General features: G+C 42.6%; 1 protein-coding gene across 1 annotated transcript; it reads right to left on the bottom strand.

Moving 5' to 3' along the window:
- Nucleotides 1-9,143: 9,143 nt before the first annotated feature.
- LOC134352656 (heterogeneous nuclear ribonucleoprotein L-like) lies at nucleotides 9,144-48,724 on the bottom strand. Its single transcript, XM_063059998.1, has 14 exons — nucleotides 48,598-48,724; nucleotides 47,047-47,168; nucleotides 43,255-43,486; nucleotides 41,766-41,851; nucleotides 37,326-37,422; nucleotides 33,485-33,557; nucleotides 24,065-24,124; nucleotides 21,743-22,062; nucleotides 20,535-20,659; nucleotides 20,002-20,203; nucleotides 18,416-18,473; nucleotides 17,871-17,891; nucleotides 11,289-11,384; nucleotides 9,144-9,521 (listed from the first exon to the last, which is right to left on the bottom strand). The coding sequence occupies exons 1-14, from the start codon at nucleotides 48,637-48,639 to the stop codon at nucleotides 9,475-9,477; spliced, it is 1,581 nt and encodes a 526-aa protein (XP_062916068.1). The 5' UTR covers nucleotides 48,640-48,724; the 3' UTR covers nucleotides 9,144-9,474.
- Nucleotides 48,725-65,159: the final 16,435 nt, after the last annotated feature.

Raw genomic sequence — 65,159 nt, 5'->3', positions numbered from 1 at the left:
GTAGCATTTGCTTTATATTCCGTCTGGGTAGCCTCCAACCTGTCAGCATAGACAATGATTTCTTGAATTTTAGGTAATCACTCCCCGCCTCACCATTCCCCATTCCTGTTTCCTTCTCTCACCTTATCTCCTTACCTCCTCATCATCTCCCTCTAGTAGTGCACCCCCTTACCATTCTTCCACTGTACTCTGCCCTCTCCTTTCAGATTCCCCCTTCTCCAGTCCTTTATCTCCTTCACCAATCAACTGCCCAGCTCTTTCTCTCCCATCCCCCCTCCCGGGTTTCACCTATCACCTGCCACCTAGTGCTTCTTCCTCCCCTCCCCCCACCTTCTCACTCTGGATACTTTTTCCAGTCCTGCCCAAACATCGACTGCTAACTCTTCCCCATCATGGATTGTGCCTTTCCTGCTGAGTTCCTCCAGTATTTTGTGTGTGTGGCCCCCGTAGCGTCGCTAGAAAGCGAAACAAGGATTAATGACGTTTCAGGTCGAACACTCATTCTGCATCTATATCTCTTTCCACCCAAGCTACCTGAAGTGCTGAGTTTTTCAGCCTCTTTTATTTTTAATTTTCATCTAACCAACATATCGTACGGAGCATTTCAAGACAAAATAGAAATCGTAGTCATAGTCATAGTCATACTTTATTGATCCCGGGGGAAATTGGTTTTCATTACAGTTGCACCATAAATAATTAAATAGTAATAAAACCATAAACAGTTAAATAGTAATATGTAAATTATGCCAGGAAATAAGTCCAGGACCAGCCTATTGGCTCAGGGTGTCTGACCCTCCAAGGGAGGAGTTGTAAAGTTTGATGGCCACAGGCAGGAATGACTTCCTATGACGCTCTGTGTTGCATCTCGGTGGAATGAGTATTTGGCTGAATGTACTCCTGTGCCCAACCAGTACATTATGTAGTGGATGGGAGACATTGTCCAAGATGGCATGCAACTTAGACAGCATCCTCTTTTCAGACACCACCGTCAGAGAGTCCAGTTCCATCCCCACAACGTCACTGGCCTTACGAATGAGTTTGTTGATTCTGTTGGTGTCTGCTACCCTCAGCCTGCTGCCCCAGCACACAACAGCAAACACAACGGCCACCACAGATTCGTAGAACATCCTCAGCATCGTCCAGCAGATGTTAAAGAACCTCAGTCTCCTCAGGAAATAGAGACGGCTCTGACCCTTCTTGTAGACAGCCTCAGTGTTCTTTGACCAGTCCAGTTCTGCAATGTTCTGCAGTACTAAAGATATGGGGGGAATTGAAAATGCTCCTATTGGCTATGGAGATCATGTACATAAGAACATTCGAAACAGGAGCAGGAGTTGGCCATCTAGCCCGTCGAACCTGCTCCGCCATTCAATAAGATCATGGCTGATCAGACCATGGACTCATCTCCACCTACCTGCCTTTTCCCCATAACCCTTAATTCCCCTACTGTGCAAACATCTGTCCAATATATTTACTGAGGGAGCCTCCACTAGGCAGAGAATTACACAGAATTCTGGAAAAAGCAGTTCCACTTCATCTCCGTCCTAAATCTACTCCCCCGAATCTTGAGGCTATGCCCCCCTAGTTCTAGTCTGCTCCGCCATTTCATCATGGCTGATCGTCTTTCCTCTCAGCCCCAGTCTCCTGCCTTCCCACCGTATTTTGCATTACTTACTTAACTTTTAAGGCTCTGCCCAGAAGAAGGCAATGACATACCACTTCTGTAGAAGAATTTACCAACAACAATCATGGTCTTGGAAAGGCTATGATCGCCCACATCATTTGACACGGCACATAAAGAACGAATGATTTAATTTTTAATATATATTGCTTATTGTAGTGCATGGTATTTTATGTATTACACCATACCACTGCCACAAAATAGCGAATTTCATGATTTATGTCAGTGATGATAAACATGATTGGATTCTGATTCTGAAATGCACTTGGTGGATGGAGGGAAGCATTAAATGTACAGGAGTTGCATCATGCATAAGTAGTCTGTAATAGATTCGTACAGATTGCTGAATTCTGTAGCATTTATGCGTGAACTTGAGCATTTCATGAATCTGGAATTGACAAAATACGTGTCAGTCATGAAGGGTGTTGGCCCGAAACGTCGACTTGTTTATTCCCCTCCATAGATGCTGCCTGACTTGCTGAGATCCTCCAGCATTTTATGTGTGTTGACACAGTATCAGATTTCTTGGAGTCAAGCCGAATGAAGCCTTAATTTATGCTTTCGGTTCCAGTGTAAACACAGGCACTGAGTGACTGCAATTCAGTCATCATAGCAGGCGGATGGATCACCAAATATCTGACCCACATAAAGTGGGCCACTGTATCAGGAACACCTGCTCATTAATGTAAATATCTAATCGGCCAGTCATATGGCTGCAATGCATAAAAGCATGCAGACGTGGTCAAGAGTTTCGGTTGTCGTTCAGACCAAACATCAGAATGGAGAAGAAATGTGACCTAAGTGACTTTGACCATGGAATGGTTGATGGTGCCAGATGGGGTGGTTTAAGGATCTCAGAATCTGCTGATCTCCCGGGACTTACGCACAGCACTGTCTCCAGAGTTTACAGAGAATGGTGTGAAAAACAACAAAAAAAAAATTCCAGTGAGTGGCAGTTCTGTGGGCGAAAATGCCTCGTTGATGAGAGAGGTCAGAGGAGAATAGATCTCTGAATGCACAACATGGAAGTGGATGGGCTACCGATGCAGAAGGCTACTTCCAGTTCCACTCTTATGCATAATAAAGTGGCCACGAAGTGTAATCGGCACTTTTGCATGTGCTGAGATGACAGATACATGGAAAATATATTCCTGAAATCAATGAATGTTTTTCCATCTACACTCAAGACATATCACTAAAATTCTAAGATTAAAAGTTAAAATTTCATTTGAACGTGTCTGATACAAGCTGTTGGTTTAGCCCTGTTGTTTTTTTTTCTTGGGTTTTTTTTTTCTCTTTTTCTTTTGGGTTTTATTTTGTTTATATATTTTTTTTCTTTTTATTTCTTTTTAAATGTTTAATCTCATTATGAGTTTGGAAGTCTTTTATATCAATGTTACTTAATATTCATTTTATATATGCTGATGAACATTTTTCCAATCTCTTTGTACCAATTTTGTTATTGAGTTTATAATTTTGAAAAATTAATAACAAGATTTAAAAAGGAAAGTTAAAATTTCAAGGTGGCTCCGGCGATCAGTGGTGACGTTCTGTGAGCTGCAGGTAAGGCCCTCCCAACCACTGAGCACATCTTCATGAAATGCTGTCATAGGAAAGCAGCGTCCATCGTCAGGCTCAGCTGCTGGAGACAGAAAAGCTTGCCGCTGTGCCCAGAGAACGTTACTCAGGTTTTCTGTGTTTCAGATATGGACTTGGAATATCGCTTGTTTTTATACCCTGTGTTTTTCGTACAATCTTTCTAATTTTTTTTTATGTGCAGGGGGGTGTCAATGTGCCTGTTCTGCTTTTGTTCGTTTTTTTTGGGGCAAGAAGGAGGGATTTGGTGTCTGATGATCACGCTGCCGTCCTTTTCTTTCTTGGTTTCGTTGCTATCTGGAGAAGAAAAGTTTCAGAGTTGTATATTTTGTTAATAAATGAACCTTTGGATCCCCGCCACCTAGGTCATGCTCTCTTTTCACGGCTGCCTCCGGTACAAGAGCCTCAGGACTCACACCATCAGGTTCAAGAACAGTTACTAAACCTCTTGACCATCAGGCTCTTGAACAAAAAGGGCAAGGTGAACTTCTGGTTTAAGATGGAGGGCTACTGAAGGTGAGCAACAGCTTACTGGTAGTTCAAAAGGCAAGACATTCGACCGTAAAACATTCTGAAGTAGGTTGAGGTAAACATTAAAGAGGAGAGCAAAGGCGAAGCTAATTGGAGGGAAGAATTGTGCTGGAGCATGGCAAAGTCAAAGTGTAACGTGTTCAAGACAGATCGCAGATGGAGTAAAGGGAGCAATTCGGAGAGGAGTCATCGACGTGGAGGAGATTTAATGCCCTTCCAACTAACCTGGGTGCGAGGTCAATTGGGGAACATCCGACATCACCATGGCATGGTGGGGGAGCTGGGGCCCGAGATGTGCTGATTGCACAGGACAGATTACAATATCTGCGGTTTGATTTAAGGGTAACTTATTGCTACAGGTAGGTTAACTTACTTGAATCTGATTTCCAGGTAGCTTATTTGTACAGATGACAGAGTAGCGAAAAGAGTTTTGTATCAACGATTGAGAAACAGGAGTTGAAATTCTACCATGGTAATTGGAGAATTTCAATCTGTGAAAATAAATATGGAATTTATTTATTATTGACAGTGCGGATTATGTCATTTGAGCAACGCTGCCCAGCAATTCTTGACTTAACACCAGCCTAATTACGGGATAATTGACAAAGTCACTTAAATCACATTTCTTCCCCATTCTGATGTTTGGGCTAGACAACAACTGAACCTCTTGACCATGTCTGCATGCTTTTATGCATTGAGTTGCTGCCACATGACTGGCTGATTAGATATTTGCATTAACGAGCAGGTGTACCTGATAAGGTAGCCACTGAGTGGTAAATCAGGGAGCACCAAGTTGAAGTACAAGTGATGCACCATGGGTCTGGCCCATCAGAAAACGAGTCAGCAATAAAGGAATGAGTTAACCAAAGTTCAAACTTCTAAGTAAAACTTATTATCAGGGTATGTTCATGTCACCACATACAACCCTGAGATAATTTTTTTGTAAGCATACTTAGCAAATCTATAGAATAGTAACTGTAAACAGGATCAATGAACTATAATATCTGTAGAATAGCAACCGTAAACAGGATCAATGAACAACAGAATCTATAGAACAGTAACTGCAAACAGGATCAATGAACAACAAAATCTATAGAATAGTAACCGTAAACAGGATCAATGAACAACAAAATCTATAGAGCAGTAACTGTAAACAGGATCAATGAACAACAATATCTATAGAACAGGTACTGTAAACAGGATCAATGAACAACAGAATCTATAGAACAGGAACTGTAAGCAGGATCAATGAACAACAAAATCTATAGAACAGTAACTATAAACAGGATCAGAGGACAACAAACGGTACAAATACAAATATAAATAAATAGCAAGAAATAATGAGCATGAAATAACAAGATAAAGAGATCTTGAAGTGAGACCATTAGTTGTAGGAACTTGCGCGGCCACTCCAGTGATTAATATCTGTAATCTGTCAAGTAGGATGCCGTGCACAATCCTGATTTGGTGGAGACAGACGTGAGAGAACGGAAGAACATCTGGAGAAATGGAACTTCTGAAATGCCTTTTTCGATGCCACCGTTACTGTGTGATCCAGAATCTCCGGAGGGGAAGGCCCCGAGTCCTCGGCTTTGCTTGTTGCTCGGCGGCTGGGATGGGGTCGAAGCGCTCGACAGAGGATGGTGTTCGGTGCTCGGTGTCGGAGGGCTGGTCAGAGGCTCGAAGTTTTCGGACATACTCCATGTTGGCTGTGGTTGGGTGCTTCCAATGCATCGACAGTTGTCAGTGCCTGGAGGTTTATGTCAGAGAGAGTTTCTCCCTTCAGCCGCCTGCTATTGGGGACTATCGGGAGACGATCGGAACTTGATGGCAGCAGTGAGAAAAGAGCATGGCCTGGATGGTGAGGTTCTTTGATGGTGGATGCTGCTTTTCTACCGCAGCGTTTCATGTAGATGTGCTCAATGGTTGAGAAAGTTTTACCCCTGATGTACTGGGCCAAATCCACTAGCTTTTGTAGGATTTTCCCCTCAAAGGCATTGGTGTTCTCATACCAGGCTGTAATGCAACCATATACTGTATCTATAGAAGTTTGCCAAGTTTTTTGATGTCACGCAGAATTTCTGCAGACTCCTGATGAAGTATAGGAGCTGTCGTGCTTTCTTTGCAATTGTATTTATATTATGGGTCCAGGACAGGCCCGCTGAGATAGTGGCACCCAGGAATTTAAAGTTACTGACCCTCTCCACCTGATCCTCTGATGATTATGAGCTCAAGGATGTCTGGTTTCCCTCTCCTGAAGTCCACAATCAGTTCCTTGGTCTTATTGACACCGAGTGAGAGGTTGTAGTTATTACACCACTCAGAAAAAATTTTCCGTCTCCCTCCTGTATGCTAATTCATCACCACTTTTGATACAGCCACGACAGTGGTGTCATCAGCAAACTTGTATATGGTGTTGGAGCTGTACTTAGTCACAGTCATAGATTTAAAACAAGTAGAACAGGGGGCAAAGAACACACTCCTGTGCTGATGGAGATTGTGGGGGAGATGTTTTTGCCAGTCTGAACTGACTGGGATCTACAAGTGAGGATATCCAGGATCCAATTGCACAAAGGGATGTTCATACTCATGTTTTAGTGTTGACTGATCAGTTTTGAGGGCATGATGGTACTAAATGTTGGGTTGTAATCGATGAAAAGCATCCCGATGTAGGCATCTTTGCTGTCCAGATGTTCCAGGGTTGTGTGAAGAGCCAATGAGATGGCACCTGCTGCGGACCGTGTTGTTGCATTAGGAGAATTGGAGCAGGTCCAAGTTGCCACTCAGGCAGGAGCTGATATGCGTCACACCAGCCTCTCAAAACACTTCATTGTGAATGCAAGTGCCACAGGGAATTAGTTATACAGGTTACCACGCCAGTATATTTGAAGCAGGTGGACAAATCTCCTCAAACTACTAAAGAAATATGGCTGCTGACACACCTTCTTCTAATTGCCTCATTAGGTTTGGCACTGAATAGATCTTGATACATGTTAACACCCAGGAACCCAGATGCTGGGGTCCGGGATGTTTCAGATCGCATCCATGATTTCCTGCAGCAGGAGGGAGAACAGCCAGAGGTTGTGGTACATATTGGTACCAATGACATAGGTAGGAAAAGGGAAAGAGGTCCTGAAAACAGACTACAGGGAGTTAGGAAGAAAGTTGAGAAGCAGAACCGCAAAGGTAGTAATCTCGGGATTACTGCCTGTACCACGCGACAGTGAGTATAGGAATAGAATGAGGTGGAGCATAAATGCGTGGTTGATTGGATCAGGGGGCAGGGATTCAGATTTCTGGATCATTGGGACCTCTTTTGGGGCAGGTGTGACCTGTACAAAAGGGACGGGTTGCACTTGAATCCCAGGGGGACCAATATCCTGGCGTGGAGGTTTGCTAAGGCTACTGGGGAGGGTTTAAACTAGAATTGTTGGGGGAGTGGGAACTGAACTGAAGAGACTGGGGAAGTGGCGGTTGGCTCACAAATAGAGAAAGCTTGGAGACAGTGGGTGGGGGAGGATAGGTAGGTGATAAGAGAAGGACGCGCTCAGAACTACGGTTTGAGATGTCTATTTTAACGCAAGGAGTATTGTGAACAAAGCGGATGAGCTTGGAGCGTGGATCAGTACTTGGAGCTATGATGTGGTGGCCATTAGAGACTTGGATGGCTCAGGGACAGGAATGGTTACTTCAAGTGCCAGGTTTTAGAAGTTTCAGAAAGGACAGGGAGAGAGACAAAAGAGGTGGGGGTGTGGCACTGTTGATCAGAGATAGTGTCACGGCTGCAGAAAAGGTGGACGTTATAGAGGGATTGTCTCTGTGGGTGGAGGTTAGGAACAGCAAGGGATCAATGACTTTACTGGGTGTTTTTATAGGCTGCCTAATAGTAACAGGGATATTGAGGAGCAGATAGGAAAACAGATTCTGGAAAGGTGTAATAACAGTTATCATGCTGGGAGATTTTAATTTCGTAAGCTGAAATGGCATAAAGTGAAGAAGCAATTACGTACCATTAAGTTATATGGGTATATTAAGTAGTAGTGTAGTGTATATGGATTTCAGCAAGGAATTTGATAAGGTACCCCATATAAGGCTTATTAAACAAGTAAGGAGGCATGGGATCCAAGGGGACATTGCTTTGTGGATCCAGAATTGGCCTGCCCACAGAAGGCAAAGAGTGATTGTAGATGGGTCATATTCTGCATGGAGGTCTGTGACCAGTGGTGTGCCTCAGGGATCTGTTCTGGGACCCTTACTCTTCATGATTTTTATAAATGACCTGGATGAGGAAGTAGAGGGATGGGTTAGCAAGTTTGCTGATGACACAAAGGTTGGAGTTGTTGTGGATAGCGTGGAGGGCTGTCAGAGGTTACAGCCGGACATTGATAGGATGCAAAACTGGGCTGAGAAGTGGCAGATGGAATTCAACCCAGTAAGTGTGAAGTGGTTCATTTTGTTAGGTCAAATATGATGGCAGAATATAGTATTAATACTAAGACTCTTGGCAGTGTGGAGGATCAGAGGGATTTTGGGGTCTGAGTCCATAGGACACTCAAAGCAGCTGCGCAGGTTGACTCTGTGGTTAAGGCATATGGTGTATTGGCCTTCATCAATCGTGAAATTGAATTTAGGAGCTGAGAGGTAATGTTGCAGCTATATAGGACCCTAGTCAGACCCCACTTGGAGTACTGTGCTCAGTTCTGGTCACCTCACTACAGGGTGTGGAAACCTTAGAAAGGGTGCAGAGGAGATTTACAAGGATGTTGCCTGGTTTGGGGAGCATGCCTTATGAAAACAGGTTGAGTGAACTCGGCCTTTTCTCCTTAGAGCGACAGAGGATGAGGGGTGATCTGATAGAGGTGTATAAGATGATGAGAGGCATTGATTTTGTGGATAGTCAGAGGCCTTTTCTCAGGGCTGAAATGGTTGCCACAAGAGGACACAGGTTTAAGATGCTAGGAGTAGGTACAGAGGAGATGTCAGGGGCAAGTTTTTTTCCCCCCACTCAGAATGGTGAGTGCCGGCAACGGTGGTGGAGGTGAATACGATAGGGTCTTTTAAGAGACCTTTGGATAGGTATATGGAGCTTAGAAAAATAGAGGGCTATGGGTAAGCCTAGTAATTTCTAAGTCAGGGACACGTTCGGCACAACTTTGTGGGCCGAAGGGCCTGTATTGTACTGTAGGTTTTCTATGCTTCTAACTCGAATAATCTTGTTTATCTCAAAGATGATCTTTTATAGAAACAAAAGCCAGTCACACCCTCTTTTTTAACACCAAGAATGTTGGCATCCAGAAAATTCTAAAAGGTTCTCTAAAGAAAAGACTTCAAGTAGTCACGACAACTAAACAAATTGTTTTATTAATACTTTGTAGCTGTAACATAAATAGTGTACGGTATTATGCAGTCAAGGAATTTTCCAATAATTAAACAAGTTGAAACAGTTGCTCGTACATACTAACCACTAACATGGTCACATTCCACATTTCACTAACCATTCATTCACGGAAAAACTTAAAAAAAAACTGCCCTTAACTGGAGAACATACAATTCCTTTTCATGGGTCACATGTTACAGCATTTAAATGATTAAAAAAAGGTTGAAACGAAACCAGATACATCTAAAGCAATGATCAGCCTTGTGTCTGCTTCCTGATCAGGATCTTGTTAGGCAGTAGAGAAACACAGCTTCAGCGTATACAGATCAGGCCCATCTGGGGAGAAAAAGAGAGACTACTCAGTGGATAATCCAGTATCAAACCTGACTAATATACAGACGACTGCTGCACAGTGCACTAAAAGTGCCGATTGGCCGCTTTTTGGCCAAATGTTTATCAGCTAACTCAATTGCAGTCAGAGCACCACAGCGCAGAAACAGGCCCTTCAGCCCATCTAGCCTGTACCAAACTATTATTCTGCCTAGTTCCCATCAACCTGCTCCTGGACCATTGCCCCCCATATCCCTCACATCCATGCACGTATCTAAACTTCTCTTAAATGTTGAAATCGACCCTGCACCCACCACTTCTGTTGGCAGCTCGTTCCACACTCTCATCATTCTGAGTGAAGTTGCCCCCCCCTTTGGTTCCCCTTAAACATTTCACCTTTTACCCTTAACCCCCATGACCTCTAGCTCTAGTCTCACCCAGTCCTAGTGGAAAAGTCTGCTTGTATCTATACCTCTATCGATTCTCCTCTCACTCTCCTATGCTCCAGGTAATAAAAGTCCTAACCTATTCAACCTTTCCCTGCAAGTCAGGTCTTTAGCTGAGCACAGGCACCAAGCAACCAACATCTGGCACTCTCCCTCTTCATTCCCAGTGAAGATACCACAGCATCTGAACATTATCAAGCAATGTCCACCCATCTCTCTGCACAACTGCATGATCTTCATTGTTCCCCAGCACTGGATCTTCACTAACCAAAGAACCTCAGTTTAACACCCCCATGAAAATTTCATAAACCTGAAGGAATATTTCTAACGGTATGACAACCTCAAAATATCTCCACTGATATCACCGAAGGCAAACTTGAACCTGAGGGATCCAACTGGCATGCCAATGTCCCAGAAGCAAAATACAAGAGCAAAATCTTACTTATCTACAGGACTCAAAGTAAGGCTGGAGGCTTTGGTAATTTTGTTCTCTGGTCAAGTTTTACAAACCGATTACAAACTTAAGTTTTTTTTTGGCGCGTGCGAGGTTGGTGTGACGCCTCTTTCATGCCTTTACAAGGTGCGGAGCGAGAGAGAGGCCGTGTGGGTCGCCACTCCTCACACAGACATATCGCAGCATTTTCCCCTTTATTTTACGAGGTCGAGTTGCGATCTCAACACTCAACTCGGCACGGATGGAAAGCGTACTTGGGAGCAGACCCGGCTGGGTTCGAACTTGAGAACCTCCGTTCCAGAGTCCGGCGCTGATGTCATTGTGCCACCAGTCGGCCCAAATTTAAGTTCTTTAGTCCACTGGCCTGTCCCAGTGTTGCTGCTGCTTTTAAGAAACTTTCCTTCCACTTCATCTCACTTATATAATCTGTACTCCCCACTATCACTCCATGTAGTAACAGATCCCAAATTTCCCATTAATGACCATATTTTGAGTTTGTCTTGCCAGAAACTGAAAGCTCTCTATTACCATCAACTTTAAGCCCCATCCCCTGAACTTCCACTCTCAGCCACATTTCAGCTCATCTTCCAGAGAAAGAAATCACTGTTCAATACTCTGATACTCAGGTTCTGTCTGGTATTGCATCTGTAAATAGCCTCATTTTAAGCTAAAGTGCCCCTTCCCCTCACCTTCTACCACTTCCAGTCAGGCATCCTTCCGTATTGGAAGATATACTTCAAAAAGCAAAGAAAAAAAAGTACATTTCCAGATTCTATACCAAGCGTGTTAATATCAAAATAACTCAGAGTCAAGAATGCTTCACACAGTTTACCTCAAAGAATCAGTTTCAGAGTTCAGGATGGAAAAACGTACCTGGATTTTTTAGCCTGTAGTGATTAAGCATAACCAGTGCCTCAAAAGCATCGGTCTTGGATTCGTACTCCAGGAGCCCAGAAGAACTTTTCTCACCTACAAAAGTGAGAATTTTGGGGAAAGTGAATAACTCTTATAAATTCCTTTGATACGAACTCCCAATATCAACATTAGTGAGGATTGAGGGGAGAGCAGAGCTACATGAAACTGATACTCTTAAAAGGAAAGCTATTAATAAAATAAATTTATACACAAAACTGAGTTATAGTCCGCTACCCGGAACGCTGCATTTGGGGTCCAAATGTGTTGAAGTATTGCAACTGAATTATCCTTAGCTGACACAACTTCCAAGATTGAGTTAAACCACACAGGGAATGCAATCTACAAATCTTAACAGGAATAAATGAAAGTGGAAATTGTGTTAAATGTATGGAATCCAGTTTCCAGCAATGCTAGCCTTTGTGGCATTAACTCCCGTATGAACCAATCTAACACTTATCCCCAATTTCGTTATCTCATTTTCTAGCACAACGATGAAGGATGCTTTGCCAACTGTGCTTCTGATTTACACTTCTCCCTCATTCCAACATCCCTTCTTCAGCCCCATGACTTCTGCCAATGTCTGCTACAAGCCACAATTCCCATGGGTACAAATGTTTCCTGTAAGAATTCTATTCCTTTCTTCAAGAGCAACAAATTAAGATAACACCTTTCATACCACTGCTTCCAAAATACTTTTCTTAGCTAAGTCTTCCCCTCTAATGTGCTTGACACCTCTACTCTGTCAGACTGCCTGCATGCAGAGAATTATTTCCAACCATCTCCAGTGTAGTGCTTGCAAACACACTATCCAACAAATTCCAACCCTTTGTAAAAACATTTCACTCAACTTCATCCAATGCCCCTGAAGCACTTTCCAGGTCTTTGCACTGTGCTGCTGCTACAAAAGCAAAGAATTTCACATTGTAAGTCAGTGATGATCAGATCCTGGGCATCTCAGTTTGTCCCCGAGTATCTGAAGAGGAAAAATCTCAATATTACGAGCGAGGTGAAAATGCTCCAAGCTAACCCTATCTTAATAGGACTCAACTCCTTGCTACCAATCGATACAAAATGAGATTTTGATCTAACCGTTTAGCTGCAGGAACAATTAAATTGAAATTAGAAACATACAGCCCAGCTTGTCTAAGCTGACTAGGGTAGCAAAAGTGTTAGCTTAATCTCAGGGATGAAGAATGGAATTCTTACAGAAAAGGCTTGTATCTGTGGAAATTGTGGCTTGCAGTAGACAACAATCCCAATTGCCTGCATTGGGCCTGTATCCCTCTATGGCTTTTCTGGAAAAACCTGCCCTGATGACTTTTAAATGTAATTGTATCTGTATCTACCTGGCAGTCCAGTAACCACCATACTCCGTGGGGGAAAAATCTATTCCTCAGATCGCGGGTTCCCAACCTTTTTTTGCCATAGATCCCTACCATTAACTTCAGGGTGCGTGGACCCCAGGGTGGTAACCCCTGCATCAGATCTCATTTAAGCCACACCCCCACCTCACCTTAAAACAGTGCCCTGAACTTCTAGACTCACTTTTCCTGAAGAGGAAAGACAACTTAGCCATCTATGCCTTTCAGCCTTCTACATTTCACTGAGAATAAAACCCGTTTCTACAATCTCATACAATTATAGCATCCTCATTCTCAGCAACATCCTGGTTAATCCCTTCTGAACTTTTTATTGCGATAACATCCTTCCTGTAACATAGAAAATAGGTGCAGGAGTAGGCCATTCGGCCCTTCGAGCCTGCACCGCCATTTATTATGATCATGGCTGATCATCCAACTCAGAACCCCACCTCAGCCTTCCCTCCATACCCGCTGACGCCCATAGCCACAAGGGCCATATCCAACTCCCTCTTAAATATAGCCAATGAACTGGCCTCAACTGTTTCCTGTGACAGAGAATTCCACAGATTCACCACTCTCTGTGTGAAGAAGTTTTTCCTAATCTCGGTCCTAAAAGGCTTCCCCTCTATCCTCAAACTGTGGCCCCTCGTTCTGGACTTCCCCAACATCCGGAACAATCTTCCTGCATCTAGCCTGTCCAATCCCTTTAGGATTTTATACGTTTCAATCAGATCCCCCCTCAATCTTCTAAATTCCAACGAGTACAAGCCCAGTTCATCCAGTCTTTCTTCATATGAAAGTCCTGCCATCCCAGGAATCAATCTGGTGAACCTTCTTTGTACTCCCTCTATGGCAAGGATGTCTTTCCTCAGATTAGGGGACCAAAACTGCACACAATACTCCAGGTGTGGTCTCACCAAGGCCTTGTACAACTGCAGTAGTACCTCCCTGCTCCTGTACTCGAATCCTCTCGCTATAAATGCCAGCATACCATTCGCCTTTTTCACCGCCTGCTGTACCTGCATGCCCACTTTCAATGACTGGTGTATAATGACACCCAGGTCTCATTGCACCTCCCCTTTTCCTAATCGGTCACCATTCAGATAATAATCTGTTTTCCTATTTTTGCCACCAAAGTGGATAACTTCACATTTATCCACATTAAATTGCATCTGCCATGAATTTGCCCACTCACCCAACCTATCCAAGTCACCCTGCATCCTCTTAGCATCCTCCTCACAGCTAACACTGCCACCCAGCTTCGTGTCATCCGCAAACTTGGAGATGCTGCATTCAATTCCCTCATCCAAGTCATTAATATATATTGTAAACAACTGGGGACCCAGCACTGAGCCTTGCGGTACCCCACTAGTCACCGCCTGCCATTCTGAAAAGGTCCCGTTTATTCCCACTCTTTGCTTCCTGTCTGCTAACCAATTCTCCACCCACACCAATACCTTACCCCCAATACCGTGTGCTTTAAGTTTGCACACTAATCTCCTGTGTGGGACCTTGTCAAAAGCCTTTTGAAAATCCAAATATACCACATCCACTGGTTCTCCCCTATCCACTCTACTAGTTACATCCTCAAAAAATTCTATGAGATTCGTCAGACATGATTTTCCTTTCACAAATCCATGCTGACTTTGTCCGATCATTTCACCGCTTTCCAAATGTGCTGTTATCACATCCTTGATAACTGACTCCAGCAGTTTCCCCATCACCGACGTTAGGCTAACTGACTCCAGCAGTTTCCCCACCACCGACGTTAGTGTCACAATTAGAGCTGGACACAATACAAGTGCAGTCCATTTAATGTTCTGTACAGCTGCAGTTATTTGGCAGAAACAACCCACTATTTATATTCAGTTGGATTAAATTCATGAAACTTCAGGATTTCTTTGGATAAGTTATCAACAGCTGTGTACTCCCAAGATTCCACAGATTGTAAATCTAAACACTTACTGGGTAGGTTAATTGGTCATTGTAAACTGTCCCTTGACTTAGGTTAGGGTTAACTCGGGGTTGCAGGGGCTTGATGGGACAGAAGGATACTGTCTATCAGCACTTTAACGGGTGCACAATTTCTACTCAGCTGACACAAAAAGGCAATACAAATATACGTATGCAAAACACCTGGTGAAAGTCACAAGTGAACAGCTTGAACAAAAAAAAAGCAAGGAGTGAAAACCAAGGGGGCAGTTTCGAATTAATTGATTTGAGTTAAAAAAAAAACGGTTATTACTATTAACATTGTACCAGGAAACTATGGAGTGTTTTCCTTCTACTGAAGAACACTTAGGGATTTGTTATTTCAGCCCTACGAGTGCTTCCCATGTCCCATCTACGGGAAAAATACAACGTAGACTTTAGAGTACACCCACACCCAATCCAATAATCAGGTTAAACCTAACAAATAGCTGTCTCACTGTAATAAAAGCTAGCGATCAGTCCAAATGATGTAATAAATTCAGAACATTTTTATAGAGTATTACTAAAAACTATTGGTAAAACAACTCTTCATCCAAAAACAAGATCATTATCGAAATTATTTCCAAAAAAAAGGAGCAACTTTACATTGATCACAAACACAAGACAGTTTGCAGATGTAAAGCAACATACACAAAATACTGTAGGAACTTGGGTCAAGCAGCATCTACAGAAAGCAGTAAACAGTTGACCTGAAGAGTAAACTAGAAGGGTCTCTGCCTGAAATGTCGACTGTTTTCTTTCCATTGATGCTGCCTGACCTGCTGAGTTCCTCCAGCATTTTGAGTTGCAACTTTATATTGATCCCAGTCCTGACTAAGGCCTTTGGTATGAAATGTCGATTCTTTATTCCTCTCCATCGATGCTGCCCGATCTGTTCCTCCAGCATTTGTGTGTTACTCTAGTTACAAACAGAAGCTTTAGTAGCCAAGATTTAAACTTTGTAGTCCCTTCCAGGTATCATTGTCATTAACCAGCATCTTTTAACTACACTTTCATTTATCTGAAGGCATTTCAACTGATGATACAAGCATACTCTGCTCTATCAGACTTATCAGTGACATATGACATGAAATTGGTTTATGGGTAACAACAGTGCAAAGATAAAAATCTACAAATTGTATAAATAGCCAAGGAACAATGAGGTAGCGTTCATGGACCATTCAAATATCTGATGGTGGAAGGGAAGAAGCTGTTCTTGAGTGAGAGTTTTCAGGCTTCTGTACCTCCACCCCAATCATGGTAACAAGAAGAGAGCATATTCAGGATGGTGAGGGTCTGTGAAGATTGATGCTGCCTTCTTGAGGCACTGCCTTTTGAAGATGTCCTTGATGTTATCCATTTTACCCACTTATTTAATTTGACTTATTTGTTATTGTTCAGATATTTAACCAGAAGTCATTGCTGCCCATCAGTTTGGTTCAGGTTCACCTTAAAACTGTTGTTATTGCTCCTCCTCGCACATTGTGCGGCAAACTTGCCATTTCTTTAGTCTTTGTCTGTTTTTTTTTAAAAAAAAAAGAGGTCGAGTTGTTAGCTCTATGCTCAACCCAACTCAGATGCAAAGGTTACAAGGTGCCAGCTGGATTTGAACTTGGCACCACCTCCCTCGAAGTCTGGTACAGCTGTCACCTCACCTCTGGCCGGCTACATCTTAAAATTATCCAGCCCCAACTCAGGAAAACAGTAATCAATATTTCTACCCGATGACCACAAAAGTCAGATTATTGCAACAAGGTCTACGTCTACAGTGGCTACAACATAACCATACTGGATTTTGTGTGAAATTCCACTGAGATAATAATGGAATTTATATTTAATAAAAGGCTATGGAATGTTGTATCAACACACATCAAAGTTGCTGGTGAACGCAGCAGGCCAGGCAGCATCTCTAGGAAGAGGTACAGTCGACATTTCGGGCCGAGACAGAAACACTGTCCTGGATATGAAATGACATGGAGCGCAGACTCCCTGTAGTAAGAGATTTGAAAGTGGGACGGGGAGGGGGAGGTAGAAGACAGGAGGGGGAGGGATGGAGCTAAGAGCTGAAAAGTTGATTGGCAAAAGGGATATTGTATCCTTTTGCCAATCAACTGTCCAGCTCTTGGCTCCATCCCTCCCCCTCCTGTCTTCTCCCATCATTTTGGATCTCCCCCTTCCCCATCTCTTACTATCTCTTCTTTCGGTTAGTCCTGACAAAGGGTCTCGGCCCGAAACGTCGACTGTACCTCTTCCTATAGATGCTGCCTGGCCTGCTGCGTTCCACCAGCATTTTGTGTGTGTGTTGCTTGAATTTCCAGCATCCGCAGCTTTCCTCGAGTTCGTGTTCACGCTAAGGTGTGTCAGTTTTCTTTTTTCTCTTATGAATTTAACCCTTTGCTCACCTCAAGGTTGGGTGTGGATGCATCACCCGTTGCTACAAGTAACAGATGAGAGGCCTTGTAATAAGTTGACAGGTGCAAAATGCTTATTATGCTTTAAATACAAAGACATACTTAAAATACTTTTACATAACTCAACTAAGATGGAAGGTATAATCAGCATGGTTTGTGGAGTTCATGTTATGATGTGTTTCTGGTTGCTCTGTTTTTAAAAACTGGTATTTTGTGCAATTTTGATTGGGGCGGACTGGTAACGAATGACAGCGTTAGATTGAATTGAACTAAACTGAATATTCCTAGGTTTCAATGACTTTGTGGGCTGGTGTTTTATTTTGTGTTTTTGCTTGTCTCTTTTTTTCCAACCATTTGCACAGTTTGCTCTTTATGTTGGATGTTTCATGTTTTTCTTTGAATGGGTTCCATGGTGTGTCTGTTTTGTGGCTGTGTGGGGGAAGACAATTCTCAGGGTTGTACATGGTATACATACTTTCATAACAATAAATGTATTTTGAATCTTTGAGATTAATAAAGGATTTTTGTAGGATTAAGGTGACGCCTACTTTAATCCCATATTACACTATAAGCTATGCACTAATAACAATACAAATGCTGGGGCAGACACCTTCATCTTGTTAGGAAATGAACCTTAAAAATAGTTTTCTATAAAACTCTGAGCCACCCAAATTAAATGGACATGATCGGTTGTTAGCTTAAGACTATCACAAGGTACTTTTAACAAGGATACACGTACTTCCCCATAGTTCAAATTTCACCTAAAGAAAAAAATAGAATAAAAATTTATGTCCTACCTTGATTTCCTTTAGATCCAGCTGGTCCGGTTTGGATAATGGAAGAAAGAAATACAAATTTATATTTAATAAAGCCTTCTTCCTCCTAGAGAATTCATATACAACCTGCAGCATAATCTGTTGCCCAAAAATGAATCACAGAAGGCTTTATTTAGTAGCACTCAAGAACAAGGAATGATCCCCATTATAATGGCAACTCTCTACACTCCAGGAATAACCCATTCACTGGAATTGCATGACAGCAATTCATATTGTCAGGTATATTCTTTTAAGATCTTAGCTCCAACATAAATAATTTGGAAACTTCCCAGATCTCAAATATAGATAAATGCCTCCATTTTTCTAGTCAATACATGGCAGTATGTTTACCTGCCTCATACATAGACGGAGCTCCAGGGAAACACAAACACCACCCTCAAAGGACTAGATTTGTAACAGCACTATTTTCACTGAGTGTTTGAAGACTAACACTGTATTCTGAGAACATTTCTCACACACACAGAGCAACATTACTTGAAGGTTAAGTAGAGCCACAAATCACTTACTTTTCCCACTGAAAAATATGACACTTTTAGGCCTCTTCACATCAACTTTGTCCGATATCTGGAAAACAATGCAAAATTACAAGCCTGCTCTCTGCAAATACAAGCATTAGTTGCAAAATAGCCAATCCAGGAAATCAAACATTTAAAGTTAAAAGCAAAAATAAAGCTACATTTTAGTCTTTCAACCCGTGCACTAGAGGCATATTCATTCCCTCCATCACTAACTCAGTATTTGTTGTGTATGCCATCATTATTCACCCAGGCTACTCAGAAAGCCCCTTCCAAACCAGTGACCTCTACCTCAGAAGGACAAAAGCTTCTGGCACTTAAGTACTAAGCCAACCACCTTCCTGAATGCAGAGTCCATATCCTGGAATTCCTAAATGAACACCACTGTAAGAGTACCTCCACTAGAACTCCACCAGTTTGTCACCGATTCTCAAGGGTGATTAAGGATGGACAATACAGTTTGGTTTTTCCTGGCAAGCCCAGAAAGTGACTAAATTATTTAAAAAAAACAAATATTTAATGTTATTATCATTATATAATTAACACACTTTCTTCCAGGTTGAAATACAGCAAAAGTGATGAAACCAAAAATTTCCAAACCTAGTTTGTTAGGGCACATTCGGGAGATGTGCAATATAGCAAATATTAATTTCAACAGGAACCAGTCTTCAGATCTGAATATGGATTGTAGATTGAATTTAAAAGCAGGTTGAAACAATAGTCTTCCTGAAGCTGCATTGTAGAGTAAATTGCAGACCAGGAAACAGCCAACTGACCTGAAATGTCTGCACATACATGAATGCAATCAACATGCCATTGCATATATACGACTTAGACCACAATAGTTAACACTAATTTTAATGTGTGTTGGTGGAAAGGCCCAGGTATTTGAAAAATTACATGCAACTCAAAAGCAGCATTATCAGGATCTTGTAAATTGTCCTGTTAGCTTGTTCTTTAATATATAAAGATGTGCTGTAATGTTGAGCTGGAGAGTCTCTCTCTCTCTCTGTCGTGACTCCTAAGGTTGTGAGCTTGTGTTTGCCCTGAATAGACTTTTATATCTACCAGCTGCACCCCGATGACTCTGTTCACAGTCACGACACTAAATCAAAAGCGATGGATGAAACAAAAACAAAAATCTAAAATTAGCTGAAGATATAGGTTTTGGTAAATATACTTCTAAATGGATACCTGCAGGAAAATGTTTGGGATTCTCTCCTCTGGAGGGCTACGATTATTCAAAGAGAAATCAAGTTTTTGGGCATTGGGGAAATCAGGTTTGGAAAGTGGACTGATATAATCAAACATCCTAAAATGGGGTACCTGACCCTTTTTTATGCTATGGACCAATACAGTTAAGGGGTCCATGGACCCTAGGTTGGGAAACGCTGCCTAAATGGACCGAACAGGTTTGATGATTCACACAGCTGACATCTGTATGAGGAAGTCTTCAGATTTACCAGAATAACAGAGCCCCAAGGCTCCTTGGGCGTTTCTATTTTGTACACAGCACTATTTCAGAATAATGAGGTTTACAAAGGGAAAGTTGTTTCAGAGCAATACTACATACACACCTGATAGAATACTTCTTCAACAGTGCCTGGAGGAGCACTGAAGAAATGCAGCATGTTGTTCGGCTTCTGGATTCGATTTTTGGCAGCTTGCTTCACATTGGTGAATCGGTTGTTTCGATTAGTTGAATAGTCCTTGAAACTACAAGAGCCATCTTCCAACTCAAATGATTGGCCAGGGACAATTACCTTTTGTTTTGATACACTGTGGGGAAAGGAGGGGAAAAAACCCTCAGTGAAATAAAGGCAGAGGTTTAGCTACTGATTACCAATCTGAAGATCTGAACTGAATCCTGTGACTGTTTTAAATCCCACTCAGATTTAAGTATACAGGCAGTATCAGAAAGTGACCACAAAATTAGTTGTTCACCAACATCCTTACCAGTCTGACTGAAGACCCTGAGGAGGTAAAACTCAACTGACCTAGAAGTGAATTGCTAGGTCACTTTGCTCTGGGCCATTTGGCCTTGCCACTGATCTCCATTCTACAAATGACATACTCGGAAAACGAATTGGATCCAGCACAGCTGCCTTACCATACGTTTATGTGCTGGTCAAACAGAAAGTTTTCAGTGTTTAGACACGTGAGGGCTCGGTCCACTGCAAATCCATCCCCCATTTCCACCATGGCAGCTCCAGGTTTGCTTTTTAGGAATTTAACCTGTAAATAGATTTGTAGTTGTTAAGTATAAGTTGAAACACGAGTTTTAAAAAATTCTGGAAAAAAATGAACCAAGGACTTTCGGAGGGGAGAAAGAGGAAATAGCAATTAGGTAATATTAGTCCACTATTCAAGATAAAACAGTGGAGAATTGAGACTGCAGAGACTGGAATGTGAGGCCAAAACAAACTGTTGGAAGAGCTCAGCAAACAAGCAACGTAGGGGGCAGCAAAAGAACAGTAGACATTTTGGGTCAAAATTCGGCTCAAGTCCAGTAGTTTATTTCTATTTGCCAACCATTTCCATAACAATAACTCCCAAATATGCTTCTACACAACACAAGCTCAAGATCACACTTAGTCATCTTAAGTCAACAAGTCATTGCTTGTTGTCACAGAGTGCTACAGCAGTTCAAAAAAAGTGGCTTGCTCCTTTAATTTACATTAAAGTAAATACACACCAGTACTTGTACACATTTTATTTCATATGAGTACTTTAATTTTTTAAGACGTTATGTCCGCCATCCTCGATTTGGTTTGCTACTTTATTTCCAAATACTAGATCTTCTGCTTACTGTTCACCACTGTTGCTGATTACTGATCGCATTATTAAGCAATTAACCTTTGATATTAGGCCAGCTACCAATCACTTGCATATTCATTCGTTAGAGGCATTGCAATCAATATTTGACTCTACCTTTCATAAGAATGTACAGTCTTTTTACATCAGCTCCTTGTGTTCTGTACTGTGACAGTGAATAATAAAACCGCCTTCAAACTACTCAGGACTGAAGTTTAGCTATCTGCCTAGCTTAAAATGGGGAAACTCCCAACTGAGGGCACAATAATATTGTTTATTCAGTATAATTATTGAATGTTGTCTTTTTTCGTTGTCTGTCATTCCAACATACCACAGCAATCGCTTATATGTTTTAAAAAAATACACACACACGTGAATGTATACGGTGAATGAAGCTGATCCTTGATCTAAACTAAGATAACAATGCAAAGAGATTGTAAACAAGCACTAACAATGTCAAACTTATTAAAAAAAAGACTAATGCAAAGTCCCATGCAAACATACCTTATGCACATTTCCATAGAGACAGAAAATGTTGAACACTTTGTCTGGGTTCATTCTCTTAGTATCCAGCCCATACACGATCAGGACTGGGCTATCAGCAAGAGGACCATAATCACCATGAGGGGCAAGTGGTGGAGGCTGCTGCACTGAGGAACCATACTGAGAAGAGTAGCGCCGTGAAGGTGGACCCCTACGAGGACCTGCCACTGGAGGAGGTGGTGGAGGAGGACCCATCCCCCTGCCTTCATAACGATGTGGAGGAGTATAATCATCGTCGTCGTCGTCATAAAACCCATGGTATGAAGGAGGATAGCCATGACCTGGTCAAAGAGAAAGTAAAGCATGGTCAGATTGCAAAAGATATGTAATTTATTCTGAAAAACCAGAAACAAACTTGTATTTTATGAGTAATCTAATTGCTTTGTAGAAATCACGTGATCTCCGCTTATATTTGCTTAATTCAGCACTGGTCTCCACACTAAAAAATGGGCATTGATTTAAAATAACGTGAACACTATTTTATGGTGAATCTCAGCGACTTCTGGCTGGTGGACAATGAAGTAATGAAAACAAAACACTTTATTAATCACTTCTATTAAACCATCATCGCAAACGATAGCTTGCAACTTCCCTTAGGCCTTGGAGGCTACAATGCAACAGAACTGAGACGGAGAACTGAGAGCAAGGAAGACCAGAGGTTCAATCGACATAAGTGCTGGGCCAAATTGCAAAGGTTGGGTACAGACTGAAACAAGGCAGCTGGGCTCATGCCCCCGAGCATACTTAAGGGCCAGATTGAAAAGATCGGGGTGTTGGGGCCCAAGGCGAGGGAGCTCGCTGTGCCGAACTAAGGGCCTGTGAATAGACTCTTTGTGGTCTTCAGTTCAGAATGCTATGTTTGCATGATTTTATTTTTCCTCTGCACACTGTGTGTTTGATGATGTTTCTTTTAATAATAAAAATAGTTCTTTTGGGTTTCTTTGTTTTGCAGCTATGAATCTCCAGGTTGTATAATAAATGTACTTTGAAAGTCATGACTATTCACTGTTTTGTAGAATATGATAGAAGTTGAAAGCCAAGCCTGAGGTGAACAATATTGCTACAAAATTTGTAGAATTCTAGAAGTTGGCCAATTCAATTCCTGACAAATCAATACTATGTTTAAAACAAGAAACTCTAACAGAATGAAGAAAATTTAACACAAGGGGCCAGCAATTTCAATACATCTGTAATTTAGGGAAGGTACTGCCTAAGAAAGGTGCACCTGAATACCAAGGGAGGCATCTGACCAAAGTTATCCATTGAAACACTTTCAGAGAGCCACAAAAAATCTGAAGTTCAACACTCTGTCAACCATTACCAACTTAAAAGACAGTAAATGTGGATTTTACTTTTCCAAATCTGGATTTAAAGGGAAGAAAGCAGCAAGATTTTGCATTTCTGTTGAAATGAGTCCTATGGTAGTTCAATAATTTTATTTTGCACTGGAGGTACTGCAAACAAGTGGTCTGAGAGGACAGCACAGCCCCACTCCCTGACAAGAGCAGCTAAATTCAGTGGATTTGGATCTCATCTTTCATTTTATGGCTTAATTCAGTACAGATATTATCTGTACTGAAGCTCAGCAAGGTCAAGCTTAAAAAGGACAAACATATTTAGGACTCTAAAGCAATCTAATCTTGAATATGAAGCTCCAGAGGTACTGAGCATGTAAACATTTTAAAATTCAAAATGGAAAGAAAGTTGTTCCTATTGCGAGCAGTTTTGGGCCCCTTATCTAAGAAAGGATGTGGTGGCATTGGAGAGGGTACAAAGGAGGTTCATGAAAATGATTCCGATGTTGAAAGGCTCTGCTCACTGGTACTAAGAATGAGGGGTGACCTAATTGAAACGTATCAAATGTTGAAAGGCCTTGACAGAATGGACGTGGAGAGGATGTGTCCTATGGTGGGGGAGTCTAGGATCAGAGGACACAGCCTTAGAAGAGAGGGGAGTCCTTTTAGAACAGATTTGAGGAGGAATTTCTTTAGTCAGGGAGTGGTGAATCTCTAATTCGTTGCCACAGGCACCCGGGGAGGTCAAGTCTTCATGTATATTTAAAGCAGAGGTTGATAAGATTCTTCATTAAGGGATACAAGGAGAAGGCAAGAATCTGGGGCTGAGGGAAATGGATCTGCCATGATGAAATGGCAGAACAGATTCGATGGGTCAGATAGCCTAATTCTGCTCCTACATCTTATGTTGTGGTCTCACTGAAGCATAATACAAAAAACTGAACACACTGTTTAGTAGTGGGATTTTTCTTTGGCATGATTCACTCACCAAAGCTGGATGGAGCATCGCCAAGCAAGGCAGGTGGTCTTGAACGCTTGCTCGGAGGCTCTGGAATATAAAACAGAAAACTAACGAAACCATTACATACAACAGGAATAAAAAAAAAAGCAGTAAAACTGTCACACATGAAGTCCCAACTGCAGCACAAGATTAAGTACCGTTCCCCAAGGATATAATACCAAACAGTTACTAGAAGTCAATTTGAAAGTACGCAGAATAAGACAGAACTAATACAGAAATGTCTACTTACAGCAGCGCTAGGGCACAAGGTCCAAGTGAACATTATCTTACCACTTTTATGCCTCAAACAGCAACAAATGGTTTGAAAGATGGCTCTCCATCAAACATACGGTTGCAAGAAGATTCAACACAGGCTTGAAACTTCAACCCTGCTTCATAGGTTTTACAGTACATGATCATAGAAACAAAAGATTACAATTAGAACATTCTTCTACACATCATAGATCTTTATTTGCATTTAAGCTTACAGCACAGAGGAAATTACAGAAGAAACACATTAACATACGAAAGACTTGATGACCAGATCATGTGAGAAGTGATGAAAGGAAAGCTGTCTTCAGTGTTTGAACCCCAAGATGCAACGTTCAAGTTTATTGGTTCATTTGATAATCTGTGTGAACATATCCTGAAGTGTCCAAGTACATTAGTTTAAAATCAAGTGACAATTGCTTATGCAAATATTAACCATCACCCACATAGAATACAGTTATTGCATTGTGGGCTGTGTTTCAGAATATAGTCTATAATGTAAAACACAGATTTGAAATTTGATCTGTCAGTGAATATGGAATGCTAACGTGTCTGTATCTGACATTTAGGCCATATTATGGGGTTAATACATTTTTCTTTTTAAACTGATCAAACCCAGCCAGTGACCATATCTGCAAAAAGCTTGAATTCAAAGTTCAGCCAAACTAAATTATTTGAGCAGTTTAGAAAAAAGCAACTGGAATGAATGAATCCACAGATTTAATCTATTTCACCAAAACTGAGCTGAGGTAGCCAAATTTCAGGACTGACTGGGAAGCATATACAGAACCGCCTAGGTCTTGTTTTCTAACGTTACTTTCCTGCAACTTTGACTGGAAACTCGCAAGCTATAGGGAGGGTGAGGTCAGGCTAGGCTTCAACGTCAGCAAGCCCCTGTCTGCCTGCATATCCCCCGTGGCTTTTCATGCTCCAAGTGCAGATAATTTACATTATGTAAAAACAATTAATCTACCCTAAAGCAAACACTGACGCGAGAAGTAGGGAGTTCACGCAGCTCTCTGACCAAATACACCCAAACCTGTTTTTAAAAAATATATTGCCGCAAACTATTGACTACAACATAAAAGGATGTAATGCTGAGGCATTGGTCAGACCGCTCGGAGTAATGAATGCAGTTTTGGACCCTAATCTAAGAAAGGATATGCTGGCACTGGAGAGGGTCCAGATAAAAGTTCACTAGAATGATCCAGGGTTAAGGTATGAGGAACTTTTAATGGCTCTGGGCCTACACTTAATGGAGATCAGAAGAATGAGCGGACAAAATCTCATTGAAACCTATTGAATATTGAAAGGACTGGATAGAATGGGGATTCTAGGAACAGAATACACAACCTCAGAAATGAAGAAACATCCATTTAGAATAGAAATTCTTCCTAATCTCTTTAGCCAGAGGGCGTTGAACCAGACAAATTCATTGGCACAAGACAGCTATGGAGGCCAAGGTATTGTGTATATTTAAAGGTCTTGATTATTAAGGGTGTCAAAGGTTACCGTGAGAAGGCAGAGAATAGGGTTGAGAGAGGACAATAAATCAGACATAACAGAGTGGCGGGGCAGACCTGATGGACCAAATGGCCTAATTCTGCTCGTCAAACAACTTGACTGTCAAGGAAACTTAATATTTTCTGAAGTTCCAGAGGTCAATGAATCTTTAACTTTCACTACCAAGTCAAATGCGGAGTCTCAATCACACACTTACTCAAGGCAAATGACGATTTTTTGGCGAGGGTTAGAGGACTAGGGGAGGAAAGTCGTGGATGGAAAAGATCATCCACCATCATACAAGCAGAGCTGACATGAAGGGCGATCAGCTTGTAGAGAGGGAAATCTATCACTGTCATGAGCCAACTAACCAATTTTGACATTGCACCAATTCCCATAAGGGTACGTAATTAAATTGAGATTAGCATTTCAAAGATCCAATTTAATGACAGAGAAATGTATACGATATACATTTTGAAATGCTTTATCTTTGCAAAACATCCACGAAAAAAGAAGTGCCCCAAAGAATCAATGACAGTTAAATGTGAGAACACTGAAGTCCCCAGCCCCCCTCCAGCATAAGCGGCAGCAAGGCAACAATACCCCTCCCCCGGCAAAAAAACGCACCCGTTACTGAGCACAAGCGTGAGCTAAGTGATAGCAAAGACTTAGACCCTGCAGTTACCCCAAAGGCTATCGCACTTCATCTGGCAATTGACAAACCACAGGTTCTCTGCATTTCTTCATGTTTCTATTTTGGAGTGCTCAAACTTCTATCACTTATGACTTACAGATAGAAATTACATCTGCTCAGTAATATCTTTTATCCATTCCATGGTAATAGCACCATCAGGGCTCTCAAGTAGCATATTTCAGTTAAGAGATTCTGTAACAGTCCACATACCCACAGAGGTTTGGCTGAACTTTGAAATACTGCTCATGCATTCCACGGTCACTGCTACATTCAAGCCTGCATGATTTATAAAGGCTATACAAACCCAAAAAGTATCTTACAAGACAGAAACCAGTTAGGGGATTACCATTACATAGCCAAGAACCATTAATCATTTGCCATTTCAGAAATGGTATCCAAAAAAAGTTGGCACAATTAAAGTTGGTTCAGATATCAATTGGTTGCAAGATCTTCCCCCTCAGCCTATCCTGCAAGATGCTTTTGGGCGGGGAGAAAAACAGCCCCACTGAAAACTAAAGGCCCTTAATATCACCAGAAGTCAGTGATACATTAGAAATGTGATTGAAGAGAAAATTAATGAATGTGAGAAATAAATAATTCACTCCCTGCCCATACATATATAATGGAACATAGACAATTGGATCAGCATGGATTTGTATACATAAGCAGAGGCAGCTCAAAGGATGAAGCTCAGGTCAAATCTGGAAAAGCATTTGGGACTTGAGGTGATAATGTTTAACAGGTAGAGGCAAAACGGCAACATAAAACCCATTACCAGTGCCACTGCAGGACTGAAATTAAGAAAGTGCAAATACTTGTGTAGTTTGCTATAGGAGCAGCATGTCACTGTTTCTCTTAATGTCATGCTGTTACTTTGGGACACTCCGTAAACAGCTCGAAGCTTTCCTGCTCACCAAACTTGAGCTGCTCAAGATGTAGCAGCGGGTCATCAGTTTGAACATTACTCCTCCCTGCATCAATACCAGTCAACCTGCCAATTCCACCACCCCTGCATTTGTTCCCTTTATTCCAGAAGTTTTCTAATAGGCTACTTATATGCCAAGCTCTGAATTAGCTTCGCCAAAGGAAGGTATATCTATAAACAAAGATGACTGTTCTATCTTTGGATCAAAAAGGAGACCGTGAGATTTCACTGAAGAACACTATGCAACGCCTAGAGTATGATAACTAATGACAGAGATTAAAACAGAATTAAGGGGAAACCAGGATATTTTCCCTACCCAAACCACCCAGATAATTGCAGAACACAGCTTAGTGGACAGTGGAGGCAGAAGTGCCCATCACACTCAAAAGGAATGGTACAAAAGCCAGGAAGTGGGAGCAATGCCAACAGCTCCACTTTTGGCTGGCTTCGACATGCGCTGAATGACCGAGGTCTGGGTTGGCAATCCTCCACAGGAACAACCTCTGGGATACATGCTTGGCGTTAGACTGCTCTAACTGTCACCAAGACAATGAGATACTGAAACAAACAGCACTGAACTGATTTTTAAATACCATTATTCTATTATTTATTTATTTAGTGTGGAATAGGCCCTTCTGGCCCCTCGAGCCATGCCCACCTAGCAATCCTGATTTAACCCTAGCCTAATTATGGGACACTTTACAATGACCAATTAACCTAACAAGCAGTATGTCTTTAGACTGTGGGACAAAACCCAGACACTCACGGGGAAAAACATACAAACTCCTTACAGGCAGCGGGGGAATTGAACCCGGGTCGCCTCTACTGTAGTGTCGTGCTAACCACTAAGCAACTGTGCCACTATTTCCCCATCTCCCATTTTAAAAATTTCTCATCTTATGCCTCCCACTCACCAGGATTATAACACTTAAGCAATTTAATCCCATCATTTAAAATGAGAGAATTGTTGCTTCGTGTGCCCTCTCACATGGGTATTTAAATAGTCCCATTAAAATTGATTCTCAAACTACAACGAATGAGAAGTAACATGCTGCTCCATACGTGACAAAAGGATGACAAAATTTGAAATGCTGGGCATTATAAATTCCAACTGTCCAGTTTTTAATGTTTTGCTACCCTCATGCTCTGCATATATACCCTTATCACTGATGTACCTGCTTACAGATGGTATCAGAAAGACTTCTCCTGAAGTAATAGGCTCTCTGGCTGTAGAATTGTCTGCCAAGTGGAAGGAACCTTCATTGATTCTGTATGACTGGAGTATTTAATGCAAAATAGCATCTGTACCGGTGGAATAAAAACCTACAAGGTCTCAGTGAACATGAGAAAGTGTCACATTTTTCTGCAGCTAACAGGGAGAGGAGGCTTTGTAGATGAATGATTTCAAGTGTCTTCATCTTGTTAGAGGTTTCATGAGGTAGATTTACAGAGAAAACGGGAAATATTTGAGGTGAATTATTCAGGTATTTCATGGTCTTGACAGCTTGAAGAACGTCCTCGCTCAATTGTGTTTTCTTGTGAGTACAGTGTTGATCACATGGATTATTTCTCCCTCTCTCCTTTTGCGCAGTGCTAGCTACGTGACAAGCTGTGGGTGCAGCCGACGTCCAGCGTTGGTAATGCTCACCGTTACGAGTGTATATACAAATGAGCGTCTTGTATTGAAGTCAGTGAATAGAGGCTGTTGAGGAAAGGCTGAAGGTTTGCCGTATGAGGAGGATAAGCTTCCAGCAACCTTCGATTTCTGGTTAGCACACTGGCATTGACAGGCACTTCAGAGAAAACCGAGTTTCAACACAATTAAACAAACGGGAAACAATTCTGGGACCATGTTCCAATTGCTGGGGACATTTTCATCAGAAGAACACAAGACTGACAATATTAAGGGGATACTATTGCTGAATTACAAATATCTACCATCATAGTTCAAGGTAACACCAAATAAAGACAGCGGTTGTTTAATCCCCATTTAGATTTGTTTGTCCAATCTCAAGGCTACCTTTAATAGCAGATGACTGAAGGGACAGTGTAAACAAGGTGATCCAGAGTACTTGGCAGATCCCATTCTGTGAAGAACACTCAAAACTCCTACAGATAAATGATTTTGCTCAACCTAGAGCCATTTCTATTGTGGAAATACTGAGAAGGGTGGAAACCGTGAGAAACTAAAATGCAAGCAAGAAATACAGAATTAAAAAAAGGTATTACTCTGTAATTAGCCCACTTTGACATGGCATCAAAGGACAGTCATGAAAATAGCATTTATACATACAATACATTCATTTGCAGAATCTTCACCCTTCAAGATGCTTGAAGATCTTGGGCGAAGAGAGCGAAATATGAAAAATTGCAAAAAATGTACGGCGTGTCCTTGCTCTGATTAAGCAATGAGGTGAGAGGTTATTGCTCCGACAAATTAGTAGAAAATTGATAGGCATCTTTGTTGAAATCCATACTCAGAAAGTGAGATTGAATATCTGAAGAACTGAGGTGACACAAAATGAATTCCCTCACTTCACGCCATTGATGAGCGGCTAAAAATAGATAGTAGTCAGACTGGTAGTCACAAGTACACCTATATAAGAACCCATGTTGAGATACTGTGAAGGTGTTGTAATATATTCCGTAATAATTAAATGCAAAGTATTGAAATCTCAGAACAACATTCTTAATGCAGCTAATTGGAGAAAGCTTTAGCCCTATGCAAATCCCGAATAAAATCAAGCAGCATATTGTTACTGACCAACCATGAAGTGTAAAAACTTAAAATTCGTAAGACTGGAAACAAGAAAGAACACTTACTGATAACACTGTTACCTTAAAACTATAAATCAACATCATACCAAATTCACCAACAGCTAATTTTAACAGTAAACTACTGGCAAAGTAATAGTTTATAACTATTAGTTTGCATTTGTTAAAACCCAATCAGAAAACTACTAAATTTGAAACTTTCAGTTACACAAAGAGTTAATCAACTGTTCACAGGGAATAACAGGACAAATATATTATAGAAATATTTAGTAATGCATTCCCATGTGGAAATAAATTTAAGTTCATATTAAAAATTCACAATAATCATTGAAAAAATCCCCTGAGGTGTGTAAGCACTTGAACTGCAGAAGACAAGTCATTTCAGAAATTCAAACAGAGTAATTAAGCCAAATCTTATTAGACTTAATTCCCAAAAACACAGCACTGACCGCAGTGTTATCACTAAAGTTTCTATCGAACATTAGAGCACAAGTTTGTAGAATCCCTTTTTAAACTAAAAAGGTTCAGTTCTAACCTGCCAATTATTCAGTTGCCTCCACAGAACATTTGATCTGTACTCTAATGGCACTGGCAAATGCTTGGAAATACTTTGAAATTATGAATCAAGTGTAATGCAACAAGTCTCTGAGAAAAATATTAAATTAAGATGGAATACTGATAGTAAATTGCCTCCAGTGATATCCAAGGAAGCAAACAATGCAGTGTATATACATTTTTTTCCTGTACGGTGAAAACCCAAGTATGACAAGTACAATTCAGTGCAAGTAGCTCTCACAATGTATTTAGATATTGCTGTGAGCAGATGTATAGAGATTCAAATATGTCCAGAAAGAAATATATCAAAAGAAAGCAATCTGAGGCTTTGCATTTGTCTACGTGCTTGAATGACAGCTATATTATCACCTTGCTCACACCAATCATTAACTGTTACCCCCGCCCCCCCTAAATGTGGCAGGACCAGATAACCAATATCACCAGTGCTGGAAGCTTACCTCAGTGTAGACTCAAGATTTAACCTTTGACTTTCAACCATTATCTAAGAGATCAGGGCCAACGTTAACAAAAATCTTTATCCTATACACCGTCATTGAGATAGTAAACTGCAACACAGGGGCAAGGAAGTTACCAAAAAAAAGACGAGTACTTCTTGCCCCTCAATTTTACTTTCTACCAAGCATTATAGCTAAACTGCATGAATCCAAATTAACGGATGCATTCTGAGACTGAAGGAAATAATTTCAGTTAACTAAAATGACACCTGAAGATGGCTCAGGACAAAAATGTCACAATGTCCATTGCACATCTGTAAAAAGATTATAGCAAATACGTTGATTTAGTAAGTGCGATATCAATGCTTAGCTAGGGAAAAGAAAAACTTTTAAGTTAAACTTTTAAAAACTTTCTCTGTTAAGTGATAACTTAACAGAGAAGCAACAAAAATGTTATTCAGCCTCGCTAATATTCAAATCTTAACAATGCAGCGTTGGTGCTGAATCTCCACAACTAATCCCAATTCCTACAATAATCAAAATAACCTTGTCAAAGGTGCTGAAACTACACTGACAAAATGGCTACTGGTTTCACTAAATTCCATTACAGTACCATGCAAGTCTTCGGCACATATGTATAGCGAGGGTACCTAAGACACTTACACAGTACTGTATTGGTCGACATGGAGCGTCACGGGAGGTGTGGGACAGATGGCAGGAGTGCCGGGCCGGGGGTTCAGTCACACCCAGCCCTGAGACACCAGGGAAGGTCATTTGATTCCAAACAATTCGTTTATTGATTACAGAATGTTTCTCTGGTGCTTCCTACTCCCTCCCCTCTCCTTTCCTCCTTTCCCAACCATAATTCCCTACTTCCTGCCCCCTTCCCACACTCAGTCCACAAATGAGACCCATATCAGAGTCAGTTTTACCACTCACACATCATGAAATTTGTTTTTTTTTTGCAGCAGTAGTGCAACACATGAAATTACTACAGTACTGTGCAGAAATCTCAGGAACCCTAGCTAAATATATGTGCCCAAGACTTTTGCACAGTACTGTATATAACCTGCTATATCAGAAAAGGGCAAATCTTTATAGGACTAGCTTTTAAAATTAGCCTTCAAATCAAAAAGAGCAGGGAATAAATGAAAAATGGCTTCATTCACATAAAAATGTACGTGGCCTGGGGAACACCACAGCACTGTCACAGCCTCAATTTCTTCTCCCTTCGGGATGCACCAAGACTCTGAAAACACTATAGTTTTCACTTAAAGCCTATGATACTCTAAACATATCACACCGCTGACTATCTTAAGAAAATCAACATGAAAAAGATTGGAACCATAGCTGATACCCACACTAACATGTCAGTATTGAAAATAACATGGATTACAGAACAAGTTATTGCCTTCAGAGGGGGAGAAGAGGAATGGAGAAGAAAGAACATTTCTTCAGTGAAGTTAAAATTAACCATGGAGATAACTTGCATTTAAATATGTCCTAAGCTGGAGAAACTTCAGTTCCCAGGCATTTCACAGCATAGCAACATAAGAGTTTCCATGTTGCCATGTGGAACAGATGTACAAGGAGAGAATTCCAGAGCTTGGGCCAAAGTTATATCTGAAGTAGCAGGAATTAGGGAGTTACACACACAAAATGTTGGAGGAATTCAGCAGGCCAGGCAGTATCTATGGAAAAAAGTACAGTCGACATTTCAGGCTGAAATGCTGACTGTAGTTTTTTCTCCATTGATGCTGCCGGCCTGCTGAATTCCTCCAGCAACTGCAGATTTTCTCGTTTGGAATAAGAGTTGTTAACACCCAACAGTCCAGAGGCAGAGGTGTGGTTTCCAAAGAAGTGTAAAATGATACAAAACTGAGGGATTTAAACATACATGTTCATCTGGCAGAGTATAAAAAGCAGTTCATCTTCAGCAAATTGGAAAAGTACCAAAAAAGTGAACAAATTTAAGTGCTAAAATGCCAACTTTGTTCAAAAAATTCAGACTGACAGTTTGCACATATCAAACCAAATTTGGATTTATCCCTATATTCTACATATATATAATAAAACTAAGACTTACTTGGCCCTGCACTCTAATTGACAATGGCTAAAGGTCAGAGGTTCCGATATAGGTTTGCAAACAGAAACAAATTTGAATAAAAGGAGGATGCAAAGATCAGGTGTGCAAGACAGAATATTGGCAACACGCTTATACATGACCTTACCTGGTCTACCAGGGTTAGGGTTTACATAATCCCAGGTATCAGCATCATTCTTAAAGACATTCAGACGGGTTGGCTGCAACAGAATACAAGTTACTTACATTTGAAAGAAATAGATTTGAAGTGACAATGGCCCAAAATTTACTAAGCCAATTTTCAAATGGGTAACAAAATCAAATTCACTCCAGGGGGGCTGATAACACGGCTGTTAAAATGAGGGCGGCATGGTAGCGTAGTGATTAGCTCAATGCTTTACAGTACCAGCAACCCAGGGTTCAATCCCCACTGCTGTCTTGAAGGCATTTGTACATTCTTGCCATGGCATTTCTCCAGGTGCTCCGGTTTCATCCATAGAAACACAGAAAAACTACAGCACAATACAGGCCCTTCAGGCCCACAATGCTGTGCTGAACACGTATGTACTTTAGAAATTACCTCGGGTTACCCATAGCCCTCTATTTTTCTAAGCTCCATGTACCTACCCTGGAGTATCTTAAACTTACCCCTGACATCCCCTCTGCACCTACTTCCAAGCATCTTAAAACTGTGCCCCCTCGTGTTAGCCATTTCAGCCCTGGGAAAAAGCCTCTGACTATCAATGCCTCTCATCATCCCGTACAGCTCTATCATCTCTCATCTTTTGTCGCTCCAAGGAGAAAGGGCCAAGTTCACTCAACCTATCCCATTCATCCTTTTCTATGCCTATCTGGCTTTTCTACTGGCTTAAGAGGAGCAAGGAAGATAAGCCAAACGGTGTTGCTGAGCAGAGAAATCTTGGGATCAAGTTCATAGCTCCATGATAGTGGCTACACAGCTCGATACAGTGGGGAGGAAGGCTCATGGAATGCTTGCCTTTATTACTCAAGTTACGTTGCTACCTCCTAGCACTCTGGTTAAGCCACATCTGGAGTACTCATACAGTTTTGGTTGCCCCATTATATGTTAAGGCTTCATAGAGGGTGCAGAAGAGGTTTACCAAGATGCTGCCTGGTTTAGAAGGCATGTTATCACGACAGGCTGGACAAACGGGTTGTTTTCTTTAGAGCAGCAGAGGGAAAGGAGCTGTTCCTGAATCGCTGGCTTCAGGCTTGTCTTCCTCCTTCCTGATGGCAACAATGAGAACATGGCATATCCTGGGTGGTGCTGATCCTTAACCTTACAAGTTTCTGCATCCTACTTCGATGTTGCGCAGTAGCACCTCCATACCAGATGGTGATGCAGCCAGTCAGAATGCTCTCCACATTACATTTGTAGAAGTTTTTGACAGTTGACAAACCTAATCTCCTCAAACTCTTAATGACATATAGCCGCTCTTTTGCCTTCTTCATAGCTGCATCAATATGCTCTATCCAGGTTAGGTCTCAGAGATAGAGAAACCCAGGAACATGAAATTGCTCACTCTCTCCACTTCTGATTCCTCTGAGAATTGGCTTGTGTTCCCGCATCTTATCCTTTCTGAAGCCCACAGTTGGCGCTTTTGTCTTGCTGACGTAGGGTGCAAGATTGTTACTGTAACAACACTCAACGAGCTGGTACATTTATAAGGTTCACTAATTCTGAAGCACTTGTAATCATTACATCACCAGTATATTGCAACTGTGAAGCACAGTATCAACTTGCTATGGTTTCTTCAGTTCTGCCTTTGTCCATCCAACAGAAGGAAAAAGATAGCAAAAGTATGTGAAGACCACTAAACTCAAAAGGCAAACACCAATGTGATTTAGAAAGATACTGCTGTTCCTTCATTGTTGCTGAATTTAAAAACTGGAGCACACTGTCCCTTGGCACTTTTTGAATCCACCTCACTACCTGACTGCTGATGCTGCTCTGCAAAGTCTCACCACCGCCCTACCAAATTAATGCTAGCCCTGACAGCAATAAGCAAACTCTACTAATGAATAAACACAGTAATTAATTATCTGATGCCTGTCAGAAGATTACCGTAATGCATTAGGATTTTGTAGGGAAGCTTAAAAAAAACTTCTTCAGCAGCCAGCTGCAAAACAAGCGATCGCTGGAAAGATAAAGCCTCAACAGCTAATCTTGGCTATAATCAGATCAGGCTGCCGACGCTCCTTGTCAGTGTTTGAAAATGTAGAATATGGTGCCTTGTAAAAATATTCAGCCCCCACAACTATTTTCACATTTACCATCTCATTTTCTAAATTTAAAATACATTGAAGTTGGAAATCATACCATGAGAAAGTCTGCAGATGCTGGAAATCTGCAGCAACATGCACAAAATGTTGGAGGATTACTTTGAGCCAACCTAGAAAATATTGTGCATCACATCAAATCTAAAGAAAAATTCCAAAATAATATACTAAAAATGAAAAACTAGAGGCTGAAAAAGTGTTCATCCCCTATTGTGATCAATATGCTAACTAACTTTCCTCAGGTGCAATATACAGTACCAACTCATCCAATTTGTTGATGTAGAAAACTGAAGGACCATCTTCCTAAGAATAAACATGCCCTCTCTCTGCAAGGTCCAACAGTATAGACTTCCAACAGACCCAACCAAATGAAGACAAAAGAGCATCCAAGGCAAGTCAGGGAAATGATAATGGAGAAGAATAAATCTGGAAAGGGTACAGACTCCTCAAAGGCACTGAACATATCTGAGCTCAGTGCAGTCCATCTTGAAAATACGGAAAAATATGAAACCACAGCTGTGCTGCCTACGTCAGGCTGCCCCTCCAAACTTAAGACACCGAAGAAATGCACTTGTAAGAGGCCACTGTGATGCCAAATCACTGAATAAGCTGCAGAAGTCGATGGCTGCAACTGGAGATGAAGTTCATGGCTCTACAATCTCCAAGACCGTGCACAAAGGGTATTTATGGACAAATGGCAAGGTAGAAACTCTGGCTAAAAAAAGCATTTCCTTGCCCATAAAGATTTTGCAAAGTGTCACTCAGAAGACACCGTCAGGATGTGGAAGGTCTTGTGGTTGGATGAGACTAAAGTGAAACTTTTTGATCTCAACACCAAGCTGTACATTTGGCGCTAATCTACTACTGCGCATCGGCTGGGTAACACCATCCCTACTGTAAAGTATGGTGGAGGGATCATCATGCTATCGGGTTGTTTTTCAGCAACAGGGACTGGAAATCTGGTCAGGATAGATGGGAAGATGAATGCTGCTAAATAGAGACCCTAAATAATGACCTGCTGGCCTCTGCCAGATAGCTTAAACTAGAGAGGAAGCTTGTCTTTCCCATCAGGACAACATTCCAAAGCACACTGCCAGAGCAACCAGAGTGGCTTCAAGTGAAGAATCTATGATGTCCTTGAGTGGCCCAGGAGGAGTCATGATTAACTCAATTGAACATCTCTGGCAAGACCTCAAGATTGCTGCCCACTGCCCAACTACCCCAGCACAGCTTGAGCAATTTTGCAAGGAGTGGGCAAACCTTGACCCATCACATTATGTAAAATGAATAGACTACTGGCTGTAACAGCTGAAAGAGGTAGTTCAACTAAACACTGAGCAAAGGAGGATGAATACTTTTGAATTGCTAACATTTCAGTTTTTCAAGGTTTACAATTTTTCCTGTTTTTTGGGGCTCTAGTGTAGGGGAAAAAAGGAGCATGTGACTCACAAATAAAAATTCTCAGTTAAATTATCAAAATCCTTGGTTGTAATACTCATCTATGTGAGCAATGGTTTGGAGGCTGAATACCTTTTCCTAGGCAATGAATATTTATGCATGGCAAGTAGCTGCCATTAGAACCACATCCGCAAATCCAAGGAATTTGGAAGGAAGAAGTTAGTGTTGAGGAGAGAAAGTAAAGATACATTATGCATAATTACAGGCAGCTGCATCCCATAAAGACTCACCTTTGCGTATTCTATTTTCAAAGTACAACAACCAGAATAAATATCGGCACCATTAAGAGATGCTTTGGCCTTCTGTGCACTTTGAACAGAGTCAAATGTATAGCAAATCAAGGAAAACACCGTTTCATATATATTCAATAGAAATGACAATATTTTCAGCACCTCAAATACTAAACAGAATCCCACAATGGTTTTGTTGGCAAATGCATTATCCTACCCTGCTGTTGATCAATTACTCTAACTGGAAAATCTGTGAGTGAACTAGCAATTTGTTTTCAGTGCAAAGTACTGCAGCTTGGCAAGTTAAACCAGAACAGGACGTAACTGTTATTAGCAGAGTCAGGGAGAATACTGTAGAACAGAGAGATTTTTAGAATTTTTAGAACAACTATAGCTCCATGAAATTGGTGACACAGGAAGAGAGGGTGATACAGTGGGATGACACAGGCCACCTGCATCAGACGATCATTGAATATGAGCAACAAACAAGATCTGCAGATGCTGGAAATCAAAACAATACACATAAAATGCAGAAGGAACTCGAGAGGCCAGGCAGCATCTGTGGAAGAGGAAACAATGAACATTTCAGGTTGAGACCCTGAAACATCCACGGCTTAGTCTTTTCCATAGATGCTGCCTGGGCCATGAGTTCTTCCAGCATTGTGCGTGTATTACATGGAATATGAGAGTGGAGGAAGATTGAGACACCGGGACGAATGAGGAAGGCGAGTGAGAGTTCAGTGCCGAATGTCTTCCCTTTGATTGCTGCCAGAGAAGGAACCTGTGAGTGTGTGTGGAAGGCAGGCCTCTGTCTTTCGCAGAGTCCTTCTCTTTCAGTGAAGGATGACATTACCATGGTTCTGTGTTATGGATTGGACTATTAAGTTTATGGACAGTGGACTCTTTGATTTATGGTTTTTATATTTTGTGTTTTCGCCCATTCTTTCCCTTTTTTTGTGTGAGGGAGTGGGTTTTAGGGCTGATGTTCTTATTGTGCTGTTAAGTTTTTTTGTGCAGTGTGAGGAGGGGATATGGTGTTTAATGTTTTTGTTCCATGTTGTGTGGGGGTTGATTCACTCTGAACGACTTTCATGTTCTTTGTCTCGTGGTTACTTAGAAAAGAATCTCACGAGTTGTATATGAATACATACTTTGATAAATGAACCTTTGAGACATCATGTTACAGCTGTTCGAAACATTAGAGAAACCGCACTTGTGTAGAACCCTGGTTGCTAAACTATAGGAAGGACATTATTGAGCTGGAAGGGGTACAGAAATCATTCACAAGTACGTTGCTGAGAGTTAGAAGTGAATAAATAGGCTGTGGTTATTATCCCATGGCTCATAGGAGGCTGAGCAGTGACTTACAGAAAGTACACAAAATCTTGAGGGGAAGACAAGGAGGCAAATTTGATTAGTGACCATTACCCACTCTCCTCTCCCCCCCAAAGCAGGGGAGTCTGAAGCTAGAGGACATTGGTTTAAAGTGACAAGGGAAGAAGTTTAACAGAAAAGGAAAAGGATTAAAGGAGACCCAATTTTTTTTTAAATGCAAACACGAGCAAAATCTGCAGATGCTGGAAATTCAAGCAACACACACAAAATGCTGGTGGAACACAGCATCTATAGGAAGAAGTACAGTCCACGCTTCGGACCGAGACCCTTCATCAGGACCAACTGAAAGAAGAGATAGTAAGAGATTTGAAAGTGGGAGGGGGAGGGGAGATCCGAAATGATAGAAGACAGGAGTGGGAGGGACAGAGCTAAGAGCTGGAAAGTTGATGGCAAAAGGGATACAAAGCTGGAGAAGGGAGAGGATCATGGGACAGGAGGCCTAGGAAGAAAGAAAGGGGGAGGGAAGCACCAGAGGAAGATGGAGAGCAGGCAAGGAGTGATTGTGAGAGGGGAAAAGGGGGGGAATAATGGTAAGAAGGGGAGGAGGGGCATTAACAGAAGTTAGAGAAATCAATGTTCATGCCATCAGGTTGGAGGCTACTCAGACTGAATATAAAGTGTAGTTCCTCCAACTTGAGTGTGGCTTCATCTTGACAGTAGAGGATGCCATGGATTGACATATCAGAATGGGAATGGGACTTGGAATTAAAATATGTGGCCACTGGGAGATCCTGCTTTCTCTGGCAGACAGAGCGTAGGTGTTCAGCGAAACGGTCTCCCCACACAAAGGGTACTGTGTATATGGAATAGGTTGTCAGAAGAAATAGTAGAAACAAAGATACAATTAAGCATTTAAAAGGCATTTAGACAGGAACACAGATAGAAGAGGCTTAGAGGGAAATAGGCAAAACACAGTGAGGACAAGCTAGGGTAGCTAATTATTCAGCATGGACAAGATAAAGAGCTTGTTTCCACTCTATATAACTATGGATCTCTTTTCCTAACACAGGCCTACAAACAGATAAACAACTACAGTACATATCTTGTTGTTGATGTTCATTTGTCAAATACTAGAACGTAGGGTCATAGACACCAAACTGAGAGAATGAAGCCAAATTCAAGTGACCAACACTGCTCGCCAGCAAATAAGACTCTGAAGGTTTGTGAGGAATGATCAAATGAGAATGCATAGAGTAATTTTAAAGCTATTAAAAATAGACCAATTGTTTCAATTAACTTATCCGATAAGAAATACACAAACTTCCCAGTTTGGGTTCTCTTTTATGGTTACCAATTTAAAATTCACGGGACGTCATTACTCCCCCTGCATTTCAAAATTCTCAAATGTTCCAGATCATTTTACTTCCATTTCCATTTTTTTCTTTAAGTTATCTTCTGTTTATTGTCATACTCTCGCTGCTGCCCGCAAGGAGTCTGCAATTTTTCCCCATGACCTCATGGGTTTCCTCCGAGTGCTCTGGTTTCCACCCACCGTCCAAAGACATACCGGTTGGTAGGCTAATTGGTCATTGTAAATTGTCCTGTAATTAAGCTTGCATTAAATTGGGGGACTGCTTGACGGTGTGGCTCAAAGGGTCAGAAGGGACTTTTCCACATGCACCTCAATTTAATATTACCATCCTCTTCAATAAAGTATGCATTTAAACTTGCATCATAAAGTAAACACATTTACTTCTCTGCTAACATCCAGTCTCCCCTCCTGCATTCTGAACTTGCTGCAACATTATGGCTTTCCAATTTAAAAAGTCAATCATCTAAAACAGTCTGTATATTCAAAGGGTATATCTCCAACATTTGCCATTTAATTTATAAAATGAGCTGTAGCATCCTGACAAGGCAATGGAAACATTAGTTCTTTTCAAATCCAGGATAAGAACAGAAAATGCAGGAAACAGAGTCAGATATCAGCTTCACCCAAAATGTTAAGGAGATGTTTCTCTTCACGGATACTACCTGACGTGCTGAGTGCTACCAGCATATTCTGTTTTCAAATCGATTTCCTGTTTGCTGTTTATTGATTTGAAAACCCGTAACTGCTGCTCCAAAGTGACTAATTTTACTCCCTTTGTCATCCTGAAAAGTTAAATTAACCTTCCCCGATCCAAGAACAGCCATGTTCATGACTCTGCCTCATCTCGGATACATCACGGAACAGGCCCTCCCGGCCCTTCAACCTCGATTTAACCCCACTTGGGACCTACCAACCAGTACATATTTGGGACGGTGGGACACCAGCACCCGGAGGAAACCTACACAGTCACGGGGAGAAGGTACAAACTCCTTGCAGATGACACCGGAACTGAACTCCCGATGCCTTGAGCTGTACTAGCGTTGCCCTAACCACTATGCTACCGTGGCGCTAGCAACATCCTTGTCAGCAACACTTGCATCTTTCCTAATATATGCAAGCAAAATTTTCAAAAATCTCCCAGGTGATTTAGTTAGCAGGTCTGAAATCCCCAGGGTTTGCATATAAACCCAAAAATCACACATTTTCAGCACTTGCTTGTCAGATTGCCCGCTTTTTTTAAAAAAAAACCACTTCCTAACTTTTATAAATTACCCTATACGTCCCCAGAGGATTATAAGTAAACTAATAACGTAGAACTATAATGAAATTCCTGACGAAGGGTCTCGGCCTGTAACATCGACTATACCCCTTCCTAGAGATGCTGCCTGGCCTGCTGCGTTCACCAGCAACTTTGATGTGTGTTGTATGAAATTACAGCAAGCAGGAAGCCTTTCAGCACGTCCCACACTTTAATAAAATCTTACTGTCGACATTTCCCACTTGGGTATCAAGAAGCATCTGCAATTACCTAACTGACAGATCAGAAAACCATTGTGACGGCAATGCAGAGTACCAATAATAGCAACCAATACCTAGGGTGCACAAAGTTTTGCAGGAGGCTGACTACGTTACTTCACCATTCTTAATCTGTACGCATGTACAAGTTTTGCTTCAGTAACTTTTGATCACAAAAACAGAAGGCAAGGAGAAAAACATGCACTGCAAAAGGATATTCCACCATTGCTTGAATTCCATTCTTCCTAAATATCACAATCCTTTGAACAGGCCCACAGGGATTGCAGATCGTGTACAGAACATCCTGAAAAACAAGGTAGTTGCAAAGAGGTAAACAAATAATTCTGCACTGTACAAACTGAAACCCCCATAGGATTGCAATTAAACATCTCAATTCCCCTCAGAGCAGACATACAAGTTGGAAATCAGGAAAAATTAATAAACCTGACATGAATGGTAGAGTTTAAGATAAAGATTCAATTTTGTGCGTTTAATAATTACCATTGAAGCCCTGTATCAAATAAGATTTAACCAACATTAATAATTACTGAAGTATTCTGAGCAAACTTCTGATCTAGAAGCAGAATTATGAAGATCAGGCTGAAGCCCACAGCTCTGTCAATGTGGGTTCAATCCTGATCTCTGGTTCCATGAGGAGTGTGGTCATTTGCCAAACAAACTAGTGGCTTCCTTTCACATCGCTGTCAAAGACTCCAAGGGCGGAATGAGCTCGCTCATTTTATGTCTTCTCATGACATGGAACAAGTCCCAACTGATGGGTGGGGGGTGGGAATGCTTTTATTCAGTTTTATGTATTTGGAGACACAGGGCCGAATAGACACTTCCGGCCCTTTGAGCCGCAGTGCCCAGCAACCCCCAATTTAGCACTAGTCTAATCATGGGACAATTCACAATGACCATTAGCCTACTATATGGTACATTTTTGGACTGTGGGAGGAAACTCATGCATTCCAAAGGGAGGACGTTGAGACTACTTATAGATGACCTCAGAAATGAGCTCCAACTCCAACACCCCAAGCTGTAATCGTGTCGCACTAACTGCCACACTGCCGAATGCAGACAGTTGCCTGAGCTTTGAAGCCTGGACACGAGAACTACACGTACCCATGAACATCAAGACTCCAGAACCTAATCATTCCATATTTCGTAATGTTGCAGTAAGAACTAGCTTTTGCTCTTTAATGCTGCTTAGGTTAAATAACATCGAGTATGCTTGCAAAATTATTGGCAAGTCAGTAATTCAATCACAATTATTAAAAAATTATTGTTCCTTTAAAATGTGTGACACAGTAAAGCCAATTTTTGGCCAATGCATGTTAAAATGTTTGGAACAGTCAGCAAAACAGACACTGTGGCATTGAAAACTGATCAGCTGTTAAAACTCCAAGTCACAAACACCCACTTTGTGGAGTCGACAACACTCTGCAACAATGAATAAAATGTGGGGCAGGAAGCTACATATAGGATGAAATAGGACAAAAAAAATCTATGGAAGTGGTTGAACTCCAGCTGGATTTTGGTAAGTGGTAATGGAACAAGAGCTGCGCCAAAGGTTAGGCAGCAATCATACTCTGCTTGCGAAGAATGGTAAAGAAAGGCTGGCTAGATGTTACAGACGTTGGCAAGGTGGTGGATACAACATTGAAGGCTAATGGACAGTATTTGCAAAGCTTCTGTTCAACTTACTGTATTGATAGGGTAAATTGGATTAGCAATGTTGATCAAAAGGACTTTATTGCATTTGGAGTCGTCATCATCCAGCCTGGCGATTTTCTGACTCGTGGAGAAGCAAATATAGGCCAGTTGACCCGCAACGTAAATCGGATTATCTGCTGCGTAGTTCACACAGCTACATGCACCAGCAATGTCCTCGAACTCCACCAGTGCTTGTTTTCTCCTTGGCATCAGCATAACGCAACTGCAAACCAAATATAAAGAGCATCAGAGACACAAATCCCGGGGGGGTGGGGGGGTGGTGGCTTTTTCTTTAAAAAAAGGATAACTCATCTGTGAAGTGTATGGACCATAAAAAATCCAGAATGCATAATGAACACAAATTTTTGGCAGTAAGGACTTCCAGCACTGATTTATTATCCACACTGAGCACCACTAGATCAAGAACACCATTAATCAAATACCACTTGAACTGAGTTGCTAATTGGCATTAGGTACTGAGGCCAAAACCAACCTACCTGTCAAGCACACAGATGCATTAAAACACAAGATTCATTTGGGATGCAACATTTGCAGCTCTAGTGCAAGGGAACGGCCATTTCCAACAAGATTCCCACCACCGACAGTTGGTATTGCATGGCACTCACAGCAGTTACTGCCTGTTACGCCGCTGGCATTTATGGCAGCAATGAAGGCCCAAGGATTCTTTTTGAAAAGTCAGGGTTGTTAACCTTGAGCTGAGCCTGGAGGATCAATGAACCACTCTTAAGTCTAGCCTCTACCCTTTGACCTATCTGGTAGGGCGACCCTACCAAGGGCCAAAGCACAAGGCCCTGACTCCAGCCAACAAAGCCATCCGGGGTCATTAAGGTACACAAGCCTCCAAACCCCACAACAAGGCTCTGGTCCTCTTGGAGGGTTTAATGCCATTACCTCTTCCTAATTCCCCACCAACACTTCTGACCAGATGATGAGCTGGGTAATCAAATATATACTGTAATTACCAGATCAGATCTAGAACTGGTAAGTGAATGGAACTACTCCCAACCAAGCAGTGCTCAGTATGACATGTATCAGCTATTGGGTTACTTAAAGACGCCATGAACTCTTACAATTAAATACACTGGCAAGAGTTCACTTGCCTACACAAATGCAGCCCCATCAAAAACTTCATTCTATCCAGTACAGAGCACCCCGTTAGCTAACCATTCTCTCTTCACGTTAACATCATGGCTATAGTGTTCACCTTCTCCAAGATGCTCTGCAGATACTGCAATAGCACCTCAATTCCTTGAATGCCACCAAGATTGGACGGTCCTGTGGGAAGACCAACTTCTGAGTCACGAACCATCCCGATTTGAAATACAAAAGAATGGCAGATTACTGACTGTCAGTCATAGAACTCTATCCTAATGAGAACTGTGGGAGTAGCGTTACCAAGACTGCCAGTAGTTGAACACAATGGATTATTGTCCACCTTCACAGATGATTAAGTGAAAAGAATCTGTCAGCAATGCCTATAGCAGTAAGCAAATAAAGAAAATGAACAATTGTGACTCATTGCATTGTCCTGACCTCAACCTCAAAGAACGTCTCACTGAAAGGAACAGGAAGCTTGCCTATATTTAACTAATTTATGTTTCAATGAAGAGGCCCACAAGATTCAGCTCGAGTTGGTCTGTAGCAGAGGTCCCAGCCTGGAGCCCATAGACCCCTTGCTTAATGGTATTGGTCCATGGCATAAAAAGGGTTGCGAACTCCAGGACTCTGTAGGGTTATGAATGGAACTGCACAAGGCAAGGTTCCACAACCAAATCCGGAAAAAAAGTTAATTTTGGGTACAGACATTAGATTGACCAGAATACCAACTAAGGCATTGGCAAGCCCTCAGGCGTGGTAATGCGTGTGGTTTTGGGTCCCCTATCTAAGAAAAGATGTACTAATGTTGGAGAAGGTTCAGGAGAATGTTTCCAAGAATGAAAGGTTAACATACGAGGAGTGTCTGTTGGCTCTGGGCCTGTAACAAGAGGAAATCTCAGTTAACACTCAATATGTTTTAAAGGCCTATTCCAGGGGCTCCCAATCTCTTTTATGCCACGGACCCCAGGTTGGGAACCCCTGGGCTAGACAGACAAGATGAAGACAGGATGTTTCCTATAATGGGGGAGTCTTGAACCAGAGGGCACAGCCTCAGAACAGAGGAGGAATTTATTTTGCCAAGAGGGTGGTAAATCTATGCAATTCGTTGCCATGGGTGGCTGTGGAAGACAGATCACTGGACGTATTTAAGGCGTAGGTTGATTAGACCTTGATTAATCAGGGCATGAAAGTTAACAGGGAAAAGGCAGGAGAATGGGGTTGAGAGGGAAAATGGATTAGCGACGATGAAATGGCTGAGCAAACTCAATGGGCCAATTCTGCTCCTCTCTCTTATGATTTTATTACTTCCATGCTTGAATTTAAAAGCACCATTGAATCAATCCTATCTACTCAATGTACAGGTGACTCAAACCACCGTCTTATCCAGCAGGCTCTGCAGGGCCATGCCAATAATTCACTGAAGTGTCAAAACGGACCACTTGCTGAAACTTTTGGTTGGGGGTGAGGTGGAAGTGTAAACTATCTCCCACTGCAGAGAATTTCCAAATGGGCTAAGCTCAACATCTAGATATGAAACGCAAGCTTCAGGAAATTCAATAAAAGAGTATAGTTCAGGATTCTCATGCCTACATTAGAAAATTACCACTAAACATTCAGCAGTTGCTGGACTACACACAACAAAATGGACCTTGTATTGAAGCACTATCAACTGAAATCAGAATCAGGTTTAATATCACTATATATTATTATGTATCATTATGTAGTGAAATCTGTTTTCTTTGCAGCAGCAGTACAATGCAATAAATAGCGGAGAAAAAAACTGCAAAGTATATGTAATGCCCTGGTTCACATTTTTACTGTTATTCAGTATTTTTACTGTATGTATTTAATTCAGCAGTTCTGTAGGAGCAGTCTGTTCAGCTGGCAGTCTGTTTGGGTTATTATTGTTGAAGATAAGGAATGTACTCCATCCAATTAGGATAGTAGAAGGTTTTCTTGGTGAGGGCCTTGGGTTTTATTTTGGTTTGGCGGGAGATGATGCTGGGGAGAACCAGTTGCAGGATAAGATCTGGTGGGAGACCCATCTGTTTGAGATGGATTGTGAGCGACATTGAGAAGGTCGTGTGCATTGTCCTGTTGACTGAGGGCCAAGTGTGCGAATGACAGAAGTTCAAGATGAAGTTCAAGATGAGCTCCAACTTGTGCACATTTAATTGCCTAATTAACATGGGCCCTTTTATTTTTGTTTTTCTTTACTAACTCTTTAATTAAGATTTATAAATATAATTCCTTTAATCGTATGCAGCATACTGTCTTATTTCGTGGCACTAATTTGTAACAGGGTAGCAAATTACAAATTATAAACATAGATATAAAAATATAGTTAAATTAAATTAGTGCAAAAATAAAAATAATAAAACAGAAGCAAGGTAGTGCTTATGGGTTTAATGTCCATTCAGAAATCTGATGAGAGGGGAAGAAGCTGGTCCTGAATCGTTGAATGTGTGTGTCTTCAGGCTTCTGTACCTCCTTCCTGATGGTAACAATGAGAAAAGGGCATGTACTGGGTGAAATGTCATCTCTTTGAGGCAACCCTCTCGAAGTAGTGCTGGATACCAAGGAGGCTAGTGCCCATGATGGATAGTTTAGCAAAAGACATGTTACATTAAATCAGGATTCTATTTCAAGTCATCTACAACATACCTGATGTTGCCAAAATCCTGTAGTGCCTCCATGAGGTCCACTTCCACAACTCCATCTAACAGGCCCCGGACATGTACCACAGCAGATGGCATAATCTTATTGTGGTTTTCTGATCCACCATCCTGCAATGAAGATGAGTTCAACTATCGTCATATCACTACTTCACTGTTAACTAGTTATTTGAAGATGACATTTTCTTTGTAACCGAATTACCCATTCATTATATGCCCATCCCTTTCAAAAGGAGTAATTTGCTATCTTGTCCATTAGCACAGAAGACAATATTCAATTTGTGTCACACATATCCCATCAGTGGCTGAGCTGAACAAATCTGATTAAGTAACCCATAGAATCTCAAATATAAATAACTGGCTAAACCCGATTGTACAACAAACAGGACTAATCTTGGAAAAGGAAATACAACCTAATTGACAGAGGCACGCCCCCCCCAAGATAAAAACAGTCGCAGAAGTCAAAGATTCATTTTATTGTCAAAGTATGCATGTACAACTCTGATATTCATCTTCTCCAGATAGCCATGAAATACAGAAAACCGCAGGGAGGGGGTCATTAAAAGAAACATCAACCCCTCCCTCCCTACACTAAAAGAAAAAAGAAAAAAACTTTCAAACCCCAACCCCCCACCCCTTCTCTTGCGCAAAAAAAATCACCCACTCAAGAAGACAGCAGCCAGATGGGCAAAGGAATTAAATTGGCCAGTTTTCACTGAGCCCCAGAAGTCTTAGTTAAATTAACCAATACTCACTGCCCAAACTCGCAGTAAGAGTCAATTCATTACATCAGATTAAGAAACATCTAATCCACAGCCTGGGATAAGCCAGTAGTCAAAATTATATTGGCCATAGTAGATGTAAGAAATGACTTACATTTAGGAAAGAAATTGGCATTAAAGGTCACACTTAAAAGCAAAGCCACCCCCTCAACTCAAAAGCAAGCAGTTAAAAAAAATTGTCAAGTACAATCCCTGAATTCTTAGAATGGGAAGAAAACCTGCTAAGGCGCCCCCTCATCGACATGCAAGGATATCCAAAAGCCAACAATAGAAAGGGTCGGATTGGAACAATCTAGACCATGTAAATTATTCTCCTAAACGAGTCCCGTCCAAACCACGTTTTCGCATTCCCAAAAATCAACCTCACTGCTGATTTTTTAAAAATGCAGCCACTGTAATTGATTTAACGTCCAAAGCAGGGAACGAGTTGAAATTAACTAAAAAGAAAAAGGAAAAGACGAGCTCATTTCTCAATTTTAACGAATGCCATTAGTCGAGTCCGTTATCTAACAGCGCCCAGTAGAAGGCGGGCATCATGTGGGCCCTGTTCCATCCCCGCCGCAGCCGTTTGAGCGGCGGCCCGGCGCCCGCCTGCAACTCGAGGGCCACGGACCACCTGCTGCCACTAGGCCTCAAAGCCCCTTTGTTCAGCCCTTCGTCCCGAGTCCCAGGGGAGGGGGTGTAACACCCCGTCGGGCATACCCCCACTGCGCCGGAAAAACCTGCTCGCAGGAGGGGATAAATCTCCCTACACTCACCCTGTCGAGCCTAAAGCGCTTCGCCTGGTGCCTGCCCGCCATTCCGCTCCACAACGAAATCCCGCTCGCCGACCGTCGCCTTTGCACACGACCGAGGACGAAAAAAATGGCGCCCGCATGCGGTCTCTTTCCGCCAGAGGTCCCGCCCCCTCGCCGAGGCTGGGGCGCCAATGGGTCTGACCCACGTCCATCATCCGGCATCCTCCAATCAAGTGGGTGGAAGGTCGCCCCTCCCCCTTCTGCGGGGAAACTGAACAACACTTGGCGGCGCGGGTTTTCATTCATTAAATTCTACGATGTAGTAAACCGGGGGGGACTCAAACGCCGTGAATATTTCGGAGATCGTCGTCGGCAGAGAAAGGAACGGAGCTTGCTGGTTATGGCTGGAGGTGTAGAGGGATTTGGTGGGGGCCAGGAACTTGGGAAAATGTTAAAGTGTCACCGCTGGACAGAGACTGGGCAAGGGAAGAGGCAGAGACCTTGCTGAATTTCCAGCATTGTCTGTTGTTTTTATTTAAGGGCCAGGAAAGGAAGAAATAACTTCTGTGGGACAAGACACTCTGAAACAACCAATGAACCAGGACAGAGCTGTGGATCCTAAGGAGAAGGTAGAAGATTGGAGGCTGTGGAAGGAAGATCTCCACTGAAAATCAGTGGCTCAAAGTTCAAAGTAAATTTTATTAATAAAGTACATATATGCCACCATATACAACCCCGAGATTCATTTTCTTGTGGACATGCTCAAACGATCTATATAATAATAACTATAAACATTATCAATTAAAGACCACCCAACTGGGACGTTCAACCAGAGTGCAGAAGACAACAAACTGCGCAAACACAGAAAGAAGAGACAATAATATCAATAAACGAGCAGTAACTATCGTGAACACGAGATGAAGAGTTCTTGAAAGTTAGTCCATAGGGATTAGGAACATTTCAGTGATGGGGCAAGTGAAGTTCAAGGGACCGATGGTTGAATCAGAATCATATTTATTATCACCGACATGTGACGTGAAATTTGTTAACTTAGCAGCAGCGGTTCAATGCAATACATAATCTAGCAGAGAGAAAAAATAAAATATAATAATAAATAAACAAATAAATCAATTACGTATATTGAATAATTTTTTAAAATATGCAAAAACAGAAACACTGTACATTAAAAAAGTGAGGTAGTGTCCAAAGCTTCAATGTCCATTTAGGAATAGGATGGCAGAGGGGAAGAAGCTGTTCCTGAATCACTGAGTGTGCGCCTTCAGGCTTCTGTATCTCCTACCTGATGGTAACAGTGAGAAAAATTCATGCCCTGGGTGCTGGAGGTCCTTAATAATGGACGCTGCCTTTCAGAGACATCGCTCCCTAAAGATGTCCTGGGTACTTTGTAGGCTAGTACCCAAGATGAAGCCGACTAGATTTACAACCTTCTGCAGCTTCTTTCGGTCCTGTGCAGTAGCCCCTCCATACCAGGCAGTGATGCAGTCTGTCAGAATGCTCTCCATGATGCAACTACAGAAGTTTTTGAGATTATTTGCTGACATGCCAAATCTCCTCAAACTCCTAATAAAGTATAGCCGCCGTCTTGCCTTCTTTATAACTACATCAATATGTTGGGACCAGGTTAGATCCTCAGAGATCTTGACAGCCAGGAACTTGAATCTGCTCACTCTCTCCACTTCTGATCCCTCTATGAGGATTGGTATGTGTTCCTTCATCTTACCCTTCCTGAAGTCCACAATCAGCTCTTTCGTCTTACTGACATTGAGTACCAGGTTGTTGCTACAGCACCACTCCACTAGTTGGCATATCTCACTCCTGTACGCCCCCTCGTCACCACCTGAGATTCTACCAACAATGGTTGTATCGTCAGCAAATTTATAGATGGTGTTTAAGCTATGCCTAGCCACACAGTCATGTGTATACAGAGAGAGTAGAGCAGTAGGCTAAGCATGCAACCCTGAGGTGCGCCAGTGTTGATTGTCAGCAAAGAGTATATCTTATCACCAATCCACACAGACTGTGGTCTTGCGGTTAGGAAGCCAAGGATCCAATTACAGAGGGAGGTACAGAGACCCAGGTTCTGCAACTTCTCAATTAGGATTGTGGGAATTATGGTATCAAATGCTGAGATATAGTCGATGAACAGCATCCTGACGTAGGTGCTTGTGTTGTCTAGGTGGTCTAAAGCCGTGTGAAGAGCCATGGAGATTGTGTCTGCCATTGACCTATTATGACGATAGGCAAATTTCAATGACTGTTCCTGAACCTGGTGGTGTGGGTCCTGATGCTCCCGTACCTTCTTCCTGATGGCAGCAGTGAGAAGAGAGCGTGTCCTGGGTGTTAGGGTTCCCTGATGCTGCTTTTCAGCTTTTCCTGTAGATGCGCTCAATGGTTGGGAGGGCTTTTTGCAGGATTTTGCATTCAAGGGCATTACTACCACTACGTTGACTCAGGCCTAGGGGGCCGGCGTCGGGCACGATGACGGACTCTCCACTTCTCCCTCTCCCTCAACAAGGGCATTAGTGTTTCCATACCAGGCCGTGATGCTGTCCCAGAGTCAATGTCCAATGATTGGGTTCATCGTCCAGTTGAATGATGGCATCCAACCACCATGGATGCAGCAGCCTCTCGGGGGTCAACCTGAGAGGGCCAACCAAAGGTGCTGTTTTTCCTTCGTTAAATGTGTTTCAGGATCGCAAAACAATACTGGACTCTGAGAACTTTGGGTACAGCATTGGCGAGCTATTCATTGATCAGAGTAGCCGGCCAGGGTGTCGGTGGAGGAGTTCAGACTGGGTTCGGAGGAGCTGCCTGATGCTCGAAGGCATTGGAGTTGTTGCACGAAGACAGCATGCAGTGTAATGGTGGGTGATTGTTTTGGGTGGTTCTCTTGTGATCACACGACTCTGTTGGACATTGATAATGTAAGCTGCCGCGGGCCTGTTTCCCCTGTTTGGTAGAAGGTCAGGCAGCATGGGTGCTGCGCGGCCTCGGTTGTAGCAAGCACTAGGCCTCAAGCCGTGGGCATACCTGGAGCTGTAGTCCAGGTGAGGAGATGCCGGAGGCAGTGCAGCATAACATTTGTGCTCGGTTGGTGGCTGGCTTCCCGTCTGTGCTGCCCTCCCATGTTCAATCAGTGGAATGACAGGCTAGATTGTGTGCATCTGTACGCTGCCGGGAGACTGTACCCACAATTTAGATTAGATTTAGATTTAGATTAGATTATGAGGACACGCAGTCCTCTTTTATTGTCATTTAGTAATGCATGCATTAAGAAATGATACAATTTGTTCCTCCAGAATGATATCACAGAAACACGAGACAAACCAAGACTAAAAAAACTGACAAAAACCACATAATTATAACATATAGTTACAACACTGCAAAGCAATACCATAATTTGATAGAAGAACAAACCATGGGCACGGTAAAAAAAATCTCAAAGTCTCTCAAAAGTCCATCATCTCATGCAGATGGTTGAAGGAAGAAGACTCTCCCTGCCATGAGCTTCCAGCGCCGCAAACTTGCTGATGCAGCATCCTGGAAGCATCTGACCACAGTCCGACTCTGAGTCCATCCGAAAAATTCGAGCCTCCGACTAGCCCTCCGACACCGAGCACCGAGCACCATCTCTGCCGAGCGCTTCGACCCCAGCCCCGGCAACAGGCAATAGGCAAAGCTGAGGATCTGGGGCCTTCCCCCTCCGGAGATTCTCGATCGCACAGTGGCAGCGGCAGTGAAGCGGGCATTTCAGAAGTTTCTCCAGATGTTCCTCTGTGCTTCTCACGGCTGTCTCCGTCAAATCAGGATTGTGCACAGCATCCTAGTTCACAAATACGATATCAATTTGGAGCGGCCACGTGTGCTGCGTCGCGCCGCCATCTTCTCCTCCCCTCCTCATACACCAAAGACGCTTGCAGATTTCTACAGATATGCTGTGGAGGGCATTGTAACCGACTGCATCACCATCTGGCTGCTGTACAAGGTCAGAAAAAGATGCAAAGGGTTGCATCGGGATTCGATCCCCAATCTTTCAGCTGGTGCGCCTACAGGCATGCTACTGTGACATCCAGTTTTTGTCCTTAAGGACTGAGGCCCCCTGTTGGCCAGTGTTTCCATTGGGCACTGTGATATGAAGAGCAAGCTGTTGTCCATGCAATAGGCTTCCCCTCTCCATGTAGCTGACGAGACAAAGGAATGGCGGAGACCGATACAGTTCAGCACCAGCGGCGTCACAGGAGTTGCCAGTCAGTGTTGAACTCAACGTTGGACTGCCTTGGGGACTGTAGCTCCGGATTTTTCCTCGGGGATTAATCCCAAATCCTTCCCCATGAGTGGGCACAGCGGAGGTCTGAGATCGGAGTTTTCCTTCTCCCAGATGAGCTGCCAACCACGGCTGATGAGCCCCATCTGCCCGAGGCGACTGGTGCTGAGGAGCCAGTAACCCTCCTTTGCCCCTCCTCCCGTTGGTAGAAACAAAGACGAGAAAATCTGGTGGAACTCAGCGGGCCAGGAGGCATCTACAGAAGAGAGAAAACAGTCGACCTTTTGGGCTGAAACCCTTCATCGGGATGGTTTACTCCTTTCCATAGATGCTGCCTGGCCTGTGGATTTCCTCCAGCAATTTGTGTGTGTTGCTCCCATCAGTAGAAACAGTGCCAACGGTCTTAGTAGCTCAGCCACAGGTGAAGGCCAGGAGCTGGACTTGGTTGTCAGAGGCTATTTGAGACACACACCATTGGGAAGCATTTAATAGGTAGTGGGAGTTTATTGCCGCTATATGCCCCTTCTAAGACAACCTTAAAGAACCATAACACCAAGGAATTTCAAGTTACTGACCCTCTGATCCCATGATGAGGACCGGCTCATAAACCCATAACTATGGTTCTGCTACCACTGACCAGCAGCTAGTGTATCCACAGTGGCAGCTGAGCTGTGGGTTCGATTCTGCTTGAGGGGCCATTTCAGAGAAAAGCCATACTGTTTATTTAGCACATGGAGACACTGGAGTATATGCCAGCCATTATAGAGCAGATTAAATGGGCCGAATGCCCCAATCCTGCTCTTAAGTTTTATGGTCTACAGTGGATTCTAGTTAATTGGGACACATTGGGACCTGCACATTTTGTCTCAATTAACTAGCTGCCACAATTAGCTGAAATTTCACGGAAATAGTTACAGAATTGTGTGATCGAGAATCTCCGGAGGGGAAGGCTCCAAATCCTCGGCCTTGCCTATTGCCTGTTGCCGGGGCCGGGGTCGAAGCGCTCAGCAGAGATGGTGCTCGGTGTATCGGTGTCGGAGAGCTGGTTGGAGGCTCGGAGTTTTCAGACGGATTCGGAGTCGGACTGTGGTCGGATGTTTCTGGGATGCTGCATTGGCAAGTTTGCGGCGCTGGAGGTTCACCGTCTGCGTGAGATGATGGGACTTCCGAGAGACTTTGAGACTTTACCATGCCCATGGTCTGTTCTTATCAAATTACGGTATTGCTTTGCACTGTTGTAACTATATGTTGTAAGCATGTGGTTTTGGTCAGTTTTTCAGTCTTGGTTTGTCATGTGTTTCTGTGATATCACACTGGAGGCACATTGTATCATTTCTTAATGCATGCATTACTAAATGACAATAAAAGAGGACTGTGTGTCCTCATAATCTAATCTAAAATTATAAAAAATATCAAGCTGAGTTACAAATGTTGTACTTAAATGAAATACAGAGCAAATTAGAACACTACCAATAGTAGTACAGTACTTGAAAAATGTGTATAAGTTCCTAGTAGTTATTGACAGAGGAATTCATCCAGCGTACACTGCCGTGATCTTTTGATCTACTATAAATGAACAAAATCAGTGTAGACACCTAGTGTAGATAATGGACTGTCTTCATATAATAATCTTCGACGATTGCATCCTCCAGATCTTCATTTTTATTGCAACATTCAAGATGATTGTCAATGCCTTCAAATTCTTCATAGTTTCTAACTTGTTGAAGTAGTGAAATCGTTTCATTTTTCACTCCCAGCCGTTTCTGGCATCTCCAAGCCTGAATACTTGAAATCACAGCGAACAAGACAATTCTGAATGGTCTTAATTTTCGCCAGCTATCAGTGACAAAAATCTCCGCTCTTTGAACGCAAGCACACACAACTGATGCTATTTAAAAACTGTTCGCTCTTAGCAGGGTGTAGTGTCTAACGGCCACACAACGTGCACACTACTGATACTAGTTAGAAACAATTCAGCAAGTCTCCTGCCCCAGTTAAGCAGAATAGAGTCCCAAATATACAAAGGGAATCCTGGCAATTTTCTCAATTAGTTTTTGTTCTTTAGGAGTTGTCCCAAATAAGCGGATGCCCCGATTAACCAACAGCCCAATCAACCAGAATCCACTCCATTTACATCATCTGCATAAAAAGCTGTAAAGATCAACTGCGATTCGGTTCAGGGCTTCTGTCATCATGTCACTGAACACCGCCAAAGATGGAGGACCCTCACTGCTGCCCTAAGGCATGTGACGTAACCGACAGTAACTGGCATGACTCAATGAGCAGGGACACAGTCTATATTTGCCCCTAAGACCAGTTGGCAATATCATGAAGACATTACATGGGGTGAAGATATGATAAACATTCTTTCTGATACAATTGGTTTGTTGATCATTACAGATTGTCTCTCTGGTGCTTCCCACTCCCTCCTCTCTCCCTTCCCCTTTTCCCAACCATAATTCCCCTCTTCCTGCCCCCTTTCCCACTCTCAGTCCACCATGGAGACCCATATCAGAATCAGGTTTATCATCACTCACATCGGTCATGAAATTTATAGGAATAGGTACAGACTGTGACCCATTAATTCTTGTTTGACAGTCTGGATTCTGGTTACCCTTTCTCTTGCAGTTTTCGAGCGGTTTGATCAGGGCAATCGATGCGGACGGAGGCGCTTCCGCAAAGAATGGACCTGTGGCCTTCAGTGGGCTATCGGGGCGGTGCTGAGTTGAGCTAAACTGGATACTCCTGGACTCAAGGTTTGATGTTCGATATTCTATATGCTGTTCACTTGCTTTTTGCTGTGTCACATGACCGGCAACAATGAATATAGAAATGAGTCTAAAAGGGCCTGTTTCCGTGCTGTAGTTTTTCTATGGTTTCTTACATTACAGGGCCATATGCCTGGGAAACGTGGAAGAGGAAGGCAAAGAAGAAAATATATGGACACTGTGAAAGAACTAACAGATCTAAGTGTGCGAGATATCATTGGGTGGGATCGTTCGATGTAGAAAGCCACGATCGCCCAAGTGTGTAACGTGCAAGGCACATGAAGAAGAAGAAAGAATAAAACAGTAAGCAGAGCAAAACCTTTCACATTCAGTAGCGTTAACTTATTTTTTTAAACTATAGAACAATTGTAATTCCTGCGGGCCCCTCAGGTGATACATTTCAATGCTTGAGGGGCTTCCCCACCTGAGCCAGCCCCTCAGTCGTAGCGGACGGAGCCCGGCCTGTGGTCCTTCTCCACAGAACCTTTGTGATGGCCACGCCGAGCTTCAGTGTGTCCCTTGGAACGTACTCCTGCATCCTGGGAAGTGCCAGCTGTCGGCGTTCCGTTACGGATACCTCGCAGTGCCACCAGGCTCGGGGACCCCAGCCGTTGTCAGACTCTCGTACGGTAAGATGGACTTCTGAACTCATAATCGTTACGATCTTGCCCTTTATCATTTACCTGCAATGCACTACTTCTCCTAGCACTTTTACACTTTGTTTTGCTCTGTTAATGTTTAACCTTGTACTACCTCAATGTGTAATGATTGGATCTGTATCCGCAGTGTGCGAAACATTTCCACACGTGGAAAGGGCAAAGGCAGCATAACAGTGGCTATATTTCATCAGGAGTTGGAGGAGATTTGATACGTCACCGCAGACACTTGCAGCATTCTGGCTGGCTGCATCGCCGTCTGGTATGTGGAGGGGAGATCGAAGTGAGCTGCAGAGAGTAGTAAACTCAGTCAGCTCCATCACGGGCAGTAGCCTCTGTCGTATCCAGGACACCTTCAAGGAGCTGTGCCTCAAAAAGGCAGCGTCCATCATTAAGGACCCCCATCACCCAGGACATGCCCTGTTCTCATTGCTACCAACAGGTAGGAGATACAGGAGCCTGAAGGCACACACTCAACGATTCAGGAACAACTTCTTCCCCTCTGCTATCAGGTATTGAACCCATGAACACTACCTCATTACTTTTTAAATTTCTAGTTTTGCACTATTTATTTAATTTCATTACTTAATATATTTTTTACTGTAATTCACATTTTTTTCTATCATTACATATTGCATTATACTGCTGCTGCAAAGACAACAAACTTCATGACATCTGCCAGTGATATTAAACCTGATTCTGCTGTGGCAATGGTAAACTAATACCAATACCAATTTGGGTGGCAGGGTGGAGATACGTCTCTACCAAAGGAGGTGTAAGGCGCTCCTCCCCTCCGCTAGCCTGCAGGTCACCCTTGGGCAAGATGTAGCGCCTGCTTAGCCTCCCCTGATCAGAGTCATGAGAAGCTGTGGGAGCAGATGGTGGATGGTCTTATGAACCGCTGGTGCAGATCACAAGTGCTGGTTGTGCGGGACTACTGACAATCTCTGTTGATAACGGCTGAGGTCACCCGACTTGTAAAGACACGCCACCCAGAAGAAGGCAATGGCAAACCACTTCTGTAAAAAAGTTTGCCAAGGACAATCATTAGATTAGATTAGATTCAACTTTATTGTCATTGTGCCGAGTACAGATACAAAGCTCCTGATGTCTCTGTTGGTGTCTCCCCACTGCCCCAGGAATCATCTATAGAGCAGAGAGGTCTCTTTGACACCGCTGCTGGGAGATGAACTGGGACACAGACCTCTGCACACTTTTCCATGACTGCAAAGAGATGAGTGACCGTCTCTTTCTACACTGCAGCCACGTTGGGGGCAATGTGCGTTGGGGGTGATATTTTGTCTGCACAGGGCTATGAATGAGAGGGCTCCTCTCACTGCCAGCCAAGCAAGGTCTTGGCGTTTGTTGGCGAGTTGTGTCAAATGAAGCATTCTGTCAGGGAACTACCCACAGTAGCTATAGTGTCCCTGGAGACACTCAGTACCCGATGGACTTGTGGCCAAAGGTGCGTGCTTGGAAGAACTCTCGCACAAAGTGCAGTAGCTGACTAGGACATTGAATGACAACGTGGCTAGACCGATCCTTCACAACAGCAGGGACAGGCTGAAACTCAGCATGTAGAGACACCTGGTGCCCAGGGACTGTGGTTCCACCTACAAGCTTGTGCAAAATGCTCTGTTATACTATCTTCAGATGAAGCACAGTTGGTGGGAAGGCACTGCCTGGACCAATACACACATTAGTCACTATTTTAAAGTCATCCTTCTGCCCGATTCCAAGTTCCTTTATCTACATTTGGACCATAAGACCAAAAGACATTGGAGTAGAATTAGGCCATTCAGCTTATCGAGTCTGCTCCGCCGTTTGATCATTTCCCTCTCAACTCCATTCTCCCGACTTCTTCCCTGTAACCTTTCACGCCCTGACTTATCAAGAATCTGTCAACCTCCGCTTTAAATACACCCAATGACTTGACCTCCACAGCTGCCTGTGGCAACAGATTCCACAGATTCACCACTCTCTGGCTGAAGAAATTCCTCCTCATCTCCATTCCAAATGGACGCCCCTCTATTCTGAGCTTGTGCCCTTTGGTCCTAGACTCCCCCACCACAGGAAACATCCTCTCCACATCCACTTTATCGAGGCCCTTCAACATTCGATAAGTTTCAATGAGGTCACCCCTCATTCTTCTGAATTCTAGTGAGTACAGGCCCAGAGCCATCAAATCCTCTTCATATGACAAGCCTTTCAATCCCGGAGCCTCCTCTGGACCCTCTCCAATGTCAGCACATACTTTCTAAGATAAGGGGTCCAAAACTGCTCACAATACTCCAAGTGAGGCCTCACCAGTGCCTTATAAAGTCTCAACATTACATCCTTGCTTTTATATTTTAGTCCTCTTGAAATGAATGCTAACATTGCATTTGCCTTCCTCGCCACTGATTCAATGCAAGTTAACCTTTAGAGAATCCTGCACAAGGGCTCCAAATACCCTTTGTACCTTAGATCTTTGAATTTTCTCCCCGTTTAAAAAATAGCCTGCACATTTATTCCTTCTACCAAAGTGCATGACCATATACTTCCCGACAGTATTCCATCCGCCATTTCTTTGTCCATTCTCCTAATCTGTCTCCGTCAGGGGTTCCCAGCCTGGGATCTGTGGATCCCTTCCTTAATAATATACGTTATACTTTATTGTCGCCAAACAATTGGTACTAGAACGTACAATCATCACAGCGATATTTGATTCTGCGCTTCACACTCCCTGGATTACAAATATTAAATATTAAAAATAGTTAAAATTAGTAAATATTAAAATTTTAAATTATAAATCATGAATAGAAAATAGAAAAATGGGAAGTAAGGTAGTGCAAAAAAAAACGAGAGGCAGATCCGGATATTTGGAGGGTACGGCCCAGATCCGGGTCAGGATCCGTTCAGCAGTCTTATCACAGTTGGAAAGAAGCTGTTCCCAAATCTGGCCGTACGAGTCTTCAAGCTCCTGAGCCTTCTCCCGGAGGGAAGAGGGACGAAAAGTGTGTTGGCTGGGTGGGTGGTGTCCTTGATTATCCTGGCAGCACTGCCTATCATGTGGAGAGCCACCTTACAGGTGGCCATATGAGTTATCATATGAGGACTGACTGAGGCCTCCGGGCCTGTACTCACTAGGATTCAGATGAATGAGGGGGGAGAACCTCGTTGAAGCCTATTGAATACTGAAAGGCCTTAATAGAATGGATGTGGAGAGGATGCTTCCTATGGTGGGGGAGCCTAGGACCCGGGGGCACAGCCTCAGACTAGAGGACATCCATTTAGGATGAAGAGGAATTTGCTTAGCCAAAGAGTGGTGAATCTGTGAAATTCATTGCCACAGGCGGCTGTGGAGGCCAAGTCATTGGGTATATTTACGGCAGAGGTAGATAGGTTCTTGATTAGTCAGGGCATGAAGGGATATGGGGAGAAGGCAGGAGATTGGGGCTGAGAGGGGAAATGGATCAGTCATGATGAAATGGCAGAGCAGACTCAATGGGCCAAATGGCCTAATTCTGCTCCTATATCTTGTGGCCTTATATATAAGAATCCCAATGCACAACAGCTTTCTGTTGTATGTATTTTAAATAATATTTTGTTTCATGATTCGTCTTTTCATGATTAAAACTTCAGGTATTTCCAAATTTTACCCCAAATGCCATCAGTTTTTGCTCTCTCAATTACCCTACCAATATCTCCCTGTAGACAGAATCCTCCTCAGAACTTGCCTCCCCCAACCCCTCCACTTTTGCATCTTTTGTAAACTTGGCTTTCTTCCTCATTATAATTTTTTAATATATATATTGTAAACCCCAGCAGCCCACATGCTGATGTTTATGACGCCCCATCAGTTCAATGATTCTTAATCTTTATTGGATGCTTCCTGCTAGCAGCCCTGTCCTCTACCTATGTAACAGAGAAAATTTACTCTATTATGTTTTCTCTGTCTTACAGAGAAAATTTGCAAGGGTGCTGCCAGGTGCAGAGGACGTGAGTTATAAGGAAAGATTGAATAAGTTAGGACTTTATTCTTTGGAACATGGAAGATTGAGGGGAGATTTGATAGAGGTGTATACAATTATGAGGGGTAGAGATAGAGTAAATGCAAGCAGGCTTTTTCCACTGTGGTTGGGTGGGACTATAAACCAGAGGTCATGGGTTAAGGGTGAAAGGTGAGAAGTTTAAGGGGCACATGAGGGGAAACTTCTTCACTCAGAGGGTGGTGAGAGTGTGGAACGAGCTGCCAATGCAAATGGTGCATGTTTTATATTTGTAGTTATTTTAGATCACTTTGTAGAGATCTGTTTTCACTTTGATAAAAGAGTGTTTTTATGGTTGATCAGTGTGTATATTTACTGTAATTCACAGTTTTTTTCTTTATTATTATGTATTTCATTGTACTGCTGCCACAAGGTTAACAAATTTCATGATATATGCGATGATATTAAACCTGATTCTGATTCCAATCCCTTCACCTGGTCTGTTTATCCAACACCACCATCATTCAGCAAGTCCCCTTATTTACATTTAACAGAGTTGTTTCATTCTCAGGGTATGTGCTAAAAACGGTCATGGTGCCATTGCTGCTTTCTCTCAAGAATGGCTGGAAAAAAGTTTAAGATACTTTTTGGAATTTCAACGAATGAGCTGCAGCTGTGGTCGGAAGCCATCGGCACAGCGCTGAACGCGGTGGCTTGTGGCCGCGGCCATCAGCTCCTGGACTGACTTCACTCGCCTCGGCGGCCCAGGGCTGTGGACTCACTTTTGTGGACTTTACAGTTTGATGTTTAATGTTTTGTGTGTTAGTTGTTCTCTTTTTATGGTCCGCGCGAATTGTTCTTTTTTTTTCTGCTTGTGTGACGGTCTTGTGTGAGGTTTTTCCTTAAACGAGTTCGATGATGTTTCTTTGTTTTGTGGCTGACCGCAAGAAGACAAATCTCAAGGTTGTATACTGTATAAATACTTTGATAATACTTTATACTTCATTGTCGCCAAACAATTGATACTACAACGTCCAATCATCACAGCGATATTTGATTCTGCGCTTCCCGCTCCCTGGATTACAAATATTAAATATTAAAAATAGTAAAACTTAGTAAATATTAAAAATTTAAATTATGAATCATAAATAGAAAATAGAAGAGGGAAGGTAAGGTAGTGCAAAAAAAACCAAGAGGCAGGTCTGGATATTTGGAGGGTACGGCCCAGATCCGGGTCAAGATCCGTTCAGCAGTTGGAAAGAAGCTGTTCCCAAATCTGGCCGTACGAGTCTTCAAGCTCCTGAGCCTTCTCCCAGAGGGAAGAGGGACGAAAAGTGTGTTGGCTGGGTGGGTCGTGTCCTTGATTATCCTGGCAGCACTGCTCCGACAGCGTGCGGTGTAAAGTGAGTCCACGGACGGAAGATTGGTTTGTGTGATGCGCTGCGCCGTGTTCACGATCTTCTGCAGCTTCTTTCGGTCTTGGACAGGACAACTTCCATACCAGGTTGTGATGCACCCTAGAAGAATGCTTTCTACAGTGCATCTATAAAAATTAGTGAGGGTTTTAGGGGACAGGCCAAACTTACTTAACTTTCTCAGGAAGTAAAGGCGCTGGTGGGCCTTCTTGGCAGTGGACTCTGCTTAGTTGGACCAAGCCAGGTCATTTGTGATATTGACCCCAAGGAACTTAAAGCTTTTGACCTGTTCCACTTGCGCACCACCGATGTAGATGGGGTCATGCGGTCTGCTACTCCTTCTGAAGTCAACAACCAATTCCTTCGTCTTGCTGACGTTGAGGGATAGGTTATTGTCTTCGCACCATGCCACCAGGTTCTTAATTTCCTCTCTGTACTCAAACTCATCATTACCCGAGATACGGCCTACAATTGTTGTGTCATCAGCAAACTTATATATTGAGTTCGATGGAAACTTGGCTACACAATCATGGGTGTACAGTGAGCACAGCAGGGGGCTGAGTACACAGCCTTGTGGGGCACTGGTGCTCAGAGTGATTGTAGAGGAGAACTTGTCCCCTATTTTTACAGCCTGGGTCCTGTCTGTGAGGAAGTTGAAGATCCAGCTGCAGATCTGAGTGCTAAGGCCCAGGTTCCGGAGCTTAGGAATCAGTTTATTTGGAATGATGGTATTAAAGGCGGAGCTGTAGTCAATGAAAAGGAGCCTTACGCATGCGTCTTTATACTCCAGGTGTTCTAAGGAGGAATGTACGGCCATATTGTATTGGTCTATGGTGCAGGAAATGTTGGGGCCCTCTGGTCTAAGTCCTTCTGCAAGTCTTTCTGACGGTGCTAAGTCATTTCAGGAGGAAGTACCTTTTACACACTCCTGCCACTGTTGGTGATACAGTTGCAAATGGGTAGTTTCCATTCTAAATGTGGATTTGTGAACTCATAACGCAGACCTAAGACCATAAGACATGGGTGCAGAATTAGGCCATTCAGCCCATCGAGTCTGTGGCACCATTCCGTTGTCAGAAAGAGAAGCACTTTATTACCAGTAGGTGAAACATATCACAGTTTATTGTGGTTCGGTGCCAAACATAAAACACAGACAATACCATAAAAATCAACACAATAGCAACCAACAATTTACAAGACAATAGTGCAAACAGCCATGAGCAATCAACAATTAGCGCAAACGTCTATAATCAAGCTTAAATATATATGTAAACTTATGAACAGACTAAATAATTACTAACAGAATGAGGAGACTATTTAATGAAAGGGTTCCTAGCGTTTTTTTATGCCATTGAGCAAGGGGAACCCCTGATTTAATGGAGGTGGTGCAGGAACACAACTCCTGAGGTTTGAGTGAGTTTTGATGAGAAGCCTGACTGATTTTTAAAAAATCTTTCTCAACCCCATTCTCATACCTTCTCCCAGTAACCTTTGCTGCCCTGACTAATCAAGAAGCTATCGATCTGTGCTGCGGATATACCCAATGACTTGGCCTCCACTGTCATCTGTGACGATGCGTTCACAGATTCACGACGGATTGGTCAAAAATGATCCTGGGAAAGAAGGGCCTAAGGAGAATTTGATGATTCTGGGCCTGTACTCGCTAGAGAAGTTCTTTCTCATCTCTGTTTAATAGGGACGTCTTATATTCCGAGGCTGTGCCCTCTGGTCCCGGGCTCCCCCACTGTAGGAAACATCCTCTCCACGTTCACTCTGTCTAGACCTTTCAATATACGATAGGTTTCAATGAGATCCTCCCTCATTCTTCTTACCACAAGCGAGCACAGGCCCAGAGCCATCAAGTGCTCCACATACAGTGCATTAACCCTTCCTGAGATCGTTCTCATGAGCCTCTTCTGGACCTTCTCCAAAGCCAGCACAACTTTCCTTTTCTCATCTTCTTACATATTTTCATTGGAACAGAAAAGCTTACAATCTGACCGAATTGGAAGTCCACCTCAGGTAGTGAGATTTGAACCTCTCATTTTGTGTTTCCGAGGGTGGTATTTCAGAGCCACGACTGAGTTACAGATTGCGGACGTTGGCTGTGAAATGGTTAATATTACTTATTTAGCGAGTTCTTTGTTCAATTCTCACTACAGAGACTTGAGGCCAGAAATCTGACATTCCACTGCAGTATTTAGAGTGCAGATCAGAGAGAACATTGTCAGATGTAACGTCCGTAAAGTGAATAGGCCATCATTCCACCCAAGAAAAAGTAAAATGTTTTCTTAAACATGTGTTTTCCTGAAGAGCCTTTCGTGCCTTTTCCAAAGCATCCTAAAGCACCCAGAATTTTTGAATTCAGAATCAGAATCATGTTTAATATCACCGGCATGTGTCATGAAATTTGTTGTTATGCAGTGCAGCACATAGCAATACATAATAATGGAAACTGTGAATTACTGTAAGAATATAATTTACTGGTAACTGTTTAATATATATATTAAAATGTTAAATTAAATAAGTAGTGCAAAAAAGTTACTCAGATAGTGTTCACGGGGTCAATACTATTCAGAAATCGGATGGCTGAGGGGAAGAAGCTGTTCCTGAATCACTGAGTGTGTGCCTTCAGGTTCCTGTACCTCCTCCCTCATGGTCGCAATGAGAAGAGAGCACATCCTGTGTGATGGGCGTCCTTGTTGATGGACGCCGCCTTTTTGAGGCGCCACTCCTTGAAGGTATCCAGGATGCTGGGGAGACTAAGTTCACAACTTTCTGCAGCTTCTCTCGGTCCTGTGATGTAGCCACCCCCCCCCCCCCCCATACCAGACGGTGATGCAGCTAGTTAGAATGCTTTCCACGGTACATCTGTAGAAATTTGCGAGTGGCTTTTGGTGACATACTAAATCTTCTCAAACTCCTAATGAACTATAGCTGCTGTCGTGACTTCTTTGTGACTGCATCAACAGGTTGGGTTCAGAGATATTGGCACCCCGGAACTTGAAATTGCTCACCCTCTCCATTTCTGATCCCTTGATGAGGGTTGGTGTGTGTTCCCTCATCTTACCCTTTCTGAAGTCCACAATCAATTCCTTTGTCTCACTGACGTTGAGTGCAAGGTCGTTCGTGCGACATCCCTCACCAGCTGATCTATCTCGCTCCTGTACGCCTTCTTGTCACCATCTGAAATTCTGCCAACAATAGTTGCATCCAATAAACTCCTCTTAGGCTTCAAGCTGGGTAGAGGTATCGATTACAACTGACGTTTCGATGGCACGCTCTGCCATCTTCTTCAAGGATGATGCCTGGGCATGTCCAGTCCTGTGGCATTTGTGTCATCAGCAAATTTTAGATAAGTTTATAGTGTGGTCATTGTCATAATCTTAGAAATGCCGCAGCCAATTCACATAGAGCAAGATCACACGATGATTAGAATCTGTTTTAAAGTCAAAAAGTTCAAAGTACATTTATGTATTAAAGTATGT

Source organism: Mobula hypostoma, chromosome 10 (genome assembly GCF_963921235.1).
Source record: "Mobula hypostoma chromosome 10, sMobHyp1.1, whole genome shotgun sequence".
Taxonomy (NCBI): Eukaryota; Metazoa; Chordata; class Chondrichthyes; order Myliobatiformes; family Myliobatidae; genus Mobula; species Mobula hypostoma.
Note: the sequence above shows the minus strand (reverse complement) of the source record. Positions and strands in the feature narration are given on the sequence as shown.

Coding starts and splice junctions, on each gene's coding strand:
- LOC134352656 (XM_063059998.1), bottom strand. CDS start 48,639: ATGGCGGGCAGGCACCAGGCGAAGCGCTTTAGGCTCGACAGG. Junction 20,660..21,742: donor TCTATGGAAATGTGCATAAG/GTATGTTTGCAT, acceptor ATCTATTTACAG/GTTAAATTCCTAAAAAGCAA. Junction 17,892..18,415: donor CATATTTTTCAGTGGGAAAA/GTAAGTGATTTG, acceptor AAACCGGACCAG/CTGGATCTAAAGGAAATCAA.